The sequence below is a fragment of the Coenobita brevimanus genome, chromosome 51 (assembly GCF_032717465.1).
Source record: "Coenobita brevimanus isolate Jiangsu-jjx chromosome 51, ASM3271746v2, whole genome shotgun sequence".
NCBI classification, from domain to species: domain Eukaryota; kingdom Metazoa; phylum Arthropoda; class Malacostraca; order Decapoda; family Coenobitidae; genus Coenobita; species Coenobita brevimanus.
In genome coordinates, this window is record NC_137004.1 from 35727686 (window position 1) to 35799774 (window position 72089).

General features: G+C 39.8%; 1 protein-coding gene across 1 annotated transcript; it reads right to left on the bottom strand.

The window, feature by feature from the left end:
• Positions 1-36731: 36731 nt before the first annotated feature.
• Positions 36732-46184, bottom strand: LOC145400208 (sulfotransferase 1E1-like). Its single transcript, XM_080272723.1, has 8 exons — positions 46090-46184; positions 44750-44930; positions 43263-43408; positions 41884-42085; positions 41033-41159; positions 39893-40059; positions 38371-38479; positions 36732-36844 (listed from the first exon to the last, which is right to left on the bottom strand). Exons 1-8 carry the CDS (start codon positions 46182-46184, stop codon positions 36732-36734), a joined length of 1140 nt encoding a protein of 379 aa, XP_080128849.1.
• Between the last annotated feature and the right edge of the window lie 25905 nt (positions 46185-72089).

Below are 72089 nucleotides of genomic sequence, written 5' to 3' on the forward strand. Positions count from 1 at the left end.
AACCCTCGTAAGCTAAATGAACTTGGTAGAGCCACACATATACCGCGCGATAAAGTTATCATATAAATTTCCTGACCCCACAGCCTGTTATATAAATGGTGGGGCTTAAAGTAAAAGACCTCCACTTTCGTCCCTACTCAGCAAAGAAGAAGAAGAAGAAGAAGAGGCAGGCTTATAATGGTAAATGCAAGGTGGTCAAAAAGTCCATGTGCACTTATATACTGCTAAACAGAATATGATGTACAGTATAATACTAGTAGTTATAAGAATTCAATAAAGACATTTATCATAAAGTGAAATTAAGTTTACTGAACGGGAACGAAGGAAACACAAATCGCACCCAAGTTCTTCCATTTGTGAACTGGATAATCTAACCAATGCAGCACCCACTCCTCCCCACGAAGAAAAGATAACTGAAGAAAAGGACGAAATGGTGTCGTGGGAAAAAACAGTTGACCTTTGGAAACTGACACAGGCTGAATCTCGTCTTGCTCCTGAGACGGACAAAGTTCTTCGGTACTATTTGCATTGAACTCGGAGAAACTTGGGTCAATCTGGGCTAATGGGGTGCGAGGAATGGAAGAGGACGAGAGAGAGAGGGGGGGAGGTATAGGCGAGGAGGAACTTGGGGTCGGGTTATCTCGTGGGGGGATGTTGGGATGACTGCAAGGGGACCGGGTTTGTTGTAGTTTGTACGGGCGGCTTGGGGTCTGGGCTATGGCTTAGTGTGTAAGGGAGACTAAAGCAGGTCTGGGGCTATCGATTAAAATGTAAGGGGGACTGACGGGGGATTTAATGTGATCTGGGATTATCACTTAGAATATAAGGGAGATTTTAGGAGGTCTGGGGGTTTGGGTGACCATTTGAGGGACTTTAGAGGCGCGGGTTTGTCTTTCAGTGTTTGTTGGTGGAACTTTGGGGAGATTAGGACTGTCGTGTTGAGTCTGTGAGGAAAACTAAAGTAAGGCTAAGCTTAGTCTATGGTATGTAGGGGACCTGAGAGGCAGCTGCGATTATCGTGTGAGGTGTGGGCGTGCAGGGTGAGTTTAGGTGCCTGAGGTTTTGTGTGAGAGGGTAAGTAGGTAGGGCAACGACAGGAGGATTAAATCTGCGCTTGGAATTGTCTATAAAGATGAGAAATGTGCAGACATGAAGAGGATAGTACGGTAAAAAGATGACACGGTAGGATAAACGATAACAAGGAAAAATGTAATATGGCAATGCTACACTGTTGCAACTCTCCAACTGACCAAGCACATACCCCACCTCCCTGCACACCTAACCAAGCGCATAACAGCCCTCACCCCCTCCCTCAATCTTTTCTTTTAAAGATGGGCGTAAGGAGAAAGCCTTGAGGGCACATAACCTTGGCCCTTCAGATTCCTTGCGCAGGTCGCACTGAAATCCTTGGAAATTCTTTTTTCTTCTTTTTCATTATTCAAAAAAAAAAAAAAAAAAAAAAAAAAAAAAACTACCTAAGACTCAGCATTCTACCTATCAAAACGCACCATTTCACTATAAGACACGTAACTATGTGAAATTTCATGGCTCTATAGTGAGTACTTTCTGAGTTCTGGCCCGGAAATGAAATCTCTACTCCGGCCAGCTGCCCTGCTGCCGTGTCGTCCAACTCAACGGACGGACAGCTATTGATCTTAGTGATAACAACACCCTACTCTGACTCTGTCAGGCGGAGGTAAAAAATGTATGATGACATGGAATAATATATACCATGGCAGAGAACAGGAAAACAAAGAATATACAAGGGAATACATCATAACACTGATGAATGTACCACTTATTTTCCATGCTTCTAACTCAAGGCATTGGCTTAACACCTCGTTCCCCGAGGCCCAGCAATCCTCCTACGTACAATACACGTTCCACATGTCAGCACATCGGCCTGACACCTAATGTCTATACTGAATACATGCTAAAGTTGCCTTATAAAGACCGGTGCATTGGCACTAGAGGGAATGTCCTATACTGTAAGGAAATTTGAACTCTACGAAGCAGCTGAGAGTGCCACCATCGTATTGTTAACTCTCTCAAGTTTATGTGGCTAATCAGTAGTATTAATTCGCCTGGCTTAGGCTAAAAGACCACTAGAGTTGTTTTGATCATGAAAGACGGCAGCCTTATCATTTCTCAGTTTCTCTGAATCACTGACGTAGAATATAATTGCCTGGTATTAGCTTTAAAAAGTCGAGCTCCGCCCTGCCTTCACAAGGGAAACAGACTGACGATAGAGATTCACGCTTGTTTCCGTACAAGTACTGAATTCTGTTCCCGCGGCCACTTGAGCTAGGAGAGGCTCTCTGGGCTGGCTGTGTGTGGTTGATTTGTCTATGTGGGTCAAGGACCGGGGGTCTGGGCGGGTGGACTGGCGACTGTGGAATCAGTTTAGATGATGTGATTCTCCGAGATTGTGTGTTATTTTTTAAAGGAGCACGTAAGGCAGTATGCGTTCAGTCTAATGCTTTCTGAACGGAATGGAACTTAAATGTAAAAAAGCTCGCCTTCCTCTCTCTCTCTCTCTCTCTCTCTCTCTCTCTCTCTCTCAGAGCACTACCACCGTTTTCCAATTCCCACACCTCTCATTACCTTTTTTCACCTTTTCTCCTCTTCCATGTCTGGCCTTATCGACTGTCTTCGTAATCTGTTCACTACTATCTTTTCTTACACAGTCTCCCTTCTTCACTCTACTCTGTGCCCACTCTCTACCACAAAAAAATAAAAGAACATATTTAATTCATAGAGTCTTACCTATTCCAGACTACACTCGATTTTGACTTCTTAGATATTATTTATATTGCAACATTATAAAATTTTCTATATGGCACATTTACACAGAAAACATGTCATTCATATTCTCATAATACATATCCCAGAACAATTATTACACGCTTCTAATATATTTTCTAAGACACCTGGAAATGATCTTAAGTGTGTAATTACTATATCTCTTTAATACAGCGCTCGAGGAACATCTGCCACCTACACCTGTCGTATTAAACACAATTATGCTGTTCACCTTTGTTGCCTCACTTTAAAATAATGCTTCCATCTTGACCTGCTAAGCTTTCTTCCGCTATAATTTACCGTAGCGCTAGTTCACTCCCGTATTATCTACGTGTAATAATACTGCATTCACTTTTTTTCTTACGATTTTATGATGGATGTTTAATAAGCTTCGTTTAACTGTATGTTCAAAATTTCGGTTCTCTCGTAATACAATTTCGCGAATTAACCAGCGATCCAGCCCATTCCTTGATAAGGATGGCCATTATGCGCAGTGAGGCCTATGGTGAGTGGTGATAGGCTTATGCTGCGTGGTGAGGATGTGTGATGAGGCTGTGAGGTGTACGGTGAGGGTGTGTGATGATGTGAGATGAGGGTGTATGATACTTGGCCTATGGTGCAATGTAATAGGCGTATAATGCGTGGTGATAAGTCTATGGTGCGCGATGCTAGGCGTATGATGCGTGGTGATAGGCCTATGGTGTTTGGTGATAGGCCTATGGTGCGTAGTGATAGGCCTATGTGCGTGGTGACAGGCCTATGGTGCGCATTACTCTCATCCCATTTCCCCTCATGCCCCAAATGGCATTGTGGGGCCTACATTACCCGTAAATCCCCTGCCTTATATATCTTCCCCGCACTGGACTCGCTGCTTTAACCTCCCCAGCCAGTGCACGTTATATACTTACTTGCATTTCATTTTTCTTGCTGCCAGACGACTTCATTTAGATTAAACTCTTTCTGCAGATCATTCTTAATACATTTTTGACACTCCTATAGCTTGAGGGAGACTTGTTAAATCTGAATGGATCGATAAAGCCTTCTTCATCAACCTTCAAGCCACAAAAAATATCCCCCAAGTTGGAGAAAGTCGTCTGGGGTTAGCACAGATAGAACTAAAACGAGGTCGCCATATGGAAGGGTACTCTCTCTCTCTCTCTCTCTCTCTCTCTCTCTCTCTCTCTCTCTCACCCCTTGACGTGCCCCCGATATAAGATTAAGGTGACCCGTGTTGTGGTTCCATTAAGGTAGCCAAGGCAATGCTCCCCCCGCCCCCTCACACACACACACACACACACACACACACACACACACACACACACACTACAAAAGTCACTGCAACTCTGCCTTAACTCACACAGAGCACGAGAGAAAAGGAGACTTTTAAAGTGAGAGGTCAGGTACTAACAGCGTGGAACTTTTAGATGAAGCGAATTAAGTTTGGAGGATAGTGTGAGTAGTAAGTTCTGTGGCAGAGTGAGTTAATGCTACCGTCGTTGATGAGTAGCCTGAGTAGCCTACCATTTTTTCTGAGAAAATCAAAAGTATGACTATACTTATACAAGAATCTTGCAGTTTGTACTGTTTGCATAATAAACAAAATAAAAAAAAGTAGTACTAAAGTAATGGTATACTGGTAGCCTTCATTATATGTCTGATACAGTTTGAAGATATGGTGCCATTGAAAACTGCTGCAGCGCTCAGAATCTTTACACATCACGAACTTATCCAACCTAACTAAACCAAACCAAGGAACTGCCATTATCGGTGATATTTCGATCCCTATATATCCAATGCAGCGGTGTAACTCATTACAAACCCCGAGTAAATAAAAAAGTAGTAGTTCCCGTAAACGCTGTTTAAGTAAATATACCTGTACTATATTAACTGTTGCAAGAAAGCGGAAACCAGCCAAAGTAAGAAAATAAAAGCGGTCATCGTGGGAAGGGAAGATAATATTCACGATGGTGAAGTGCCCTATAGTTAGGATATGGCCTCACTTCTGTCAGACCTCGTACATTTCACAACGCCTCTTCCTCAGTAGATCTTACTGCACTGCACATCGCACCTTAATAATCCTCTTATATTACTGCTGCAAATTGTTTTGACAGTGAACAATTAATAATGTAAAACACAGCGAAGTATAAAGCGGAAAGTAGTTCACCAAGGAAGAGATACTCGTATTACGAAATCCTCTATGCCAAGCAAAGAACAGTAAAAATGCTACCCGGAAATGGAAGTTTTAGCACAATACACTGGTTGGGAGGACTTCACCCACCCACACGCCAGCCGCTCATTGATCTGCCTCGCTCACACCTGATCCACGCCACGCACAACTCCTTTTTCCTTTATTGTCCTAGAACTCTTCTTTTCTTAGTTTATTCTTGCATTTGTATTCATTATGGTGGAGACGTGTTGCAGTGAAGATCTTAACTGGAACTAAACATCGTACATCCAACCGAATATACTATTTTGATACAATTAACAGCCAGAGAAGAGCAAGAACGAAATATATAATGCACCATTAGAGAACTTCATTCCTTCTGTACGACTGCACATACTGTCTTACTTTTACTAATGCCAGGCGATTATCTTACCCTATGATAGGCCTTCCGAACTAGGAAAGTTGTATGTAACCTTTGTTTGACCCTTTACTAAGAGGTGTCATCTGTAAGTAAAGACAACAGTCCAGAAATAGCATGAGTAAAATACAAAATGGCATTGTACAGAAAATGTCAAATTCTCTCCAATTTGCAAGTTCAACTACAGTAAATTTAGGCCAAAAATTCACTTTGCCTTGTAAGTCCTAATTGGGTACACAGAATTTTCTTCACTTTGTAACCCTTAACTCAGTGCATTTTTCTGAAGTACGAATATAGTTAGCCAATTTTCGGTTATATATAAAATCTAACTGCATAAATGAGGATTGAAGTTACTGTAATAGACCCAGCATGGGAACACCCACCCACAGTATAATTAATGGAATATGCTTAATGCAGTCTCCTTCCACTGTGCCGGTAGCAAGTGGGACGCGCGAAATCACCCTCCTAAGCTTCGCCCACCATCCTACCCAGCCAACTTTCACTGAATTTGATGTATTTGACCACATACAGTATACTGACTGCAAAGTAGCAGCTTATCGTCAACTAGTAACTAGAGGAGGCGTTGTGAATCATTTCAAGTATTTGCCACAAGATCATTGGGAACGAGGCACAAATAGTGTGTGTCTCATTATCAGAGAATTTCTCGTCATTCCGTCCACGTATTATTGATAGGTCGAGTAAGAATTATGCAGTTTGAATCTCAACAAATAAGAAGTCAGCCTCACCACCCACAGGTTGTTGTGAACGATAGTCATATACAGATGGGAAAAAATATTTGTCGAAGCTGAACTGTAAGCTTGGGAACACGTAGCGGAGGATGTGATTTCTAGTGAAAGCTGTGAAAAAGCCGGTACCTTTATCATCAGTGCACGGTGGGGAAAAAAAAAATCTAAATCTCTGTGTTTTCGAAATCCTCTTCTGATGATAGAGTTTCTCATTTACATCAGCTGTGATGTTTACATAGTTTTTATTCTTGTTTCTCAGGTGTGTGTGTGTGTGTGTGTGTGTGTGTGTGTGTGTGTGTGTGTGTGTGTGTGTGTGTGTGTGTGTGTGTGTGTGTGTGTGTGTGTGTGTGTGTGTGTGTGTGTGTGTGTGTGTGTGTGTGTGTGTGTGTGTGTGTGTGTGTGTGTGTGTGTGTGTGTGTGTGTGTGTGTGTGTGTTTCATCTCAAAACCCATTTCCTCTCGGGCTTTCCTCCTCCTCCAACCCCACTTCCCCTATACCATGTCCTTCCCGAGCTGCGATACCGCCAGATCGTTTTCCTTGGGACTTTCTCGTTACAGGCGCGGCTTTATGGCCCTTCAGGACTTACCATGATCTGGGTTAGAGGCAGTGATCGCCTTTATGATGGTTGGTGTGCCGTGTTTAGGGCACAGCTACATCCCACGATCTAAGTGGCTGGCTGGATCGAGATGGGAATAGTGGTTGTTCACTTGCTGAGAGATTCTGGGTACCGTGCTGTTGTTACTGATTCACTGAGAGTCAAAGCAATACCATAAGCAAAAACCCGTTTATCTTCTTTAAAAATATATTTATTCAAAATCTACTATGATATATATATATATATATATATATATATATATATATATATATATATATATATATATATATCACTTTCAGGCAAAAATGACTCAGCTGAATACGAGTATTAATATTGTCTGGCGTTTGATGATGAATACAAAAACTATCCCGATGAACGGGAGATATTTGGTACAATAGTTTCGATATCATTTTCGGATTCCTGTGACTCACTCTCACCTGGAAAAAAATGAGCGGCCGTCAACTTGAACAAAAAATTGTCCTGCCCTTGAGAGAGAAAGAAGCAGCAATACAAAATTTCTCGTGCGCTAACCTTGATTACCTAGTATGAGAGATTGAAATTTCGGGAAGTGCTAATCCTGAGCTCTAAAATTACTCTTCAGCACAGGACGTAGAAATGGTAATTAAATTTCTCCTCATGTGAATTTCAATATGACTGCTCGGTCCCCTTTATAAAATATTAGACAGAAACATTATAAAATTAATAATTTCTTGTTTACAAGCGATGAACTATGGCTCTTCTTTCCTCAGTCTATCCTTTTCTTCCAGTCTCCATTTATTTCAACCAGGATGCCTTCTCTCAGGCTCTCATTCCTAGTTTCTGCGATATACAAGGCACGTGACATGAAAACCACGAGATATTTTACTATACAGAATAAAAACTATACACTGTAGTTCAGTTTCTCTACCTATACGTTTGACAGCATCCGTAAAGTTAAGTCTCATTATATTAGGCGATAATATTTATGTTCAATGCCAGTTGCAAGAATGCAAATAACTATGAATATGTTACTGTTCAGAACATATACTAACTTACTGGAAATTCTGGGCTATTAACGGTATTTATAAAGCAAATTGCAGCTGATGCACGAGTATCAACCAGTGACAAGTTTAGCGCGAGCAAATAAGTCAGTATCTTTTTGCCACAAATCCAGATGATAATATCCTAATCTATCAATTCCTGTGAGGTTCATTACAAAACAGGATCTTATCTCTGTAGGGAGAATGACAGCCACAGGTAACTCTCCTCCATATTAGCTGAGTACGAACTGGAAATGGGTGCTCGTAATGACAGCTGTGCATATTTACTTAATGTTTCACACGAACAATACTATTCATATACGACAACAAATATTTATTTTTAATTGAGAATTACAGAGAATCGTTTCCATAAACTAACGTGTGTGTGTGTGTGTGTGTGTGTGTGTGTGTGTTTGTGTGTGAGAGAGAGAGAGAGAGAGAGAGAGAGAGAGAGAGAGAGAGAGAGTGTGTGTGTGTGTGTGTGTTTGTGTGTGTGAGAGAGAGAGAGAGAGAGAGAGAGAGAGAGAGAGAGAGAGAGAGAGAGAGAGAGAGAGATTATTTTAAAAACAGGTAGCTGAAAGTCAAAAACCTTCTTTCCTGAAATACAATGTGATTATATTTACAAAGAATAATCGGATACGACGTATACCTAAAAACATCCTTGATACAAAAACGTATAAGGAAAAGACTAAAGTTACTAGATGTCAGGTGGTAAAGATAGCTAAGCTGGTGATTGCGAAGAGTGGTGTCAGTGTTAATGGTGGCTATTAACTGATAGTGGCCACGGTGGTTGAGGTAATTCGGGAAGGAAGAAGTTGTTAAGTTTGCGTCTGCGTAGATGGTGGCCTGGTGATATGAAGTAATCTTTATTTTCCTTATGGAGATACAGCAAATGTTAAAGTCGATTGCTTACTGTTATTCTTTACTTCTTTACTACAGTTGTTTAAATTTGTGTTTAAAGATATCTCTTTAATACTCTCAGTTCCCCATGAACCTTTCTGGTGAATTATATAGCTTAACGTTGTAGCTGGGCTTGAGACTTTACGCACCCATTCGTCGTCCCGGTTGTTAGAAATTTTCACAAAGTCATGCCTCCTAGCAAAAGTGTCCAGAGTGCGGAATTGGTGTTGATACCTTTTTTTCTAATATTCAAGTCAATATTAAATTACTCCATTCTGCCATGCCAAAAAGAATATAGATTAAAGGTAAATATCAAATAAATAATGTAAAAAAAATATTTGAAAGACATTACTGACCAGCACATTCTGCATTCAAACCATTTAAAATACTGAATATTTTTTCCTTACGGTGATAATAAAGGTTCAAAGAAGGAAAAAAAGTAATTACAGTATATCCTTTCTGAAAGACAAGGCCGTTATCAACGTGCGGTAATATGAAATGCACAATTGGAAAAATATTCCCTTTCTAGAAGACAAGGAAAGCAGTGTGTAAAACTAAAGGTTGAACTGGAGAAGAGTCTTACAGGTGTTATTTCTCAGAAAGCATGGATATTATTACCACCGCACAGTGCAAACAAAGCTTATTATCTCTGAGAGAGAAATATTATCACCGTGCGGTGGTAAGACGCTGGTATTTTTAGCTCTTAAAAGTTAAACTACTACAAAATTTCGACTTTAAAAAGTTATCTCTTATCATGGGTTTAATGATATATTGCACAAATATGAAATGACCTTTGAAGGTCCATTTTTTTCGTTAGATTGATGATACTGATCCCTCCCCCTGTTTCCCTCTCCCCCCCCACACACACACTGAAATGGTATCAGTCATGACAATTTTATTTATTTCGCTTGAGGATCAGTGGCGTTTACCCTGACTAGAAACGGAGAGCAGGTTCCTTGCCCACTAAACTGGCAACTCCTACTCGGTTGCAGCTTTATCTTATTTTTATTGAGAGCACTTGGCTCCTGGCTACAGATAAAGTAACAGGACTGAGTCACACAAGTAAGGCAAGAAGCACTGGTTTCCACCTGTCCCATAATGTATGAAATAAATAAGAAAATAAATGAATATATTAAAATAAATAAAAAGATAAGACCAGGTAATTTTCACGACGAATACTGATGTGGAGATCTTTATATTTGTAGTTTTCCACTAATTACAGTAAGTGTACTGCATCAACATATGGTGCACTAAATACCAGAAATTTGGACTTTTTTGTATGGGGAAATGAATTCACCGAACTAGACTTGATAAATCATAATATAGCCTCGTTAGGTGACGGTAGAGCGCTACCCCTCCCGACATGGCAGCTACCAGGACGTGGCTCGAACTCTCGACTCTTTGGTCTCGAGTCAGGCGTTCTGCCACTGAGCCACCCTGCCCCCTAAAATTCAGGATACATACCTTTTTTTTATATAAGTAACAAAATCAGCAAATACTGGTATTTGTGTGTGCCTAAGTAACAGGTTAAATAATAGGAGATGGGGTTCGCCATTTGTTTGATGACAGTGGACGTGCCTGATTCTTGTTTATCAACATGCAATACAATGAACGTTAATGGAAACTAAAGAGATTATGAGTTTTTTTGTGCGTGTCATTTCAAAGTTTGCTACTGGCTAAGGCGTGATAGGAAACGATTACGATGGTCCACAACACCATTATGTGAGTCTGGGTTTTCATATCCATGTACAGACAATATTAACTCCCTCATAGTCAGGACATTTCTAGCATTTTATTCTCGCATATGCCAAACGAGTTCAATTAGCTGACTGAGTTCTAAGTGCCTAAGAGTGTTAATGCTATGAACAATATCACAGTCGGAACATCTCCATTACAGCGGCTGCGGTAATATTATAGTTCTCTGGGAGTTACAGGATCCTGTGTTGCTTAGTGGCCAGAGGTGACAAATATCTGTCAGTGACAGGGAGTAACGTTGGAACCCAATTCCCCCACAACCACCTAAAAAAAAAGTTTCCTAGTCTGCGAGAAGCGATTGAGTCATAACAGATCCACTATGGAAAGAAGAGAAAATGTGGGAAGGAGAGGACTGCCATCGACACCAAGGATATGGCCAGTGATATGTCCAAGGTCTTTTATTTATCCTCGCGGCTTGACTGGGAGCTACAGAGTACGGATGACACTTTCCCTAGGTCCCTGCGCATCTCTCTCTCTCTCTCTCTCTCTCTCTCTCTCTCTCTCTCTCTCTCTCTCTCACACACACACACACACACACACACACACACACAAATATTCAAAATTTTCCTTTAAGTTACCAGTACTTAGTAATTATTGTTCGTATATACATTTTGCACAAGGAATGATTTGTACTATAATATTAGTATTGTACACTTAGTTGTATAGCATATAGTGTTAAAAGTGATTTTACGAATACGTAAATGACTTCATAATATCAATGCTGATTAATTCTTTTATTCACTGTTAATATTAGTCACCTATTCGTTGCGAATTCTAGAGTTACGTAACAAAACTGGCGACCTCAAACAGGATACACAGCTTTGGTTACAAAGTGACTGCTATGAGTGTGCCGTTTTTCTGCACTCCCTTGCATAATAAGGACTTTAATTAAGGGGGAGGATGTGTCCGATATCCGTAAGTCAAATTAGCTTCAGCAGAGCACCTCAATGGAGAACCTAAAACTTACAGGAGAAATCAAAGAATTAGAACTCCCCAGTGAAGCAAAGAAAAGTGCACTGTCTGACTTAGACAGATTTGGAATGTTTTATACTGAGCTACAATGTTCATGGTGGCTCTTCCACTGGTAAAACTGCACCTTTGTGAAATGGAACTTGTTTCTGTTGATATTAATATTCATTATGAGCCAACAAAATCAAATTAAAACAGGCTTATAGGTCCAGCAGATACAGGAAAGTTACAGGTCCAGTGAGAACAGGTAAGTCACAGGTTCAGTGGGAACTGGCAGGTCACAGGTTCAGTGGGAATAAGTAAGTAACAGGTTCAACAATAACAGACTAAGCTACACGTCCAGCATATACAGGCTAAATTACAGGCCCAGCAAACATAGGCTACATTACAGGTCCAACAGAAACAGTATGAGTAACAGGCCCAGAAGGAACAAGCAAATTACATAGAGAGAGAACGAAGCGGGAAAGTGATTTTTTTTAAATTAAACACCTCCACAGCTCGTCTATTAAGAAGTACACAATTGATGTCCAACAAGTTAGCTGCTGTTTTTCTTTTTTGTGTGCTGGATGTCGTTAAATATTTACGTTTTTTTTTTTTTTTTTACATATAGCACAACGTCCGTCCTTGCCTCAATGGTATTGGACTGTTTTAATATAGGATGCTCTCGAAAGTTAAGCTCAGAAGATTTACATAATTTTCTGATGCTCAATGTGCTGATATGGTGGAAAATGTATGTCACACGCCATATAAACTTGTGACGAAAGCTAACAATCTAAACTTAGGACAGCTTACAAACAATACATTCAGACTCATATACAATATACGAGAGTACAGTACTGAATTAGTTTGACCAGTGGTTGCACTTATAAACTAGAAAGCACTCAGACAGCGCATACCTCCGCCGACGCCACTGCCATTAAAATGGATCCGGATTCGGACCCAGATCCGCCCTAATATTTAATCAATCCTTTCTTGGTACATGGCTCACCTTTCCACAAAATTTCATTGAAATTCATTGAGAACTTTTGGATATTTTGTGTGGGATACTCCGGATCCGGATCCGGATCCGTTCCAAAATTTAATCATTTCTTCCTTGGCCCATGGCCCACCCTTCCAAAAAATTTCATCAAAATCCGTACATAACTTTTTGAGTAATCCCGGATCCGGATCTGTGGATATTGGACCCGGATCCGTCCCAAAATTTAATCAATTATTTCTTGCTCCATGACCCACCTATCCACAAAATTTCATTGAAATTCATTGAGAACTTTTGGAGATGTTGTGAGGGATACTCCCGATCCGGATCTGGATCCGCCCCAAATATTCATCATTTCTTCATTGTCCCATGGCCTACCCTTCCACAAAATTTCATCAAAATCAGTTCATAACTTTCTGAGTAATCCTGTTAACGGACAGACAAACCAACCAACGCGGGGTAAAACACAACCTTCTTGGAAGAGGTAATGAAACTTTCGCAAAGCAGCTAGAATAAATAATCTAATGAATTTTTAAAATATCATAGGATATTAACATTCAGCAAACAGAAAAACAAGTAGGTAATAAAATTATGTCTGGTGCTATCACCATGGCTGAGAAGAACACCTGATGTATGAAGTGCCGTAATAGGAAAAAAAAGGACCATTATGTTAAGTAATCCTTTTTTTTACAAGACTATAACTTTCCCTGATTTAGTAAAGCCTGGAAAAGTATAAGCCGTGGATGGTGTCAGTGGGAAGCTTAAACCCATCGATCCGGCGACGTCTTCTACCTTAGTTTTACCCCCTCCAGATAAGTTTACTCCGTTTAAGGGAGAGTTTCCAAATGGGATAGGCTGTTTATAGCCTTAATCAATCCATTCAATTCTAGAGTTAAACAATTGTTGATTATAATCGTTTGACTGTAATGTAATTATAAAGAAACATGCCATCGAAGTGAAGAGGCTAAAACTGATTTCCAGTAGGATTTGCACACTCACTGCTCCAGTGAACTCCCTACGGTCCTATAAAAAAATTTAAGTTATGTTATGTTACAGGCGACCACCGTTGTCACAACCAATATAATAAAAAACTTACCTGTCTATGGAGGAGCTGACGACGAGCGGCCGGTGCTTGTATACAGCAGGCGAAGCACGGAAACAAATCCAGATCACGTCACTGTTGATAGGAGTTGAAACTTGCTGATCTCAAGCCATCTAACGGCGGAAGCTTGCGGTGTTTTTTAAGTTCTCAGCCGCTACGTTGGGGCCAGTCTAGACGCTTTGCAGTACTAAGCACCAGTACTCTGTGGTTACATAAATATATCATCATTACACAATTCAAACTGTATAAGAGAAAATGATACATGTGGGCAAGCAAGGTATCAGTCAAAGAATCCTTACCACCGGTTCCCAAGATGGATACCCCAAACTTCAGCATCAATCTAGGAACTAGCGTGATAATAACTTTTTTAACCTTATATATTTATGATAATGAAAGTCCCGCCGAATTAATAGTAAGCAGCCGTAAACCCCAAAGCATAACTACCTATGAAGTTTACTAAAAATGAATAACTGAAACAAGATATTCTCAATGAACCAAAAACCTTGACGTCTTGACAACTCACCCTTTTCAAACCAAGAATACTGAGGGCCATAACAATGAAAGTAATCTTGTTGGATGACCTTGGAAACGATTCGATTAATTTCTGCAGGCCGGACTATGCTCTAGGATAATGTTGGGGAGAAGGGCGAGGGGAATTGTGCGTCCCTCTCACTTCCAGGTAATTGCTTTACCTGCGTGGCTTTTACGAAAGTGGCCCAGCTGGACGTACGGTACCTGTTTATGGCGTCATGTAAAATTAGACCAAGCAGTAGAGCAACTTTCATTACTATTTCATCCGTTCAGTAATTATGTTATCTGGTGCATTTTGAAGTCTTACAAAATTATACAACACTTCTGTACTTGATTCTGTACTTGCTTACCTTGTATATACTGCTTCTCTTAGTTACTGTGGTCACAAGTTTCCTCGTTTTTTTTTTTTTTTTTTTTTTTGTCTTTTATCTAGTCTAGTGTAATCACAAGATAAGCTATCATTGGAAAAGATTATCATGCCTTGGTGAAATATTATAGGGATAGTGCAGATGAAGATTAGAGTTTTTGCTTCATATCATCCCTCCCAGCCGTTACGAAGCACACCCCACCGTAATCGGCTTATATGACACGCACAAAAGAAATGCATGTTTCTTGCATTAAACAAGGCGTAATTTCAACTGAAGGTGTTTGCTGTGCATAATTTTTTTTTTTTTTTTTCCCGGCGTCCGCTTGTTATTAGAGCATGTATACTGATTACGCTAGAAAAAACACAATCGATAATCTTCACAGTTTACAGGGTCTTGTATTTGAAAAAGAAAGAAAACTGCACTGAAGAAAACGGAGCTAAGGCGTTGCACCAAAATACAGTCAGTTATAAGCTCAGTAACACTATATGCACTAAAAAATACTACCTTTAAAGATAGTACTGCGGTAGACAAAAACGATTTTCAAAACATTTGGAAAATTTCAGCTTCAGAAATAGGTCTTCGCTAAAAGGACAGAGGTGATAAGGTTACACAATGTAAGTGTTTATTACCAGGAAAAAGTTAAAGTTAGATCGAGTAGTCCAGTTTACAAAAAAAGAAAAATCTAAGAACTGAATTTGTGCGATGGGGAAAATGCATACCTATATCACTTCAATCTGATGATGTATAAGACACCTTAAGCCTGCTCCCATCCGGTAATTTTATTCAATGATTTTCATTCAAATCTAGTAAGAAGAGAGTTTATTAAAGGTTTTACTGCATACTGTATATCCCATTTAGTTCGGGGAAAAACACTCTTTATACTGAATAGAATTGTCCTGACGTAGTAAAAAAATAATACAAACTACATCTCTGTAGTGAAAAGTTCGAAGAGTCATTTCTGTAAGTTAAAAGTGTACGGTTGAAAAACAAGAAGAAAAAAAAGTGTTCCTTTCACGGCATCAGTGACAACTCTGCCTCTGATGACGTACACCTTGGTGAAGTCTCAAGTTTGTTTGTTTTTGTTTTTTTACTCTTGAGATTACTGAAAAGGAAAACATCCTCAATTTTTACTTTACGGAAAGAGATTTTTAAAAATGCAGAACTCAGCCCACTTCAGCACACCACGGTCTGTATTTACCAACACATTTATCACCAAATCCAGGTCGTAACTTTTTTTTTTCCTTTTCGCTGGAACGAAAGAGGAAGTGTAAGATCATCCCAGGTCTCGTTCTTTCAGCAAAACGAAAACTTATTTTAAGAGCGAAATGACTATGCGCTTGTTTTTGACGGAACGACAAGGAGAGCAGAATGCAGAAATTTCTCACGTCTTTTCCTTCCTCCAAAAACACATCATGGATGCGAAAGGAAACTGATCGTAGGTTTGATGGTGAATCTGGGCTAAGACCTACTGTACTTGTACAGTCGGCCTAAGAAGTGACGGCGGAGTATCCAGAAATTTTCGGTCAGCGACAGTGCACATACTCTTCCTTATATCTCTACGAGGTGAAACCTAATACGTAAAACTGTTACAAAAAACAATAAAGCAATGCCAAAGTACCTTTATATTTCAAAATTGTAGGAAGCAGTTCGTTAGTTACGATAATAGGAGATCCTAAACGGAACTAATTGAAATTTCACAACTATCGCTCAGGGACAGTCAGGAATAATTTGCGGAGTTCAAGTCTAGTATGGTAACACGCAATAATTTTTTAGTAGCGTAAGACTGAACAAAAGGGAGCTTCAATAAACAATAAAAATTAGTAATTATTACTTATACAATCATTTCCGTTACAATACCAGGGAATAATTTAAAGTCGTTTATTTCCATTTCCAATGTCTTCATGGACGACGACAGAAAGCGGGAAGACGGCGTAAGCCAGTAAGCTATTTTAAATGTTTCGATCAACACGCACGAAAAGAGATAACATTTACTCAAAGACATGCAGTTATTACACTGCCTTTGGCCAGTTTTCCATTAAGAAAAAACTCTGGATTATTTAATATAAGCCAGAGGGCTGTCGGTGAAAGAAGTATAAAAAAAAAGAACCTCGATGTTTGCCTAGAGTCGGAGCTCCTTGCAGAATGCTAACTTCTGTCATAGTCTGATATCCTCAGTGCATAATCGATTAGTAAGAGTAGTAAAATGCCGAGGTTCATAAACAAATAATTGAGTTCAAAACTTCCAAATCAGCAATTTCTGTTCAGCGGGACATTACAGTTTATTAAAAAGACAGATATTAAGATTAAAAGATGGAGTAAAGAGTGCGTGGTTTTGCACTGCAAGAGTTTATCATAACTCATGTTTTGGTCCTGTTTATTGTTTAGTGTAAGAGAAAAAGGCAGAATCTGTCATACCTCCTTACAGCTAATAATAATTTTGCATCAGTTGGGAATAAAGTTGCTAATTATAATTATTATTGGAGAGAGGAAGACGGAATAAAAGGCAGTATAGTCTTTCTGCTACCGCAGGTAGGGCATCATTACGAAGAATAATGGCATCCTTATTGTTGCTGTATCATCACCACAGCATTAGAAAATAGGGCAGTGTATTGCAGTCACTATAATTTTCCTTAACTGGTCTTCAAGACTAGAGCATCTGTATTTGAAATCCTGGGAAACATTTAAACCAGGAACACGGAGTTATAGGCCTACTGCCCACCGCGCGCGGAGTAATGCATTTCATTCATTCAAATCGGGAAAGGTAACTAAGTGTTAACTTCTAATATCACTCCTCCTGTTGCTCATTTTACATCATTCTTAGCGCAATGTAATATATAATTTATTTGCTATGACCTGATGAAGGCATTGAATGTTTACCATTTCACTTTTCATTGAACGTACGGCAGTGTAGAGTGACCGAAGCAATCTGAAACTCTGCCATCACTTCTTGGGGCGACTGTACCTACAACTAATCTGGAACTCAAGTTTTTACATACGTTGCGTGAAACCACTTTTATTTTTAATCTTAAAGAACCCATTTTTAAGCAAAGAGCAGAGTGTGACATGCAATGACGTGGTTAGAGGCAGCCTTAACTTTACGTATGAGAGGTCTTCCCAAGTTTAATGTAATCATACGAAAGTGGCAAGAATGCACTGAAAAAGTATGCTTCGTTGCATTTAAATCGCATGTCTTGGCGCCTTTGCTATGATTAAGAAATTTTCATGTTTCTTCAGATTAGGAGGGATCTGTAGAAGAAAAGGATTTTACTGAGGTTGTATCTAACCCCAGAAATTCTAGACGCCTCCCACAATCTGATAAATATCGCCGGATGGTTGTCAGAGGAAAATAACAAGATTTCCTCACTCACTGCGTCCAGAGATGTCTCTTTCATTTTTTCCATCTCCTGACGATATTCTTCAGCTCAGGCTACACTTTCTGAGCCTAAATAAATCCTTTCAATCCGCTTGAACCGCGTTTCAGCTTTTCATTTTTAATGCTTTTATTAGGCGATTTTTTTCATCTGCTTCCCAAGGTGAATATAATCACCTGGTGGAAACAAAAACTAAAAAAGGGGTCAACCGGATTTAAAGGGTTAGGGAAAGGGGTCCAAGCGAGAGAGAGAGCAAGTGTGGGGGGCAAGTGGGGTGAACGAGGCTGTTACAACAAATGGCGAGGGGAATGGCTTGGTTAACTTTACTAACAAGATCTCCGGTGAATGAGGAGGAGAAGGAAGGGCAAGGAAGAGAAGAGGGAGAGGATGGAAGAGTGGGAAATTACCGTTCAAATTACCTCGTTCATTTAATTATCTTAGCTTGATAAAAGCGTTTTCCTGCTTTTCCTCCCAGGATTCATATTCCATGCATGTTTGGTGTCAGTATCCAGAGTTATCATTACTGTGTTTGTTTTCCACATATTGTATTAATTCATTATTGTTGCTCATACATTAATATCTTTCTATTATATGAGAGATCTGTCTTTGTGTACATGGAAAAAATGTTTAAGGCATATTATCTACTCTCCAAACATAAAAGACCCTCTTAGACGATATGTGTAGACTGAGTAATTCATCTGTAAACATTCCCAGTTACTGTTATCCCCAGATGATATTACTGAGCTTACTATATATATATATATATATATATATATATATATATATATATATATATATATATATATATATATATATATTAACTGGAGGTGTTTCATACATTTCTTTTTACGTTCTTACTACCACATGGTTCTTTTCATGTGAATAAAATCATCTGGTGGCAACAACTATACCAAAAATTCGTAATCGAAATATTAGGGTTAACAGCCCTCGAGCATCAATGGCCTACCCTGTCCTGTGTGTGTGTGTGTGTGTGTGTGTGTGTGTGTGTGTGTGTGTGTGTGTGTGTGTTGGAGGGAGGGGGGGAAGTGAGGCTGGGCTTGAAAGGGATTACGGGCAATTAGCGACCACTTTTGTCAGTCAGATCTCGTTTGTACGTCCTTGTTTTTTAATCTCCAGCCTCAAAAATGTGCCTCATCATTATTCCCTCCATGACAGTATTGCCATGTTTCGAAAAACGGGAGGAGAAGGGGATTTCACTGTGCTATTGTGCAAGTGCTGTTGAACCTTCATCTGTCGTCCCTTTACCTGGTTCCGTTTACTGGTATTAGGCTTAAATCCTTCTCTTCAGATGCAGTACACTTACGTCAGATGACAATTTATCATGATGCTTCTGAGGTAGTATGATTTATTGGACACCTGTGCCGTCCTCTGTGCAGGTAAAAACTATGTCTCGCTTTAGCAACTATCGGTAAATGAAAATACACGGTAATGATTCCTATACAATAATAATTATTATGATGACCAGATTTCTGTATGATTGTTGGTTTGTTGGTTTGTCCGTCTGTGACCGTAACACAGCAAAAAACTGCATTGTAGTGCAATTTTTGTTAGAGCAAAGTTTCGCTAAAATGTTCCAACTTGAAGAATTATACAGTCCAATCGGGCTGATCAGAAGACCAGCCGACATGTAAAAATACCCCCGTTAATACCAGTACTCCAGTCCTGTATGAGACAGCCCTCGCATGTATTCAATATGGATGGTGGGTGTTAGCGGCGAAGTGGTGACATGTGGAGCTGTGTAGGAGGACTACTGGGCCTTGGGATAGGCATTCAAGCCTTTGTTCAGAGTCGGACACATTAATATATATATATATATATATATATATATATATATATATATATATATATATATATATATATATATATATATATATATATATATATATAAATAAATTCATAAAGATCTCAATGGTATAAAGTGATTTTTAATTAAACGGTATCTTAGAGGCTGTCATTATTATCGCATGGGGAAAAATCCTAGCACATTTATTATCAGGGACTTCTTACTCCTCTCCAGAACACTAGTAATGTTCTGAAAAGCCGGTAATGTTATAGAAATTTAGCATCAAAATTCTGTTCAAAATGCTCTTAAAGTAGAACTACTACGATAATGTATTTTACAGATGAAAATATTGATCGCAAAGAGTCTTTTATTCTATTGCGGATACTGTTAGATGATATCCAGCCCGAAAGAGACACCTCTAAACATCGCAGAGAAAAAAAATGAATAAGCATATATACTCTATACACCCACGCTGACTTAGAACTCCTACACTGACGTGTACTTAAGGATGCTTCTCTGTGATGACTCAGATAATTTTGTTTATATAGAATAAATAGTTTCGAAGGCCTTTAACTGTCTTTTAAGAAGAATTCGTATCAAATCAATGCGCACCAAAAATAAGTCTTGAGTCTTTCATGTTCTATATCAGAGGGATCACTAAAAGGACGCCGTTCGAAGTTCGATAAGCCACTGTTTACCTACTGGTGAGCATCAAAGTGCCTCGTTTTTTCGCTCCAGATCTGACGTTGTCCCAGATACCATAGCGGGAGGTTACAGGGGAGAGAGAGAGAGAGAGAGAGAGAGAGAGAGAGAGAGAGAGATTCATATGAACCGGTAGATCAGCTAAATACACCTTCTGATGGATCTCTGTAAATTTTAATATAATGCAAGCCACTGAAATCTGTTCATTATATCACTGGATGAATCCCGGAATATGACTGGTTACACTCTATCAACACAGATGTCGCTACTGTCCTATCACTTTCTGCTCAAACATAACTCTGCAACCCTAAACACGAAACCCTGCACAAACACCAAGACTCAGAAATAATGCTGCTCAATAACATCTAGCCATTGGAGAGGGAGACGGTGTAGCAAGTGATTATTAAGGACGAGTAGCACGTAATCCCGCTCCCATCACCACCGCCGAGGACGACACGGTGAAGGGCAGTTTCCTACCACTAAAATCATATGAAGTAAAGAGCGTCGTGTTTGTTGGTGAACTGTTTAACAATAAAAATCGTTGTTAAGAAAAAGTTCAGCAAAATTTTCTGCATATTTTGTTACTGTTCATGAGTTTTAATTAAAAAAAAAAATACAAACGTAATTTTTGCAGTGGAATACTTTAATTACAACAAACACAATTACGTTAACATACAGTTACTTAGGCTTACGTCCTTATGAAATGCAAAGTGTTATTTAGTGGATGAATGTGGCAATCATCCACTGAATACACTGATGTGTGAAATTGTAACACTCCATACATGGCTACCGTGCTTTTATCACTGCTTTCATTTACGAACCTGCAGCAGCATAACAGTCTGCCTCCATCATCCCTTCGGAACTACCCTAGTATTTTATTCCGGTAAACAATGAAAGATGTTTTCCAACTGAGAATGAGCCATAAGTGCTGCCAGTTATAACCATTTTACCTCTCACGGTCGGAACAACTCAAGTATTCCGTTCAAAGTAATGCCAGATTATTTAATTCCATTGAAAGTTTGATACAGGAACCAGAGAGAGATAATGGGCTGTTGCATACCTGCTGGCTGGCTAGAAGGGGCAGAATTTCCCTACTGAAAAGTTGGATGAAAATTTTGCTACATATAAAAATGAGTTTCTAAAGAGAGAGAGAGAGAGAAATTCGCAATAATCTAGCATCTTTGAAAGGATTTTTTTTTTTCCGCATCTCGATTGATGTGCTTTTACTTTTACGTCTTTTTCCATATTCCTTGTTTCCAAAACTCATTTTTCCTTGTGCCTTGTTCTTTTTTTTTCTTTCACTCTCTTCTTAACACATGAAAGTTTCTTCTTTACTCCTTTCTCTTCCTTCTTCCTTGTTTTCATGCTTCATTTTCCTCAGGTGCTCTTGAGTCCTTCGTGCCTATTCTGTTGTTCTCACATTTAATTTTTCCCAGTTCTCTTTCTTCCCCTATCCTCCTTTTTTCACCTTATCCTCACTTAATTTTCCTTTTTCTATCCTCCTGCCTTTCTTCTTCCATGTATTTATATTTCAGTTTTCCTTTGGCGTTTCCTGCCTGCTTCCTTCTCACGCTTCAGTTTTCGTTGTGCTCTCCCTTAACTTCTTTACATCTTTTTCACTCACACCTCTTTTTCGTTGTGCCTTCCTACTTCCTTCATGTTTTTCTTATTCACACTCTTTTATTTTTCATTGTATCCTCCTCCTTCTTCATTGTTCTCAGGATTCCATTTTTCTTTGTTCCTTCTTCACTTATTTTTTCTTCCTTGCCCTCAGGTTATTTTTTCCTTGCGACTTTACTTACACCCATTTTCATGCACATTTCATTTCTTCCTCCGCTTTCATTCTTTCTGCTCTCTGAACCAAGGCCAATGACACCGCCCTGAGTTTCACCGCAATCTTTTTTCATAGTATTTTTTTTTTCTTCTACTCGGCTTTACTCCACTAAAGTAAAGACCTTCGTTCCAGGAGTTTAAGAAGACTATATTCAACCTTTTCATAAAAAAAAAAATTCTCAAACTCAGTAAAATCATTTGGATTAAAAAAAAAAAAAAAAAAAAACGAAAAAGACGTAATGACCTATTCCCAAATTGTGATGGACGTCAGCTGAGTTTTGACCTACAGGACGGAGATTACAGTTCCATGTTTTTCTTCATTCATAGTGCCGAAAGGTAGTCACAATTTCGTCCTTTATTTTTGCTTCTGGGATTCGAACACACACCAAGCATTTGGAATGCCTTTGGGTATAGTGAATACCAACAAAACAGATTTGATTGAGGAGCTGATCAAGAATGTAAATAATCACCAGACGGCAAACATTTTTGTACACATTTTCCACCCCAAAACAATTACATACATGAATGTGAAAAGGTTAACTTCTTAATTTGGTGGCCTTATTTTATTTCCTGTTAATTATCGTAGCCCCTAGACCATGTTACTCACTGCAGGGAAGATATCTCGTTGTGAAGGGGTTAGATGAAGGCTACATCTAACCCCTTTGGTTTGATAATTCTCCTCTGAACTGGAAATTATCTCTGAGAATAATAATTCATCGGATTGAAAGGGTTAAGTCATAAAAAAGAATCCGGCGGGTAACTCGAGGAAAAGTAAAGAGTTCGTATAGACAGACTTGCTGGTGCCCCGGATGAGGAAGATCAAAGCGAGGAAGACCAACCCGTGTACAGCCGACTCTACTTATTTGCTCTTCTTTCATCTCTCCCCGCTCGACCTCCAGCCAAAAATATTTAATGTGACCTCAAACCCGCTAACCCGCAAGAGACTGGCCTCTCTCTCTCTCTCTCTCTCTCTCTCTCACACACACACACACACACACACACACACTGCTCGTTTTTGTTTTCTTTAATATCACTTTTTTTCTATCGGTTTCTCATCAGTTTTGTCATTACCTTCTCTTTCACTGTTATTTTTTTTATATGCCCTGTTCTTATCTCTACCCACCTTTCTTCTTGCCTTTAAACACTAAAATCTGCTATTGTTATCAGCTTCTGTTTAATATTTTGGTATCTTAGATTCTTTTAACCTAAATAATATACTCTGGCGTCACGTGGCTCCAAACACAAAAATGTTTCTTGTTTTCTTTCGCCTACTGCAACACGAGCCCCTGCCAGAAATATTTATGTGAACTCGGATCGGCATCTCGCAATAGTTCAAACTCCACCAAACCTCCCATTTTTTTTTTCTGTTTTATATCTATTATTTCCTATCTCTCACATCGGTTTTGGTGTTGCCTCTGATTTCACACTTATCTGCTGAGCCATCTCCCAACCAAATCTGACCATAATTTCCAGCTTATTTTGCACTGTCACTATTTACACAGTTGCAGTATGAAGGTATAACTTCCGTGATTTGAATAATTTACTACAATGTGGAGTCTACGACCACTCTGCTTACTGCCACATGTTCTCCTAGCCCTCTTTGGCTATATTATTACCCTCTTTTTCATTCATATTTTCGACCTGTTGTTACCTCTTTTCACCTCTCTTACTTTTTTTGGAGAAGAACAAGGGGGATTTAGGAAGGGAAAAGGGTGTGTAGATCAGATATTTGTTCTAAGATGTTTAGTGGAGAAGTATCTAGAGAAGGGAAGGAAAGTGTATGCTGCCTTCATGGACTTGGAGAAAGCTTATGACAGAACAGATAGGCAAGGTATGTGGAAGGTATTAAGAATATATGGAGTGGAGGGGAAATTGTTGAGTGCTGTGAAGAGTATGTACGAGGGAGCTAGGGCTACGGTGCGAGTGGATGGTGAGCTGAGTGAGTTCTTTGATCTCAATGTGGGACTGAAACAGGGGTGTGTGATGTCTCCATGGCTGTTTAATATATATATGGATGGGGTTGTAAAGGAGGTGCAAGGTAGGGCAGTGGATGTGGGGGTGGCCCTAATGAATGAGGGTGAGATTTGGAAGCTTCCGGTGTTGCTGTTTGCTGATGATACAGTATTGTTGAGTGAAGGTGAATGGGAGTTGCAGGGTTTGGTGAATGAATTTGGGACAGTGTGTAGGAGGAGGAAGCTGAAAGTTAATGTAAACAAAAGTAAAGTTATGGTGTTTGAGAGGAATGAAGTCACAGAGTGTGCAGTGAGGTTGGATGGTGAGGATATGGAGAATGTGAATGCATTCAAGTACTTGGGTAGTGTGATGAGTAAGGATGGAACTTTGGGGGATGAAGTACGTGAAAGGGTACAGCAGGGAAGAAAGGTTGTTGGTACACTGAAAGCAGTGATGAGAAATAGGGAGGTGAGTATGGAAGTAGTCACTGCATGATGGTATTGTGATCCCTACCCTGACGTATGGAAGCGAGGCGTGGACCTTGCAAGAGGGGAACAAGTCAAGAGTGAGAGCAGTGGAAATGAGTTACTTGAGAGGAGCATGTGGAGTGACGTGGAGGGACAGGTTGACGAATGAAGAAGTGAAGGAACGTTGTGGGGTAGATGTGGATGTGGTTGAAAAGATTAGGAGAAATACACTGAGGTGGTTTGGACATGTGGAGAGAATGGAGAATGAAAGACTGACTAAGAGGGTGTATGTAGGTGAGGTGGAGGGAGGGAGAGGGAGGGGTAGACCGAGGATGAGGTGGAGGGATGGAGTTGAGAGGTATATGAGGGAGGGGGTGAGTTGGGGGAGGGAGTCAAATGGTGGGTGACAGAGTGACTTGGAGGCGTTTTGTCTGCGGCCACCCTTTGCGGGATTAGGGCGTCGGGCTATAGATAGATAGGTAGACCTCTAGTTTTTCTGTTCATCTAATCGTTCTATCCCTGTCTCTTCTTTCACATCATTAGTTGACCTACTCGTGGCTCCACTCGGCTCCACTCTTTTGCCGGACTCTCCTATGGGACGTACTGAAATATCTTTGTTCCTGATTTACTAATTAAAGCATTACTGGGTAAGTGATTATCATTCGTCTTACGCCCAGCACATATATTCTCTTTGGCCTTTGGTTGGTGCAATGTCAAACTGTCTGGCCTTTATGTTCTGTGATGTGCAGAGTTCGAAATCTTGGCCAAAGCTTCCCACTCTAGCCAGTTTCTCAACATGCTGCTGTTTCTCTGTCCATCCTGTTACTGATTATTTGGTCTTTCTGTACATTCACTTCATCATTATCCTCCGGTTCCTACCACTTAGTCACCACCTTTCAGCCACTCTCCCTGTCCAGTTACTTAATGGCTCTTTTGTCTCTATGTCTCTTCAGTTATTCATTATCCTTCCGTCATTTTGTCCAAATAATCATTTATTATTATTCTCAGACTGTTCATTCAGCTCTTCGTATTTCTTTCCCTCTTCAGTTACTCATAATTATTTAGAATTACGATCACTTTTTCATCCATCGATTACTAGCCTTAGATCTCATTCTGTCCAGCTACTTATTAATTTTACTTATTTTACTTTCTATGAATCCAGTTCCTTATTATCATTCTCTTTCCTTCTTCAGCCAGTATGTAATCACTCTACTGCTTCCTTTTACGTTGCAGTTACTTATCCTTCCGTTCCACTATTCATTAACTTTCCTATTATCTTTTCCATCAAGTGTCCATTAAATTCTTTGATCGTCCTCTCTAATACTCCTTCATCCAATTATTAATCGTGCCTCTATGTCCTTCCAGTTCTAATTATCTTGTTACCCTCGAAAGTCAACTCAACTCATTCTCGTATCGAAGCTCCATCGCCTCACTTCTGCTTATCACCGGCCTTCCTCTTCAGGCAGCTCTGTTCCTTGTTTCCTAGGCTTTCTCTTCATCCTCACATCTTTCTTGTTTTCTCGTTTCCTTTGTATTCTCTCTCTCTCTCTCTCTCTCTCTCTCTCTCTCTCTCTCTCTCTCTCTCTCTCTCTCTCTCTCTCTCTCTCACACACACACACATCCATATTACTCACCCCTGCTTCTTCTATTCCTTTATCCACACTGGATCAGATCCACTGAATATACCATGCAATACTTCCTTCTTCGTACATCTTTGCGTCCTTCTGTGATCTTTCCTTCGTCATCCTTCATTTAAAAATTTCTGGGCCTAAATAAAAACATTACCTTATCACAGACATATTCATACATTACAGTTATTCATCACTAAACTGTTACACTTTTTATGGCTTCTTTATCTTCCTGAATTTGCGTTTCTTCCGGGCTCCGCCATAAACAACAACAGAGGCAGAAGTTGAGCGAATACACACTGCCTACTCCTGGATCGCTACAAAGCCCAAGGCCTTCTGCCGAAGCTTCATCTTTTATGTATCAGTCCCTTCGGAGCCTCTCTGTTTTACGCTCAATGTTTCAGGCTTGTCCTGATGGTGGCGGTGAGGAAGATACTGGCATGGCTAGACTGGAGAGGGAAGAGGTTTGTGTGTGTGTGTGTGTGTGTGTGTGTGTGTGTGTGTGTGTGTGTGTGTGTGTGTGTGTGTGTGTGTGTGTGTGTGTGTGTGTGTGTGTGTGTGTGTGTGTGTGTGTGTGTGTGTGTGTGTGTGTGTGTGTGTGTGTGTGTGTGTGTGTGTGTGTGTGTGTGTGTGTGTGTGTGTGTGTGTGTGTGTGTGTGTGTGTGTGTGTGTGTGTGTGTGTGTGTGTGTGTGTGTGTGTGTGTGTGTGTGTGTGTGTGTGTGTGTGTGTGTGTGTGTGTGTGTGTGTGTGTGTGTGTGTGTGTGTGTGTGTGTGTGTGTGTGTGTGTGTGTGTGTGTGTGTGTGTGTGTGTGTGTGTGTGTGTGTGTGTGTGTGTGTGTGTGTGTGTGTGTGTGTGTGTGTGTGTGTGTGTGTGTGTGTGTGTGTGTGTGTGTGTGTGTGTGTGTGTGTGTGTGTGTGTGTGTGTGTGTGTGTGTGTGTGTGTGTGTGTGTGTGTGTGTGTGTGTGTGTGTGTGTGTGTGTGTGTGTGTGTGTGTGTGTGTGTGTGTGTGTGTGTGTGTGTGTGTGTGTGTGTGTGTGTGTGTGTGTGTGTGTGTGTGTGTGTGTGTGTGTGTGTGTGTGTGTGTGTGTGTGTGTGTGTGTGTGTGTGTGTGTGTGTGTGTGTGTGTGTGTGTGTGTGTGTGTGTGTGTGTGTGTGTGTGTGTGTGTGTGTGTGTGTGTGTGTGTGTGTGTGAAACTTTTGAAAAAACTAATTCCAGTTCTGTGTTATACCTTTCTTCACAGCAGATTCGAATAAAGAACATTATTCCTGTAAGAATTTAACCCTGTATCACCATCGCCTGCATTATTTTCACCTGTGTTAAATGGTCAGGTTCTTATGAGGTTAATCCAGAGGACTGGGAAGAAGGGCAGGTACAAATGAATGTCAAATTAGTGGCATTATCCAGATGATATTTTGTTTTTCTTCGATGTCTTAGTGTTCTCTTACTGCTTAAAAAAATGTCTGGCTGACCAGTGGATGTTTCTGATTTTTGGTAACATGAGTCAACCTTCGATACTACAGAGCTCCAACTTGCTACCGAAAGGTTACTGGGTCAAACGGAAATGCCTCACTGGAGCAAACTGAGCGCTGAACACTCAGAGTTAATAAAAACGATGTACGACCTTATTTCTGGAGCCAAACAATTTCTTTAAGATTACTTGTTACGTTGTCTCTTCCCTGCTAACAACAACAACAACAACAACAACAACAAAAATATTCAGCATAAGATGGACCTCTAGAATTGAAAGGATCAGATATAGCTTTCAATATGAGTGAATTAGTCTGACCGTACCATGAATAAAGTATGTAAAAGGTCATCGTATTCAAGAGATCAAAAGGACGAGGGGCGGAGAAAAAAAATGGTAAACTGAAAAAGCAATATGAATTTGTGAAAATAAAAATATCGGCTTTTTATGGTCGTTATAAGAATTTTTTTTTTTTTTTTTTTTTTTTTTTTTTTAATACTCTCTCCCGCGTGAGGCTTGTTATAAAAATGTAATGGAATGGTAAACCCTATAATGTGTAGACGAACATGAAACCTTTGCCGTATCGCTGGCGATATATGAGTTTTATTTTTTTTCCCCCACTTCAACAACGTTTAAGTTGTCAACGTTCACAAAAGTCCTTTTCGGAACACTGAAAGGAACGTAATTTCAATCTACCTGCAACGTGATTCATGCGTTTAATTATTTCTGGTATGCAGCATTTGTTTAATTGTATGTCTCGACAGCTCCTGCACAAAGAAAATGCAAAATTAAAGGCAGATCATAAGGCTGAAATAAATGCTCAAGCCTTTGTGTGCTGCAGACAGTTCCCTCTTGTTGCGAGATCAAACGATGTTATTATCATAAGGTCACGACCTCTACGCACAATGGGGAATATAACCCTGAATCTAGAATTAGACCATGATGTGTGAACTGAGGCAGGATCTCATGCTAAATGGCCATCATCAACGTACCTCTATTCTCTAAGTTGCACCAACCTAACAACCTATTTCCATCTATTGCAGTCTCACTCTACCGATTTCCCAGCTTTTATCAGTCTTTCCTCATGTGACTGTGTATCATCAGGGTGTTGATGTATTTCTTGTGTAAGAAAAGCCACCACCAGACGATATTACTCGACTTATAGTAGACCTCTCATTGTGCAGGGGGTCAGCGAAGGTTTTTTTTTACAGATGCCATTCCAACTTGAAAAAAAAAAAAAAAGTATATGCTGACCAATATCGTCTGCGGATAGCAAAAATACAGTCTAAATGACATCCTCGGGCTAAAGAAGTTGAAATCCACCTCTCATACTAGCGACTAACCATTTCTCCTAATTTCGTCACCTCTGTTTAAGCAAACTACCATCACCTTCTCGCCCAATTTCAAGTCACTTCTTTCCAAACAAACGTTCTTTATCTGTTTCAAGCCACCTCTCTTTGAGCAAAATATCTTCACCTATTTCAAGTCATCTCTCATTAAGCAAACTATCTTCACGTATTTCGTGTCACTTCCCATTAAACAAACTATTTTCACCTATTTCAAGTCACCTGTCATTAAGCAAACTATCTTCGCCAACTTCAGGTCACCTCTCATTAAGCAAACTATCATCGTCACCTCACATTAAACAAACTATCTTCGCCTATTTCAAGTCACCTCTCATTACGAAAACTAACTTCATCTTTCTGTTCTTGGGATAACGCCACGACACACTTATTTTCAATTATTGATTACTTTCGCCTTGTTTGTCATGCCTCAGACCCTCAACGCTTCAAACTCTACACAGTCTTACAAACAAGTATCAGTCGACAAAACACAACGCAAACCTTCGTCTTCATTCATTTCCCTTGTTGTCTCCTTCCCAGTGGAAAAATCACGTTACTTCACTTGTTAAATGAGCTTCTCAAAAGTTAGGCGGGTCTAGCTGATTCTCTGTTTGCTTTTACACTGCTCATCTTCTGACTCACTACAGGTACGGTCAGAGAAACAAGCATCTTCCCATTTAGGTCTGGAGAAAAATTACACCTGACGAAACACAATGAAAATCTTGTCTCAAATAATGCCGGTCTCAGTTGGTTTGACTTTTCCGCTGTCGGTTCGTCAAACTTTAGGAAGTTATATGTGTCTTCGCCTGTACATTATGCGACCTTGTGTGGGGCACTGCCATTTCGTGTGTGTGTGTGTATGTGTGTGTGGGAGAGAGAGAGAGAGAGAGAGAGAGAGAGAGAGAGAGAGAGAGAGAGAGAGAGAGAGAGAAACACCATACAAAGCTCTTCTGAGGCTGGGTGAAGTCAAAGGTTAACTGTTTCATCAATACCCTTCCTCTCATTGATCTCTCTCTCTCTCTCTCTCTTAACCCTGTTGTATAGACTATTAGTGCTTGCCTGCAGAAGTTTGAAGGACTAACTAGTAGTCTTTCGAACACAAAAGTTTGCAAATGCCAGTATCTTTGTTTCCATAAAGTTATTGAGCTCATAATGACCAATTCAGAACAAAAAGTCGACAAAATTATTTTCGCATACTTTCGCCTTTCGTGATTTCCGACAATATTGCGCCGTCGCGTCTCGCGCGATCGCCAAAATTTTTGTTTGGTAACACTCCGTGGACTTACCCCGACCTAATACAAAAATAATTAGGTCGATATCTAATACCGTTCTCGTGAAAGAAACGAACAAACCCACAGACACACACACACATACACAGCTTGCCTGTATTATTTTCATTGTTGTAAATCTCTCGGTGACATTGGTTCCTTTTTACTTTATATATAATATATATATATATATATATATATATATATATATATATATATATATATATATCACACCGGCATATTTACTTCTGTACACGCATCCACATAGATGAGACAGTCATTATATGTAAATATGTGTGTGTGTGTGTGTGTGTGTGTGTGTGTGTGTGGATAGAAAAGAAAAGCAAAAGTTGACAGATGGACAAATAAACAGAAAAAAGCCAGAAGCACAATATACATGAGGGAGGAGAAACAAAATAAAAGCATGGAGTTCAAGGCGGGCGGAGAGAGTGACAGTGGTGGCTGCAGCAGGTCCCTTATTGCATTTACCCTTCGTACGTGATGTGACGCTTAGAAATCCCGTCCAACACCCTCATCTCCACCCACCTGCCTCCCCCTCCCTTCCTCCATCCTTACAGCCCACGCCGTTTACTCACTAAATCTCGCTTTACCTCTCCCAGCCCTCTCCTTCAGTTTTATTCTCCTCTTCATTAGGCATCACCTTGCTTTCCCTTGTCTTCCTGCTTTCTATCCTTGCCTTAAATTCCGTACACCTTAGTTAAAAGCTACTCTGTAACATAAAGCCTCAAAACAGACAATAGATGTGTTGCTATCTGCCTTCCTTTGAGTTTGACCCAGATTCACTTTTCTTCACTCGATATGGTTTAGCTTTTATCTGTAAGCATTTCACCTCTCCTTGCCCTATTTCAATGTGTCGTGCCTCACATTTTTTCATCCTAATTTTATTTTTCTTACGTGTTGTTTTTGCCTGACAATTTCGTTCACTTAGGCTACTTTGAACTAAGTTTTTTAACCAAGTCAAAGTTGAGCCCCACGAGCTATTAAACCTTTCAGTACGATGACTGATTTTTCGTGTTAGTCTTGCTTCCTCCAGGTTCGTTCATTCAAGTGAGGACAGACTTATCGAAATGGAGGGTACACCTATAACCTTTACTACTAGAGGTCCTCAGAACTTTATAAAATGGTCTGTTGAGAGCCAGAACTGAATTTTTAAAAGCGTCATCGTTCTGAAGAGGTTTATGAATAGCCCGGTCCAAAACAAAAAGCCAAACACAACGTAACAGAACCAGACACATCCACCCCCTTCCAGCTTTATACATTACTAAAATACAGTGAGGGAACATTTTGAAATATACGTTTCTAATTCGTTGTCGACTGCGTTATCTGTAATGGAGAAGTCTACTAGTTCCCCTCCTACAAAGTTATTTGAAAACAGCCCAGTAAATTACGGATTTACCTACACCTTCAGGCAAGCAGATCTAATAATACGGCTGTACGATTTTTCCAGCCAAACTTCACTGAACTAAACTAACTAAATATGTGAAAAGAAGAAAGAGTGAATGCCACTGTTATTTTGTATTTTCATTTATGACTTGCAACGTAAAATAATGACACTGGAATAGTTTAAGATCAGCTGTAACAATATCAAGTGGTTTAGGATACCTCATGAGACTTTTGCTCTTGTTCTTAGCTATGACTGTCATTGCAATTAATCATATTGCAATTAACCAGATTCCAGTATCGTTTGGACAGACTTCCATTGTATCTGAAACATCAATTTATGGTATAAATTTACCTGATTAAAATTTTTATTCGGGCAAATTTATACTGTAAATTGATACATGCCAGTGTCAGAGTAATTAAGTTCCCAAATGTAGCATGAAGCCAACTTTTTTCATTTACTGTATAATAATATTGATAATTTATAAATCACAATTTGGGGGACTATTTAAAGCATCTATTTTTCACTAGCCAATGTATAAGACTATTTTATTTTTCCTTGAAACCTCCAAAGGTGAAGAGATTCAGATACTTCCTCGATCTATAAATTATTGCGGATGAACAAGAATGTACACAAAGGCGAACACACGAGTTCTCTCTAAATCCAGTCACGATCAATAACTGGAGTGTTACACTCCAGCCTTTTCATATTCTGCAGGTAGTGCTATATTCTCAACCTCTTTAGTATGGTGACTTTATTTTATTTATTTATTTACTTATTTATTTTTTGCTACAACCAAACGATTTTCATCTGAAGAGAGATTTCTTGAACTGGAAAATAAGATGTAATTTTAATGACCCTTTTCACCATCTACGAGTAATAAGCATCCAACGTCCAGTAACATTACATCAAGGGAGCAGGAGCGTAGCAGAGTCACTGAGGTGAAGTGTATAACCCCTCCAGTACGATGACTCCTATTTTATTGTGTGTGTGGGGGGGGGTCCTTGTAATATTTCATAAAAGTAAAAACTGAACAGAATTATTTATATCACAATGGTGCTGCGGCTAGTGGGTCATATGCCAGATTATAATTAGAAGTGTTCATGAGTGCTGGACTGATTAGGAGGCGTAACAGATGCGATAATATTCCTCTTATATGACTGTGTTCTTTCCTATCCCTTTTTGTATTTATTCATTTAATCTTGTCCATATGCAGCATCTACACCGTCAACAAGTTCTTACGTTCAAGCTCATCATTTTCATTTTTTTTTCTCCTACATCCATGTTTTTCCCCGTTTTCCCTTACTCGTAGATATGGGTGAAGACCTCCATTTAACTAAAAGGTCTCTTTCTTTTTCCGGCTTTCTTAAGAGTCTTACCCTCGTCCTAAATTCACTTCCCCCTTCCGCTCCCCTTCTTCAAGTTTCCCTCAGTGACTATTTTTACACTTTAGCCTCTGTCTCCCCTCAGGCTGTCTCTTCCCTCACTTCACTCACAACTCCCTTACTTCCTTACTCTCAGAGCCGTATTCTTGTTGGCATTGGAGGCTTCGCAGTACCTTTTCCTTTGCGATTTATTTCGTACTTAACACCTTAATATTCTGGTGTTATTTACATTAGCAACTTCTGAATCAATAATACATGAGGATTACTGAGGTGAGGCGGAGTAAATTGCCGAGTGAGCAACGTTGCGACACCTACAGAGTAAACGTGAATACCCTCTCAGTGTCTGCTTGCATGTTCTCCCTGAATTGTGTGGTAGGTGGGTCGTGCGAGTGGCCTTGGCTTTGTTTGTGGACACTTAACTCTACTGGATCCTTTTGAATTTAACTCCTTTGAACCTGGGACGTACTTTCGTTTTGTTTTTGCTACATGTAGGCAATTAAAATAAGTCTACATCATAACATTCCCCGTTATAAGAGTTTTCAAAGCTGAAAAGCATTGTTTCGTGGCAAGAATAGTAGCAAAAATCGTACGTCATCGAACTGAAGAGGTAAAGATGGCTAGGTATAAATCATTAGTTCCCGTTTTCAGTTGAATCTCAATGTAATTTTTTTTTTCTTGCATCTCCTCCCTCCCCTTCCCGAAAAAAAAAAAAAAAAATCCATCAAGCTCCTGTAATCCCCTAAGCACCATCCTCCTCCGTATCATAGCAGAACTCATCTTCTCCCCGCGCCTTCACTCTCCTTTTCCATTCTGATGGGATACAGTTCGCACGCCAGGTACTGATTCTTCCCTCCCACGCCTCTTGACGGACAGGAAGTCGTCTTTCATATTTCAGCTGTCAGTTTTTTCTTTCATTCCCTTCTCGGAAACAAACTGATGTTACAACATTTTTCCCAAACTATTATCATTATTTTTACTGTTATTATTATTTTGTTTATTGATTTACTTATCTGTTCCTCCCACACTTAACAAGCAATCACAGTTATTAGGTGGGAATTCATTAAAAATCCATTGCTTATCCTGATAATTATGCTATAGTAACGTACTGTACTTTACAGTGTGTTAATTTTTCACACGAACTTGTACTTCCAAGCATGGGGGTTAAACATCATATTTTCACACAAACGTCTTGTTAACCCTCGTGGTCTGTACAACTCTTATTTTGTTCTACCTAATGTGCGAGTGAATCACAGCAACCTGAGAATTAATACTGGCATACTTTTCCTTACTGCATCATCCCACCCACTCCAATCGCCCCCTTACATTTATTACCTTTAAAAACATACAAAATTCGAGCTTTGTGAGGAATGTTTTTTCTTTTATTCCTTTTTTTTCACACAAGGTTCTACTTCAATGCGTCAGGATTATGCTTGTGACAAAAGCATTTGCATTTGTAATATTCCCTACATCATCTCTCACCCATTCCTGGAGCCCCTCTCATATCTCCCTCACTCCAGGAACCCCTCTCAATTCCCACTCACTCCTGAAGCCCCTCTCACTCACTCCCGATGCCCCTCTCATCTCTCACCTTTAAAGCAAACCCTCTCAGGTGCCCGCGTGCTCTTCCTCTAACCCCCACGAGGACACAAACCACCCTAATCTCGTCTTGGCCAACACGCCCGTCCTCATATTTCCTTACCCTCGCCTCCACCACCTCACATCTCATCACCAGGAAATCATCATCTCCATCGTCTCGCATCTCCTTACATCCAGCCAGGGTTAGCCTATCCAGTCAGTCGTAATATCTTCCCGTGTTGGTGAATTTTCTGTTTTCTTTCATTCGATATTTATGCATTTTGGTGCGCCATGAATAATATTTTGGTTATGGAAAGGCTGGATGCAAGTATGTAATTGCGTAATATCTGCATCGAATCCCGTGAATATTAGTATGAAATTCTGTGATAAAATGTGAATTCTCATGGATGTATCTGTGGATAAAATACCGGAATCACAAAGATATACGCATAGAATCACGGGAGTATAGTTATGAGATCACATGGATACGTGTATGGACTTCACGTGGATATATGCATGAAATCAAGGGGATAGATGCATGAGATCAAGTGGAATCAAGAAGATATTTATATGGAGTCAAGTGGATATTTGCATGGAATCACGGGATTTGTGCATGGAATTATGTAGATATATGTGTGGAATAAGTAAAAATTTGTACGAAATCAAACTGACATTTGCTTACAATCAGGTGGCTAAACAGTATTTATGAAATCACGTGAGTGTGTGAATATATGTTGATAACTGTCAGAAACTTCATGAAGATTTGTATAAACTTCATCATGTGAGGATGTAGATTACGAGGAATCGCTTGAATGTAAAGATTTGCATGGGTATATGCAAGGATTCGCTAGGAGTTCGTTGTTTAAAGTGAGGTTAGTGTACAGCAAAGGGGTGAGACTCGTGATAGCATGGTATAAGCCAGAGGGCGAGATGGAAGTGAAGGGTGAGAACCACCTTTGCGTAAATCCACACTGGTTCTGACTTCATTTTTCCACACGTTCTCGTTTAGTGGCCTGGATGACAGAAAACGTGGTTAGTATCTAACATGATGGATATGTTTATTGCATGAGTAGGTATAATTAATGATTTAAAACATAAGATTAATGTACACGGAAGTTAAATGGTTAATATACCAAAATAAATCTTTAATGTATGCTAAACAGTAACGAGACAAGAAACAAATTTAGTCACACCCAACAGATAAGGCACAGAAACCAACTCTAGAATTGTTACATTCATAAGTCTATCCCTGCACGATAAGAGAATATATATAAATAAGCAACCACATATTTTGTAGATTACTGTACATCAGTTTATCCACAGTCAGTAAGAAAATAGCTATTACGACATTCCTAGTATAAATCATATCTAATCCGTGAAGTCACTGCCGGCCATCATACTATGCCAAACTCGTCCGCAGTTTAACTACACATGATTTACTCCAAGAACTGGTTCTGCTGTTTCTGAACACTCTTAAGTATGACTGCAAGTGTTTGGCATTTGCCCTGTGAATAATTTGCTATATAACAATGTAACAACGATGCATCCGGCTGGGTATAGGTAGACAATGGTCCATGACGTATTCTTCCATGTCATAAATGGATGTATTATACACAAACGAGCCTAGCCTTGGGTTCTTACTCTCCTGAAGGGGCAAACAAGGATTGCATGACGGAGGATTTTTATTCCTTTCTACAAGGTTATATATCTAGGAAAGAGTTAATTTTCCTAATTTGATTCTAAAATACTGCTGAACTTCAAATAAAGGACAACATTTAAAATCCTAACATGTGTCAGAGATATAGCAAAAGAAAGACAATGAGCGCTAATTAAATTCTTGTTAAGTCAAACATCATTAAGATATGTTTTATTGCAATAGCACAATGACAGCTTGATAACATTCACACTTACATTATTATTGTATGTTACCTGAAAACATAACATCTGATTAATATTGTAAAATGTTTCTGGTTTACATTAACGACTGCAAACAGCTACGGGAAGACATCCAAAAGGAGTTATGGAAGACTACTTTTGACCCCTTCACCTCAATGGAATTATTCTAGGCCGACTAAAGTCACCTGAGAGTGGCAGGAATAAAATATGAATGATGTTATATTAAAGAAGTTACACAAATTATAATGGAAGACAGCAGCATTAGCTAGAGTGGCAACATCGACCTGTGTCCTAATCGCCCCACTTGAAAGGTATACCGGTGTCAGCAACGTTGTCCTTGATCCACTTGTCCATCTCCTGATTCAGCTCCTCGGACATGTAGTTTTTCCAGTCACCCGTGCGTCCTGAAGCACATGAGGGTATTTCTATAGCATTATAATTTTCTTCCTTTCTTAACCTGCTCGTGAACGGGACAACTCTGGCATTCTACTCCTGGTAAAGCCTATCTATCTAGAGATTGTATTCAGCTATGAAAGAGTCATGGGAAACCAACAGTCTTCTCAAGGCCTGGACAGCTCTTACTTTTGATCCAGCTAACGCCCTAAAAGTATACTTCGGTCAAGGACCAAAGAGAAAGTGATTGGTGCTTGGCTATGGAAGATAAGGCCTTGATACGGAATATACTTCTGAGTACTGAGGTTGAATGTAAAACAACTCCACGAAGATTTGCTGTGACTCACATTCATATAGAGTGAGATCTTGGAATGCCATGGATGAAAGTAGTAGATATGGAACTATTAAGGAATGCATGTGGTGTGCATATGGTGAATAGTTCAATATATAAAAAGCTTCGAGAACTTCAAAGGAATGATGAGGAGCTGAAAGTTCTATATATTTTTTTTTTCCTAAGCCTGTTTCTGCATCCCTACCACCTCATGCGCTGGTGAAAACGGATCGGATGAAGATGATGATTTTAACGTCTTCGTTGTAAGGACTATCTTCCACGCTGAGTACAACAGTATGGTGGCTGCAAGGATCATATAAAATAGTAATAAGTGTCATCGAGCAGAGAAGATTCTAAATCATTATTTACACTCTCTTCATTACGTCGTAAAGAAAATGAGACGGAGCTATACAGCCAGGCGAATCTTCTTTGATTAGGTAGATGTCCGGCAGTAAAGATTTTGATATTCGCAGTCTCCATAAGCATCTTTATTGGCATGCTTACTTATTTTTGAAAAGCCAGACAAACATCTGAAGCTTAACCAAATTAGTACACTGACATCGCTTAACCAACTTAGTACACTGACACTGTATCATTCTTGTTATTTACAAATGAATTTACATAGTTTGGGATGGATTTTTTTAATAAGAGGGGTTAGATATAGCTTTCATTCACCCTTCCATTACAGAATGCTTCCATAACCTGAAAAACTTGCTTACAGAGAAGACAACAATATATTATAAAAGATGTCATCGCAACCTAAGGATTATATTTCGTAAAAAAAAATGATAAAAGTTCTTAACAGGTTTTCTCTTATTATAATATACTGTCAAGCAAGGGTACTGATTCACATTTGTCGCATCGTAGGTTTGTCTGTGCAGGATAGACAGGAAAACAGGAGTGCACAGTATCCCGACGTCTCCTTTTCCTTTTTCAAATTATAGTATAGGGGGAAATTTCTTCTTTTTTTTTTCTTTATCTTCCATCTTTTCCCACTTCTATTTGGGACCGATGTGTCTGACCAATCTTCGCCTCACAGCTCGATCTTGCGCCTCCTTTCCCTTCTTTACCTCTCTCTCTCTCTCTCTCTCTCTCTCTCTCTCTCTCTCTCTCTCTCTCTCTCTCTCTCTCAATTTCCCAAATTTACAGTCAGTATACTCTGTAAATCCCAGCACTGGTCAGTATCTCACAAACACCAGCACGTACCTTTCCTGAAGAATCCTCCTGATGTCTCCTGAAGGTGCTTATTGAAGAGTCTATCTGCCACGGGTTCCCCACGGGAGCTCATGGACGAAAAACTGCAGTGCTCAACAATCTTTGGATGCAAAAATATTTAAATACAGTATAATAATGTGATCGTCATGATAGGTGGTGCTGTGTCAGTATCATCGTCCTGTTCATGCTTCCAACTAAAATTTTCTTTGGTTAAGAAAAGTCATTACTCGAGAATTAAAGAATATATGCTGCCAACGAAGTCAGGCTGAATATGTACTGAGGGAGAGATTTCTTTCCTGTTAATGACACCGATCCCCAATTAGGTGGGAACTCCTCCTGATGCTAAGGTCTATTTAAAAGATAAGTGAATGAAAGAATGTTCGGTACATTCAGATAGGAAATCTGTGCCAATTAATGTATTCCTATCACAACTTTCATCTGTAGAACGGCAACTCATCCCGGAATGTCCTTTTTCTCGTTCATCGAAATGTAGTGCTTGAGAATCTAAATCAATAATTTGGACTGTTAACTATGTGGTTTTCTTTTTCATGTATTACTGTATGTACTCACTAAGCCGTATTATTTAATTTTAGTATTCGAGGTGTAGGCAGTAAAAAAAAAAAAAATCTGTCAAAACTGAAAATGGTTATCCTGTATGCCACGTTGCGCAAAACAATTACCAAAGACACAGAAAGGTCAAATTTGTTTTATATTCCAACGTTCAGATCAATCATGACGACAAAAACGGGGAATCAGTCAATCCCATCATGATGACGGTGCTAATAATATGCCAAGTAATACTGTTATTTCAATCGGCATGACACTGAGATCATTAATTCTACCAATTGCAAGGCGAAAATACGTAGCTCAGAAGTGGCCCTTCTTCCTCAGATGCTAGGTAATATATATTTCCAATGACTTTACTGGGCCAAACAATGATCACGTACTATATTCTGCATGTCATCGAATTATTCTGTTCGAAATATGTGACCATCAAACCCCTGATAATGAATTTTGTAAAGGTTGCCGAAAAATACCATACTTTGTACAAGATTTCTAGTTTAGCTTTGGCACCTCTCACGTCTCGGGTCATGCAAGGCTCCCATAAGGGTACTAATATGAAAATATACTGATGAAAACTAACTTTTCCAATTAAATGTTATTCACAAATCTAGAATGGGAGAGTTCAGTCGTTGTTCATGTCTCTGATACATCCCTTCACAGTTTATCTCACACTTTCTAGACATTAAATACGTATTATAATGAAAAGAAAAATCAAACTAGCTATTTTTATCTGTCTGGTATACAATAAGGATTTTTATGTTTGTCGAGTATATATATCTTTTTTATTTAGTTTTTTTTTTAACCTAGTGCTATATGTCGACAAAAATATGCTTTTAAGCTGATGTCTAACTGGGACAGCATATAAAACACTCGACACATTTTGTCTAAAATTGCTCCGAATCCTTTACTGCAACGAGGCAAATTTCAAAACAATTTCCAAGCTACTCACGTTCTTCAGCTGCGTGTCTGTTAAGCTGGTGTCCAGGAAGTCATTGAGTTTCCGCATTTCAGCCATGATGTCAGCCTTCATGTCCTCATAAAAGACAAAGTGCAAGTTGGGGTGATTCCTCTTCTGCCACGCTTGCTTAACGTGTGGCCAGTACGGGGAGAAGACCACTAGCAGGTTGAAAAACATAAAATGAGATGAAATAATGTCTTTTAAAGTATGAAAGACAAAGCAAATTAATCGTATATTTATGGCTGGAGCAACTAATGTTTGAAATATCACTCCCTACTGATAAAAAAACAAAAAAAAAACAAAAAAACAAAAAAAAAGACATGTTGCCCTTCTTCATAGTTTTGCAATGTAGCAACCCCATTAAGCAACACTATTTTCCTTATACCGTGATATCAGTTCTTCATTTCCCAGTATACAACTTTAATGCATTTTAGTGAATAAGTTTTAGAGCAATAAGGTGCTGAGGTCACCGTCGGAAAAGTATTCATGAGGCATAGTGTCTTGAAAGTCCATGAAAAAAAAAAAAAAAAAAAAATCACGAACAGTGGAAGTAATTATAACTTGTGTTCGACTTCATTTGTGCCTACATTTTTTCCCCCTGAGAATAAAGGAATTAAAATTGTGACCCTAACAAGAAATGGTGAAAGCCAAAAAAATGAAAGGAAAAACGGTGTAGTTATCAGTTAAAGCCACCTAACTCGTTCCAGTTCTCAAGATATATCCCATTTCAATTACCCCTGAGCTTCCTAGTATTTTCTTTATATTTTTCCCCACTATGTTTTTGCCTAGAGTCACTTCTCTTAATCCTGCGGAGAATAGTAAGGTAAAAATTTTAGGTATGAGGCTAAATGCAATAGCTAGGCGAAACGTGACCTATGTCGAACCACGTCTATTTGCAAAGATTTCATGTCTCAGTGTCGGTTACTACCCCGTGTTGTTTTCTCTCTCTCTCTCCACACACACACACACACACACACACACACACGTACGTTATCATACTCACTAATGGCAGGTAAGAGACATACAGAAAAGCAGTTACCCACGGCAATATGACGAAAAGGCATTATGAAGTCAGTGCGGCTTCCAGAATCCCATTTCCCGCAATAATTAAAAGCATTTCTTAATACTCACACTCGTTGTTCATAATCAGCTTGACGAAATCCTCCAGAGATCCTTTATAATCATAGATTTTCACCACCCTCATGAAGTGATAGAAGGATACAGCCATGTCTTTGGGGTTTCTCGCAACATACACAACCTGAAATGCGGCATAAGTCGAGGAAAAAATATGGAGAATGTTGAAGGGTTTGTTCGATTACAGTGGAAAATTGAATATGAGAGAGAGAGAGAGAGAGAGAGAAAGAAAGAGAGATAGAGAGAAGGAGAGTAATATTCATGACAACATCAGACAGTAATGTCCAAATGAGGAATCACAGCAATCACAACCTTAATAGCTCGAGTAGCCCTATATCTGCCACTGATACACCTAGAAATTCTAACATCAGACGATTTTGTTCAGGAGAGAGAAATCCAAGCACTGAAAAAATCGTGTTCTAAGCGGCACTAGATATTTCAAAACACCACATCCTTAGCGGTTTAATCTCCACACCTCAGTATTTTCTTGTGTGTTATTGATGTTATTGATGCAAGGAAACGCTAAGGTGTATTATACTAACTGAGCTGCAATGAAAGGGCCACTACGAAGCTTCCTATGCCACCTGGAGTATTGGTTAATGTTTAAGGATAGTATTATTTATACTCCTTTCACACTGACCCGGCCCAGATTTTCGTCCTTCTGCATCTTATTTCGTCTTGCTCAGTGGCAGAATAAGACGATACTACGGCCCTATGTTCTTTCTAAAGCATTACTTCGTGACTAGCACCATATTCAGGAGATAATCCATTCCCATAACTCAGCATGAAGAGATGGCAATTTTAGTCTAAGTTGCAGAAATATGGGTACAGCAACAATTTCCACACACCTTGGTTCTGTCCAGGATATCCGCGGGGAAGAGGTCGAGGGGGTAGTGGCTCTTGATGACGCGACGGCCAGGGAGCGCCTCTATTAGCTGCAGACACAGGCCGTCCTCCTCGTTCTTCCCAGGGGACACCTTCCTCAGCACCTCGATCAGCGTCTCCAGATTCAGTTCCTCGACTCTTTGCGTGTCGAACATCATATCCAGGCTGGAGTGCGGCGGCAAAGACGGTGAGTGAGAGAAAAAATGGAAATCAGTTTGTCTGTCAGTCAAAGTGATGCAAAGAAAGAGCAGTGATGGGGAAAAACGTCTTTCAGCTTGTTCTTTAGCCTAAACAATGCAAAGAAGGGAAGGTTGTGAAAGAAAAAGTGTAAATCAGGTTCTGTGTTTGTCAAAATGGTGCAAAGGAAGAGAAACTGTGAGAAAAAAGTGGAAATCAGGTTGTGTGTATGTTGAAGTGGTGCAAAGGACAGGTGGGCAGAGAAAAGGTGTAAATCAAGCTGTGTTAAGTACGTGGTGTAAAGTAAGAGGTGTCGAGAGAAAAATTGTAAATCAGGCTCTGAGTTAGTTGCAGTGATGCAAAGTTATTTTATTTAGTCGTAATAATATACCTGTGACAGAGCGCTGAACGTTATTCATAAAGAGCAAAGGCAACAAATAGAAAGTAGGACTTTAAAGAAGAAAAGTTTTTTTTAAATGAGTAATTATTGTTTATACTCCAACGCGATTTCAGAAAGTCCTTCCTTTCTTATTATATATCAGATACCGATATCGTCCCACCTAATTCTTTTCCAGATATGAAAGATCTTGATCAATAATTACATGTTAAACATAAAATTATTCATCAGAAAAGCTATTTATTGTGAAAAATGATACGCGTGAGCTCCGGTGATGTTACAGTTATCACAATAATGCATTCAGTTACTCTTTTATCGCATATCTAAATAAATATTCACAGTAATATCAGCAAGACAAAACAACTTATAAAAGCTAATTACAGTATTAGCATTCAGATGTGTTGCCTGTTCTATGAAGCCTACGTATCTTTTCCTCAACGGTGTGTACACCTAGGATCACAATCTGACAGCAGCCAGACTAAGCAGATGGATGGGGACACAAGATTAACAAGTATCACGATTAATATTATCCCATGCATTGGACAAATATTTATTGATAATTTGGTTACCGTTAGACGATTTTATTCGATTAACAACTACTTCTTGCGGGTCAGGAATTAGGCACATCGCAAGCAACATTTCGACATTCACACAACTTGGATCACATTCAAATGCAATATTTTTATGACAACATCCAAACAGTTATAACTGGCTTGGGCATTATCATAGAAGGCAAACAGTTAATGAAGCTATCTAAAACCTTGTCACCTGATTTCTATTGAGCGATTCCAGAGTTTATCATCTCCCTGCGGGTTGTCGAGGTTGGGGTTATGGAACATGGTCCAGATCAGCTCTTGCATCCATGTAGTTCCAGACTTTGGGAACGTCATCACCAACACGTCCTCTTGCCGAAACTGCCAGAGAAAAAAAAATCGAAATGTGTAAAATCGATAATCATTCGCTGCTTCATTCCAATGACGTAATATTATATCTCTATATTCAACTTCAGACGCTTTTCTTCAGCTTGGGTAGATAAATCAGGCTGTGAAAAGGTTTGTGGACACTGTTACTAACTTCGTCACAGCAAATGGTTTCTCCAGCATTTACAAAAGGTATTAAATGAATAAAACGTCACCGGACTGAAGAGGTCAATAAGCAACAGGTAGGTAAAGTAGTCAGTTTTGTAGGTTCCACTGGTATATCTCAAACTCTTGACTGATATTAGGTAAGTCCATTAATCGCTACTGAATACCGATTTGATTTTTTTTTTTTTTTGTACACCTTTTTCAGTGCATAAATTACCTGTATATACACCCACGTTTCCATGATTATATTTTCATTCTGTTCTAGGTTCGTATTTCGACAGGTCCCTCGTCACTGTTCATTATATGCATTTGCACACAAAAGGGTGATGGTTTTGAATATTGCGTTGTTTTTGCCAAATTTTACATTAACAATATTCCCGTGCCCATATGAACTGTTAAAGTAAGCAGGATGACATGTAAAGTGTTGTCACCTCATTTTCCATTTTTGAAAACCTTTCGACTCTTTTGCATACGGGTTTGATCGGTCATTAGTGAGATGGGCTGACAAAGGAAGTAAACCCCTTAATGTAAGCAGTGGGTATTCCTCGACATCTATTTTCTTTATGCAAAATATCAGCTTCGTAATTCGGTTGCTCAGACAACCAAAGATACAGGCTGCTGTTCAAGTTATCTTCCTTGACAGATGTTCAAGCTGTAGTTCTGCATACTGTTCGCCGCTTAATGTATCCACAGTATAAAGTATGAAGCAGAAACAGCAGCATCTGAACTTAAGTATGATAGATAATATTTCAGTGTGTTGCTGGATAAGTGCTGGAAGCTCATAATGCTGTCCTTGAAGAACTAAGCTCAAGCGTATAAATAAAAACCAAGATTACTATTCTTTTTTTCTACAAGGTAATTCCATATATACAATGGTTCGTAAGCAGCGCTCCGCTAGAAACACATCTATGTTGTTCAATGTGCTGTTGTGGGAGCAGGAAATAAATAAATGATGCAGGTTAAATACTGCTAACAGAGTCATCCATGCAACACACGAGACATCGCCCGGCAGAGTTGAAGAAGAGAGTTATATATGGGCCACCCTGTATATTGGAGTATATTGTATCTAGTGGTATTTTCTTAATTTAAAAATCTGAAAGGGAGCTCGACTGATTAGAGAAGAGTGCTTAACCTTACTGTAGAGAAACCAAGAATGCCGTCAACACTTACGTCGAACTCTTGAATTTTGTCGAGGAATTTGGGTGCGGTGCCGGGGTAAATCCATCCGTCTGGCAGGATGCGGATCATGCCGTGGTTGTACATCACCTGGCTCTCACCTTGCTTGGCCACCCACTCGTCGCTCATCGCCTCATACTCGTGTCCACTCGCCAGACGCTTCATAATCTTCATCCTGGAACAAAAAACCTTATAATCGGCTTCCTATCCTAACTAAAATTTGTTCTGCAGGAGAGACAAGGAAGGGATATACCAGAATCTTCATAGTCTCCTTTTCTCCTGTAGAGTGGTCCTGGGCTCCAACCCATGCCTGCTCGCTAGACGCTTTATCAGCTTCCTCTTATACTCTGATTCCCTAACCCCCAGAAATCCCATAGTTCATCATTCATCAGACTTGCAAATATTGGTCTTATTCACGATCGCTAGTCCATCACGCAATTTACCAACAGAGAAAATGTTAGCGCAACTGCTCGGTAACCCACGTGTAAAAAGAAAGGAAAGGGTCTGCAGACTTGTTGAAGAGACTGAAAAAAGTAAATTTCGTCAGACGAAGTGGCAGAAACTAACAACAATAGGTCACCGTGGAAAAAGCAGGTACACTTTTTGCCATGTAATGTAGTACACCAAGCTGCTGTTGAGAACGATAAGGAGGAGGAGGACGATAATGAAGACGATTCCTCAGCGTACCAGAGAATCAAGTGTTACTGCGTAGAAAAAGTATGACATCTAATATTTACAGGCTTGTTAATCATATACATTACGTTCCTTTATGGTCGTGCATAAACATACAAATATGATAAGTCAGTGTCTTGGATATTTTGGCTACTTATCCTGACTCGTTATCATACTTTCACATCCTACACTGTCATCCATTTCTCATGCCTTTAATTTACTAAGATATTGTACCATAAGCTCACATTTTCCCTTTCATTACAACAAGCTTGGATACATGCCTACTACTGCTTATTTTGACACAACATTTGCACTCATTCGACAAAACTACAGCCCTGGTCTCGACCGGTGCAAACGCCCTTTTGGACACGGTCTTTCTCCTCCAGAATACCCGGCCTGGCTAGTTGCTTACCTTTTCTGTTTTCTGATATGTGCAGTGTGTGAAAATTATTTAACTGTGCTCGTTACTTTTGTGAAAGGTAAAAACCAATCTGCGAGAAAAACTGATTTCAAAAGACAGTGTTCAAAGTTCATGGATTCAACTTCTACCCACTGCCCGTCATTTTATTTACTGATAACATTACGCTAAGTAGAAGAAAGAGTCCGTCATTACTATTTACAAGTTTTTTCTCTGGACTATCTGCCACTCATCAAGCTCCTACCATGGTCGCAGCATCTGCTTCTTACGCTGCAGTGGTACAGTAAAATTGTTAATTTTCTCCTCAGCATGAGGTCGGCCAACATGCCGCTCTAACATTGGTAATATCTACCAAGCTTATACAACAAAACCGAATCATCAGTGTTATACTATTCGATTAGTTTCTGTAATAAAAGTGTTTTGATATTCTAGCCAGCATGTGGACGGTCAACAGGCCATTCTGAAAATGCGGCAGCCCACTCACCAGTTTCCTGTAAGGGGTCGGTCATTCCCCTCATGATACTTGGGACAAGAATGTTTACTCACAGTGACGCCCAATTTGATTAGATACAAGCAGTCCTTTTTTACTTTAGCAACAACACTGCCAGACGTACGAACATAGCTGCTTCCTACCCCACCCTCAGTCAACTCATTCACACACTTAACTCTCACATCTGTTTTGTATAACAGGGTTGGTTCATTATGATTCCTTCATCACCGTAATAATAAGGGCTGTATTGTTACTGGTTGTGGACAAAATTTTTAAAAATCTATGAAGAGAAAGCCAAGAAAGACGACAAGACTTTTATCGTTTACTGTTAATCTTCAAACAAACCAAAACAGAAATGAAGAGATGTGTGAATTCATGGACCGTATGTGGGGGACTGGTTCTCAGACTCTCAAACTGACTCTGCGAAGGTTAAATTTGTGATCATGGCATAGGCCAGGGGTACTCAACTACTATGTGTGAAGGTCCAGACACACAGTTTCCTACGCAGCAAGGGTCCGGATGAGTCTTAATTCAATTTGTGATAATAAGAAACATATAAGAACACACATTGCAATTTACTTCGAGCTACATGGATTTTTTGCCTAAAAATGTTGATGAAAATAAACTACAGAAATCATTTCTCAGAAAAAAAAATCATTGAATGTACATTTTTTCTACAGTAGTAGTAACCATCCATTCCACTAGCAGCCAGTGTGCTGGGGTCCACACAAAAGGTCACCGCGGTCCGGATTTGGACGGCGGTCCGCCAATTGAGTACCACTGGTATAGACGAAGGACGAAATTTCGCCTGTTATTTCTTCTGTTTCTCATATTCCTCAGGTGGCTAATATTCCCTGAACTGAGAGAGTGTATGATTATTTCTCTTCCCAGTCTCCCTGATATGATTCACCAGGGAGGAGAGTGACGAACATGCCCTAAATATGAAGCAGACTCAGTGCAGCAGTAGGCGAAATTTTATCCCAGACTGTACCGTTTTTAAGCATATTACCGGTGTGCTGTATGTTACCGTTAAGTTCCATACCTTCTGTCAGAGTTATAAGAGTTCTTTTCTTACAGCAGCGTGTAAAACCGCGGCCACCTCACACGAAGCTACCTCACACACCAAGGCAGTGGTGTGGAACAAGAACTGAGGAGAAAGACAAAACACGTTCTTGATAATGGTTGCTAGGTCAGAGCACAATGAGTTTCACTGATACTCTCAGTTCTATACGGCTGTTTAAGTTTAGGGTGACAGGTATCCTATTTTTTTCCCATTTCAGTAACAACTGTGACCTTACGTATGGTGTGAAATATTTTAACAGTAATAGTAATAATAATAGTAACTATAATAACAATAATAATAATAATAATAATAATAATAATAATGGAAAAAATGTTACGAGTGAATCAGTCAAAAAAATATGAGTAAAATTATGAGAAAGCAACTGCATGAGGAGTAAGGACAGTGCCCTTACCTGGTAAACAAATCAACGTGCTCGTGCTCTCGTGACCTGCTTCTTCCTCCTTCCCATCCCTTATTCCTTTCCTCCCCTCCCTACACCGTTTATTCTTTACCCCTTCAAGCCAGTGATGTATTTTGTATTTTCTGGCTCTCTAATGACCATTTTATTCAACCTGACAAAGATTTCCAAATAAAAACATTAAAATCACTGTCAACCCTTCAGTACGTCTCCCCTAACTCTAAGACATCTGGAGGTAACAAAAGGAAATAATATCACCGTAAGATAAATCGTTCGACGTAGAAAGATCGTATGTAGACTTCAGCATCCCGTCAATACAAATGTCCTACCTTATGCGGAATAAAATCATCTGAGGGAAGCGAGAGAGAGAGAGAGAGAGAAACATTCGGTCTAACAGGGTTAACGCCCAGTCAACTCGCCCCACCGTTATTATCTTATCAAGACCATGTAACGATAACGAGGCACGACGTTCAGCGATCAATGTGTGTGTGTGTGTGTGTGTGTGTGTGTGTGTGTGTGTGTGTGTGTGATGAGGATATTTAGGTCAGTTCCTCAAGAACCTCGTATTACAATCGGACTACCACAAGAAGAATTTATTGTTTAGGAAAATATTATTAATTAAAGGATATACTGTAAAACTGCCTCCTTTAAACCTTTGGAATGTTAAAATTTTCTTCATCATAAAAAAAAATATATATCCTGGATTTAGCTTAGGTAAAATACCCATGTGCTTCTATGACGGCTGAAAGGTTAAGATTTTATGACATAATACAGTATAAAAATACGTCCGAATCTGCAAAAATTGTGAGGTTACAGGGTAATGGATCTTTCCTCCTGAACCCCTATAGTGAAATCCGATGCTGTTTACCGTTTTATTTATAGGGAGTTACATCCACTGAATCATAATCGAGTATCTTATATATTCAGGTTGTATGAGTAACGAAAAAGAATACATGAACTCCAATACAAGTTAACTCGTACAATAAGTAAGGAGAGGTAAAGGAGGAATACTTGCAATCTCCACCTTTCCTTCGCCTCGCACGTTCACATTTCCCACAGTTTGTGGTGGGTGGTGGCGACCCTCATCCACTCGCTTGATGCATACTTCTTCCTCACCTTTATTTGTCTGAGTCTGCCCTCCTTTCTTCCTACTTCTCTCTTTCTTTCCTGTCTTTTTTTATTACTCTTCTTTCCACTTCAGGCGACTCTGTACCGAGTGACAAGCCTAATGGTTTCCTGTAACCCAAGAAACCATTAACAACGCTGGGTGTTAACCATATTACCAGTAATGAGGTGATGTGGAGCCTACTATGGTGTCCCTGTTGACTGGATGGTGACACAAATGGAACGTCCATCCAGGAACCAAACCTCATTTTTCCCTGTGCCTCGCTGTCGAGAGACGTTGTCAACCGCAGGGGGACATCCGTTCACTTCAGTGGATGGCCCTGCAAGGACGGTTGCTTGTCTGTGGTTGATGGGTCTGCTCAGCCAGACAGACAGGGTTTGATCAGTGCCAACAACAGCTCTTGTACAGTTTTGAATGTCATGTGACATCAGCCACAAGCAATTTGTTTGATACGTATATATGGCTTTCAACATGTTTCTCTTACCGTACCTATAAAAATAAAAGCTAAGAATTCCTGTCAATCGACTACACGTGCCAAAGTGTGATAAACAAATTTTACCAAGTCCCGATCTTCCCCTACTGTACAAACCACAGTAGTCGGTTCACATCCAAAATCCTCTCTGCACTGCCGGCTAAAAAGGATTAAGGAGAAAGAAAACTTTTTCCAAGAGTCTGACCATCCAAAGAATCGAACTCATGCACAGTATGCAAAGTTAAACTATCCAGACATAAACATGCAGCTATTCACAACTTTCCTGCGTTGATCGTGAGAATGAGGCGTCTGGTGGTTTTGTTGCCGTAACGCCCCAGTTGGAGTATCCGATCTTGCATAGGCTGAATCCCCACGGGGTGACTGAAGGTGTCCCAATCACGAATAGTAAAAAGAAAAGTAGTCTGGCCATCCGCCCTTAAATATGCTGGATTACGGATACATACATATATATTTACAACTCTGGCGGGAGGCGAACCCGCGTCCACCAGCGTGCGAGACGCACACTCTACCATTGTACCACAGAGGCTCTAGACAGATAGATAGACAGAGAGATAGATAGATATAGATAGATATATATTTCTTTTCTATTATGAAAGGCTGGTTATGGGTGAGAGGTGTTGCCACTCGCCCAGGCTGCCATTACTCGCCCGTCTTTCCAGATGGTGGCAATGGAAGATCACCGACTTTCTGTATACGTTTATTTTTTATTTTGATTGATTTTACTAGTGAGTTTTTGTGGTGAAGACGTTACCAACAGCCTTTTGAAACCGAAGAGGATGTTTCCGTTAAATCATTGTTTCCGTATGTTAAGTTCCCCATTTCTTGCCAAAAATGTTCAGTTTGGATAAACCATTTCCCCAGCCACGTTCAGAGGACTGCCATTCATTTTACTGAGCGGAAGACTTCACGCCATCCCATCACCCCCATGCCTACATCCCTGTCGCGGCATTCTTTTCTTTTTTGCCTGTTTATGCCATCTTCACTCATTGTCAGTCACGCTACAGTAGACCATCTTCTCATTTTATTTCGCACCATCGCTAAACTGACCCTCTCACAGTCGGGGCAGCTCTAATATTGTATTCCATCAAATGCTAGATTGTTTTATTCAGCAGAGGGTGAGTGTTGGGAGCCTGAAGGTTAATTCTAACACCAGTAAACATCTAACAGCAACGACAATGCGACTATTCTATCCTAGCCAACGCCAGACGATTGTATTCAGGTGAGGGCGAGTCACAGGAACCTGAGAGTATTAAACTGATTAAATTATTGCAGGTCCCGTAGCAATATTGTGTAAATAACTGGAAGAAATTACCTTTGTGGACTTTTCAGATTAAACCCGTTCAGTGCAAAAGCGTTACACAAATGCAATAAAACGAGGAAGAGAATGTTGATTAAAAGTTCTGGAACAGTTGTTGGAGCTGAATTCTAAATAAATATTATTTGCTGCTAGCCAATGTACAATTACTACAAGTATACCAGGTTGTTTTTGCCTGATGGAACTAAGTCACTCGCACAACTTGAACACTAAGTCATGTTACCGGGAAATTTATTTGAGATAGGAATGAGTCTTCTTGGTTACTAGTCAAATCAGCCCTTCAGCCTAACTACACCTGGCCGCCACCTGAACGTAAAAGTAAAAAGGGATCTTCTTTAAGTCAATGCAAACGCGATAGAACTATAAGCGTGGGTACCCAGCATAACTATTCCCGAAGAAGATTCACGGCCGAATTATAGTATCTCGTGACTGCTGTGAATTTCTGTGATGTGAATAAAAACGTTCATCGAGAGTTGGATGAACATACGACGTGCTAATCAATACCCAGAACCCCCTGCTGACAATCTGGTAGGAAGAGATCATGTTCTAAGTGCTTTTGGACAAGATGTTATCAGTCTCCCTTAGCAAAATTTTTATCAGTACATCATATCCCATCGAATGTTAACCGATGCAAACCAAGTGGATAATAGAACAATTTAAGTAGAAGATTATACCAATGAGAAAACGTGCACAATACAGGGTTTGGAAAAGTGCTATGAGGTCCTCAATTAGCAGTATTCTAGTTGACTTTGGGATCTTTCTCAACACCTCCTCCTCAATTATTTAACCTGCCTATTGAACATCATTATATTATTTTACGTTACTGATTCAAAATTTGTAGATATTAAAACGATATACATAAAATATACGAGAAAATGTTAGATCTAGTACTTCTGAAGAGGCTTCTCACCCAAAAGAATACGGTTCATGGTCGTCCTCCAAGTGACGCTGGAGATTTCATGACATGTTTCTTAGGGAATTATTCTGTACATTACGCTTCAGTATGCATTGTACCGGTATGTTACTCAAGCACACTGCGTCGATTTCATGACGATATAAATAACATACAAGTGACTGTTTTGAGTGTAATATGCAAAATCAGCCGCTAAGGAAGAGGTTATATATAGCCTTCCATGCCATCTAGAATACTGATCTCGTTAGCAATAAATAACATGCGGGAGAATATTTTAGATGTAGTATGTAACTTAAATCAGCAAGGAAGAGGTGCTACGAAGCCTCCTATGCTCAGTCACCCAGGCAGCACAGGGCAGTCTCTGCATCTCTGCGTCGTGTGCTCAGACCCTCAAGACTTTACGGGTCGCTTTTCCTTAATTGGATTCCTTGCACAATGACACTGATAACTGACGCTAGTGTGAAGCTATGTGGTTGAGAACCACTCGTGTAGGTTCAGGAGGGCGCTGAGAGCAGCTGCTGGAGCTACCGTTTCATCTGCTGCATCGTACCAAAGAGCTTATCGCAGGTATCACCCAGCAACGGGTGCGGGTGGCAGATAAAGATTCTTACTATTTTTAAAAGGAATGTAATTATGAGTCGAGATAAAAACAAATCACTCCCCAGGACAAAAACAGTAACCCCTCTACAGTACAGCAAATAATTTCTGTATATTATTAAATTTAGTCAAGCTATCCTACGGTACTTACGACTGGATTCAGTTTAGGAGGACGACTTGCAGTGAAGGGGTTCATGAAGGATATATCTAACCCAGCCATTTCGAAAATTTCTCCTATACTGAGTGATCTTGCTTGGAAGTGACGCAAACGGAATTCAAAATACATCACCGGAATCAAGGGGTTGAAACAATTAATATTAACTTCAGATTTAACGCTTCCTACAAAGATTCAGTGGAAGTGCTGAAACTCCTATGAAACGACCAAAAACTGTCACTCTTCCGTTGTATGTACAGCCTGAGAGTTCTGAATCGGTTATTTTTTATCTATTTATTTATACATTTATTCATTCCTTTTCCTGCATTTCAGTTTGCTTACTACTCTGTTGTGCAACGACTAACTATTTCCGCCGTCATTTTCTTGTTCATGCTAAGCACCTTTTTATGAAAAAGGAAACAGTATTATGAGTTGCTAACTAGAAGTAGATGAGAAAAGAAGTTATCTCATATAGGCTACATACATACAAAGTGCATAAGCATATACATACATAAATGGTTATGCATACGTGCACACACAATAATTTACATGTCCACAGTTCTAAACATTGTCAGTAAAAATGAAAAGGCTAACTATACTGTAAACAGCAAAATGAAATGTAAACAGCGAAAAAAAAAAAAAAGTAGGAATCATGTAAAATTATATAATGTCAAAATATCACGAATACTTTTAAAAAGCCTTTGAATGGAACGATTTTATTCGAACGGAAGGACAGCAATTTGTGAAAAAAAAAGTAGATTAAGAAATGTACCGTAAGAGAATCTCAAATACGATAAGCTTGTACGATAACCTTGTGTGTGTGTGTGTGTGTGTGTGTGTGTGTGTGTGTGTGTGTGTGTGTGTGTGTGTGTGTGTGTGTGTGTGTGTGTGTGTGTGTGTGTGTGTGTGTGTGTGTGTGTCACAAAGTTCGTAGCCCATCACTCCACTTATCGAGAGAGAGAGAGAGAGAGAGAGAGAGAGAGAGAGAGAGAAATATTTCATTACTAGCACCATAATTGTGTTAATCCTTTGTTTTGGCTCAACTTTCAAGATGGAAATATGTCAATTTTAGACCAAGTTAATGAAGAGAGAGTGTATTTACCAGCACTAGGGATGATGTCACAGCTAATCTCACTGCCTCACAAGGAGAACAGTTTAAGAGGAAACTACCTCCATTCCACATTTCTTCGGGCAGGGAAGACAGTTTAAGCTAATGCAGTTTGGCACCGTAATCTAATGGGCCTCTGATTAGGGCTCTTGCTTTTCTTGTATTAGGTGAGGCAGGTGATGTGGGATTTACCTGCGCCACACCTTTTACTCCCTAGAAATGCGGGAAAACTATGTTTTGAGAATATAACTAAAAAAATTAACAAAAATACATAAAACTTAAAAGTTCTCTTTGTCTGACTTCCTTCAAGCACTTCTATAATGTGAGTTCATCTTCTAATCACTTACTTCCCAGTAGACTTCTCGCCATGAAGGTAGTACAAACAACCCCCCCCCCTTAACCTGTTACACTACAAAAGATCTTCCCAACGTAAATAAATCGTCCAGTGCTAACAAAATGTACGCAGAAAACATCATGCCATATAAAAAATCGTGTAAACTTTGTTATCAGTACTGAATGGTGTACGACATGATGGATTTGCCTCATTTTATACTTCTGCGTCCAAGTTTGTGCCATCTACTTCATATTATAATGTTTGATACAAGATCCAGTTGTATCTGAGCCTACAGAAAGTTACTGCTTGACACTACACTGCATACAGATTCCTTGCCGTTATATCTTGTATCATTAATCGTTAAAATTCGGTTGTTTTTGTCTCACAATTCTTGGTTAGTTATGGAATACTATTTAAGATAAATGAATAACATCGTAGCTCCAAATCAACACGACATTTCAGAAAAAGTGCATCTTCAGTGAATAATCAAAGAGAAACATGCGACTAGAATAATAACGTCTTGAAAACCTGTTCATTTTGGCATCAACAGTCCAGTCTTCGTAAAATCTAATGCCGCTAGATCAGATACAGGGAGAAACAGGCACATACAAAAGCTTGCGATTTAATCATCTGCAAGGAAATGGTATTTTTAGCTGTATAAAATCGTCTGATGTATGCTATAATAATACTGAGAAGTGTTAAGTTGTGCCCGAAGCGGTCATAGAGATCATTTTTTTACCATGTTGACACGTTTTTCTGAAATAAATATATAAGCTGACGTTGCTCGAAATATAACATTGTTCGTAATGCTGAGAGACACGAAAAACCATAGCTCTGAAATAAAATGCGTTCTCATTTTTAATTCTCACAGCCATGAACGCTAATGCAAAAGCGATAGAATAAAGTTTACAGCCTATAACCAGCTGCACAAAATATGAGCTTTAAAAATATGCATGAAATCTGAAACCTAAAAACGAGGCTTTAATCATTTTTCATATATGACGAACATTTTCTAAAAAGCGATTGTAAAAATCAAAGGGCTGTGAACTTTTGTATTATGGATTTTAAGTGGAAAAGTTGGAAAAGCGGGAGGCAAATTTGTGTGAGAGAGGCAGCACCCCGGCAAGAGAGTTGATTGACCGGGTAATGAGGAGCTTGGCAGAGAAATAATGAGAGTTGGGAGTGTGAAATTCGTAGTTAAAGGGCAAATGGAAGGGAGGTCTGGGAGTGTGAAAAATTAAGTAAAGGAACTACGGAAAGGAAACACATATATACTAAATTCTGAGAGCGTGAAAATCATATAAAAAGGGCAGAATAAAGGAAATGAATAATTTCTGGGGGTGTGAAAAAAGTAAAAGAGGCAGGGGAGGAAAGTAAATGAACTTTGAGTGTGTAAATTGTAGTAAAGGAATAGACAAAGACAAGACAAGAATTCTGAAAATCGTGGTAAAATAGCTAAGGAAACGCAATGAAGAAGTTTGTGTGAAAGTCGTATGAAAGGTCTAGGGAAACAACGAAATTCAAGATCCGTTCATTTTAGCATGTTTTAAAATGTTCTTTGTTGCGGTTGTAACGATAAGGCAAACATCCTACTACAAATTATTTATATGAGATACTGAAAATAATCAATATCTCTCGTTAACTTATTTTTTTGTCTCTCTTCTTCTCCCTTTGTCCGCCACATACTCTATTCCCTTTTCTTCACTGTCTCTGTCTCATACGTTTTCACACACCTATCTCCATCTTATATTTCACAGTCATTATATGTGATCGTGCTTTTACACCTTGATCTTCCAGTTCCCCGTCTCTCTTCATTCTCTCCAGCATTTTAGCTTTCCTTCTCGACCTACTTCTCGACTTTCCACTTTCCTACCAGTCCAAGCTATCGTATCACCCAACTGCCCTTGTTGACCTACCTTTTGGACCTTCCTACCTTCCTACTGCATTCTCTCTCTCTCTCTCTCTCTCTCTCTCTCTCTCTCTCTCTCTCTAATTGCTCAGTAATGCTCCCTCCTTCCCTTCGCTCCTTCTCCACCACTTCCCTCACTCTCTTTCCTCGACCACTTAATCTGACTCATTCCTTCAGATACCTAGCTTCCTCTTACCCTTCACAAGCTCCGTGTATTCAATTGTTTTCAGCCACCGAGCTCCCTATTCTGTCTGTTCTTGTTCTCCTTAACACTTCTGGCTACTGTCTTCCTCCTGCACCTCTTTCTCTACTATCTGCTTCCCTTTCACAAACTTACTCCCCTCTATCTCTTTATCGTCTATCCCCCTCATCATTTTCCTCATCGCTAGCCCTCCTCGCACCCTCTCTCCCACCATACGTCACTCCCTCCTCTCCACCATACAGTTTTGTTCATAATCCTTTTCTTACATATCTTTCTCCTTTCCCACAAAATTCTTATCGATCACCATGCATACAATAAGAAACGATGTTGGAGCTCCAGCTAATGCAGCACAAGAATGCCAATAAACTATCATTAATGCGCCGAAGATAACATCATCATCATCATCGTCATCATCATCATCATCGTCATCATCATCATCATCATCCCGCCTCTTTTTTTTTTTTTTTCCCACTCGCTTAGGATGAACATATACAGAAATTTAGATATGATGCAAATCCTCACGCCATATAAACAGACATATGAAGGAATAAGAAATTACTTTTAACACATCCATGTCTATCGCCTGCACAAGGGGCCTTTGGGCAGATTACAATTATGAGAGTACGAGTAAGACATGAGGAGGGCAGATTCAGCGACCTTTATCTCCCCAACATCCCTATAAAGAATAAATTTTGCTCCCTACAACCACTATGAGCTTATGATCTGGGGAAGGGAGATTTTACGACCTATACCTCCCCTACGACTCGATAAAGAATAAATTTTGCTACATACAGGGCGATTCTGTCACCTAGATCTCCCCTACGACTCAAGAAAGACTAAATTTTTCTTCTTATAACCACTCTAAGTTTAAGATATGAGGAGGGGAGATTCTGTGACGTTTACCTCCCCTACGTCTCAGTAAAGAATAAATTTGTCTCCCTATAACCTTGGGGAGGGGAGGTTCTACAACTTTTACCTCCCCCATCCCTCCACAAAGAATAAATTTTCCTCCCTACATAAGTCAGTACAAAATGCACACCCCAAAGCTGCTTAGGAAAATAAAAATGGAAGGAAATATTAATCCCTCCCCAACTCCACAAATTAATAAACCTTTGATGTTGATTAGAGGGAATCTATTGGCTGGACTTTAGCAGAAAAAAATGAAGAGGAAAATTCTGTGAAAAGTTAGCTCTATGAAGTGCTGAAAGGAGCAAGCGAGTCAGGAAACTAAAATTCTTATGAAAGGAGATGATATTAGTGAAGGGAAAAATAGGTGGGAAAAAAAGGAGAGTAATTAGAGGCAGAATTTGGGCCGTAAGATAAGGATGTATTTATTGCAAATGTTGAAAGTCTCATATATTATTAACTCCTTGAATGTCTTTAGGTATATTACTGACTTATTCGTGTTACTTCCAAATTACTTTACCAGCTTACTTAGATAGGATAAGCCTCTCATATTTACCCCATCAATTCGGTAATGTATTATGTAATTTATTTTTGTTACTGTCGGACGACTTTCAGATTAGATGATTACTTTTTTCAATGTTGTTGGGTTAATGAAAGCTGCATCTAACCCCTCCACTTCATAAAGTATTTTCTAAGTGGTAAAGAAAAAAAAAGCCAGGAAAGAGCAAGACTGTACTTATTGAACCACCGGACTGAAGGGTTAAATGATATCTATATTTATCTCTCCCAGTTCAAAAAATTCTCCCTTAAGCTGTATTAAATAGTCGGGAGAAGTCAAGAATAAAATAAAAATGACATGATCGAAGAAAACTAAGGAACGCTTATAACTGATGTATCAAGCTTTAAGAAATGCACTGTAGCTTGTAGCATTGTTTCACACCTAGTTAGAATCGCCAGTCATGGAAAATACATATATTTCACGTTTGCCAAGCTTCTGAGTGAGTAACCCATTCCCTATGTTAAGCATTTATTCGTCTTTGTTTCTACAATAGCAATTAATTCATCTTCAGACGGATCTCCCGTAGTGAAGGAGTTGATGGATACAGATTATAACACTTCTTACTGAAAGAGGGCTACAGTTTACTGAAATATTGGCCATTCAATTGCCCCATTACCAGAAGGAAATCATCGTAAGAAAATATTTAATCGGTGAAAAATATATGTAAATCGTAATCTCCACAAATGTAATCTCATTTGACGCCCAGAGCAAGTTTGCGGTCTTTCTTGGAACACTCCGAGTCAGCAGGGTGATCAGAATCTCCTGAATTTCCGCAGTCGTTAGAAAAGGCCACTGCTTCCCATTCCCCAACCCCTTATACTGTACATCGCCAAGAGCTTCACTCTAAGCGTGGGACTAACTGGAATAATACTTTTATGGTCCAAAAGCTTTAGAAATTTCAGGGTCGGTGACTGGCTTGCATTGCTGATGGCCTTGCATTACTGAAAATCTTCTGGATGTCTCTCAGGGATTGTAATCGATGTATCCATGGCCTTCACTCAAACAGTTGCCTTAAACCACTAGAGCACCAAGTATATATTTATATAAAACTAAACACAGGCGCAGAGAAAGCCCATGTCTTGGATTTGACCAGTGTTTCGAAATCGTGACATTCATCATCAAAGCTTACAGGAAATTTGGGAGGATCTAGAACAACGCGTCTAGCAAAGACGAATGAAGATTCGCTGTCTGCAAACGGAGATCTAGAGGGTGTCATTTAACTCTTGCAGTTCTATGACGCCATATTTAGCTTGCTCTTGTTATCTCTCGACGATTTTATTCAGCTTCGGTGAGATTTTCTTAAACTGGAACGGATAAATATAGGTCTTCCATAATTTTGATATATGTCTCTGATGGAAGCCTGGTAAAGGGAAAAATATGTCATTACTAGAAGTCTCCCGTAGAGCTTAATAAAATCGTTCCGTGGTAACAAGACTAAATAAAAATCGCTACATGGTAGTGAGATTCGTTCTGAGATGATCATGAACCATTCTTCGACTCATGGTGAATAAACTTCCTCTCATCATACATCTGAAAACGGTCCTCATAGTTCTATCTAAATATCCCATATACAATCCTCAGCATTATCATTCCCACTGCTGTCACTCAAAACTTTCCGTACATACACAACACTAGCAAGAAGTGTGGGTGATTACTTACGAAAACCTAGTGGGAGAGGGTTTAATTGACAGGGAAAGCGACATCCAAGGGGAGACAGAAGGAGAAAAGAGGGAAGAGTGGCTGAGGGAAAAGAAAATCAGATTACATCAATGGATCCTTAGCGTTAGGCTTGAGGAGGCGGGGGGATGATTACCGTCCTACTAATGCACATACACTCGCTGGAGGCCATCTGAACTACAAGATATATTTACCTTCTCATGGCTTGGATAACTCTAGTATTCTATTTTAGCTAACGCCTGACGATTATATTCCCTTCAGAGTGAGTCACAGGAGCCTGAGTGCTGATGCTACCGCCATTAAACTTCTCATGGCCGGGACAACTCTAATATTCTTCTTCAATGAAAACCAGATATTTATATTCAAGAGGGAGTTAGTCATAGGAGCCTCGGTGTTAATAAGAAAATCCAGTTTATATTGTGTCTGGCCTACTTGCTCATATCAACTGATCTAGTTGCTGATGTGCCCGTATGATTATCAATATATCGATGGGATGACGTATTTGTCTTTTATTTTTGTTTTCTTCAGACGGCTTTTTTTCAGATCAAGAATGATTTTTCCAGCTGTAAGGGTTCAAGTGGCTTTCATTAACATTTTTTACTACCAAGGCATTCTTCATTAAAACAAGAATATACATGGAACTGAATGGGTTAAAATATGATCCATAACTAAGGATAACCGTGTGGGTGCTTCCTAAAAGAATAAATAAATAAATAAATAAATAAGAAAAAAATCAGTCGAACATTACGTGCAACTGGGTCAGGTTTACCCTCAACCTTGACATTTGATCTTTCTTTTTATCAACTCCCTTCATTCCCCATATCTGACCGGAGTAAATTAGTGAAATATGATGACAATAGCAAAAACTGACCTTGATCTTTGACGTACTTCATATATATGCAAATTATTCGTGACTGGAAACATGATTGTACACATTTTTTTCTTTTTTTAATGCATTCACACACGCAACGGGTTTTCACCTGAAGCTAAGCACTGATAACTGAATAAGATAATGTTATAATTCAAACAGAAAACTTCCTAAACAAATTAACAGGACGTATTTAACAGTATATCTTGCTATCACCAGTCGACTTTTTTTTTTTTTCTGGCTGGATCTTGATTTGCGTTTGCCTCGGTTCAACTGTCTTTGAAACGATCAGTTAAATATAATAAATCTTAACTCCTTAATTCCCATTTACTCTACTGTTGCTGCTACCTGACGATTTTCTTCAGGCTAGTAAACCCCCTATTAGTAAAAGGTTTGATGAAAGCTTTAATAGCTGCAGTTAGAAGAGCCTCTCCTAAGCTCAGCATGAGCTTCTGGAAGTAACAGGAATAAACATATAAGTACTGTATGTCACAAAATTCGTAGAGTCAAAGATAATATACGCAGAATCATTTACAATTTCAGAACTTCAGAGCGAATTTTCAACATGCATTAATATCTTTTTCTTTTAAAAGATTATTTCAAATGCCACGCGCAGGTACAATACAGCTTTTCTTAAATATCAGTAGAACCTCATATACCACTTGGGGCGAAATGTTTTAAGTCACGTCGATTACTCTAAAGGCATTGTCGTTTTTGTATGACAGGATTACCCTAGGTGTCACATGGAGCTTAATATTTCAAACCTAGCTAATATTATGCATCTTGCTTTTTTTATTATTGTTATAGAAAAACTTTAAATGCCACCATGAGCTAAATATTTCAATCCACCTGCAACACCAACACGGCTCGAAAAACAATGCCGGTCATCGAATCCATTGCTAAATCAAAAGCGTGAAAAAAAAATTAAAAAAAAAAAAAAAAAAAATCGTCAATCACAGCCCTGCTCATATGGAGTGTTTTTCTCCAATAAATCCATGTTTTTTCTGTGCAGGAATCATTTCGAACCATTTTTGGAATTTTGTCTTAAAAATATTTAATATTGCTCTCTCTCTTTCTCTGTGTAGTCTCTCAGTTGTACATATGCTTGTAATTTTACACTTGGAAGTCACAGGCACTTAAAAGAAAAATATACATATATTTATAAGTATGTATAAGTATAACCTATATATGCAAGTACTGTATTTTAAGTGTGTTGTAGGCGTGTATATGGTGAGAGAGAGAGAGAGAGAGAGAGAGAGAAATCCTCCTCTTTTGCCGGAAAAAAAGCAATCATCCCTTCGAGGTACACCAATATGATACGGCAGACAGACTTAGGGAAAGAAACGGATCAGCGACTGAATTGGCCACGGAGGAGATGAGGAAGACCCGGAGACACAGAAGCCAGAGAGAGGAGAGGGTTGGCCAGGGAAGGAGTTAAGGGGAAGGGGGGAGTAGGAGAGGCAGGGGGCATATTCATTAAGAAACATGGCCACTTTTTTCACTCGGGCTTCCATATCAGTTAATATTAAAATGAATAGTGTGTGTGTGTGTGTGTGTGTGTGTGTGTGTGTGTGTGTGTGTGTGTGTGTGTGTGTGTGTGTGTGTGTGTGTGTGTGTGTGTGTGCTTTCACCTTATTAACAGCTGTACTTTGGCTATGTAGGTTTGGCATCTGTACAAGCGAAGGAGAAAAAAAAGCATAAACACAACTCGGCTCAAGTTCAAGAAGTTTTATGAATAGAGTCCCAGATCCCTCGCGTCAACAGTGTACTATTCCCTTCCAAGTGTTTGCTGATCTTGTGTTATTGGTGATCTACAAGGTTTTTTGGGTCGGGATTTTGGAGATATTGCGCTGAACCACCCGTATGTTTTCCTACTTCCTGGTGATCGAGGGAGGGGGTTTTTAGTCTCTCTCTCTCTCTCTCTCTCTCTCTCTCTCTCTCTCTCTCTCACACACACACACACACACACACACACACACACACACACACACACACACATCATAAACCGCCTCATGTAAACAGGTGTAGCCCTAAATTCTATTATGCTGCAGAATATAAAGACTGGCTGCGAGGAATATTCTCTCAAAAACAGAATCATCATCTCTTCATGAAATGTCGTGTTTGTTATTAGCGACTGAGGCCCTGTATAAAATGAGGAGAGTCGGTGTGGCTGGGAAGAGTGGGCGGAAAGAGGATGTGGGTGTGGGACACTGAGAAAAAGCGGGTGTGGGTGTGAATGTGGGAAGGGCGAAATGTAGATGTGGGAGGGTGAGAGGAGAGTGGGTGTTGGTGTGGTAGGGTGGAAGGAGAGTGGGAGGGAGTGGGAGGGATGGAGTGGGTGTAGGTGCGGTAGGGTGGGAGAAGAGCGAATGTTGGTGTGTCAGAGTGGAAGAAGTGTATTGTAGGTGTGGGCCAGGTAAAGTGTAAAAAAAAAAAGTGTGTTGCAGGGCGGAAGGAAAGTAGGTGTGAGTTTAGTACACTGAGAGTAGTTTGGATGCATGTGCGTAAGGGTGGAAGAAGAGATGTGGGTATTGGAGTGTGGAAGAATGGTGGGTGTGGGTGTGCGGAGATGGAAGGAGAGTCAGTGTGGGAGGGTGGAGAAAGAGGAGAATGGGTGTAGTTGTGGGAGAGTGAGGAGGGAGGAGAGTGGGTGTGGGTGGGGATGTGGGAGGGTTGGAAGGGAGTGGAGCGGGTATGGATGTGGGTGAGGGTGTGGCAGGGTTGGGTGGGAGTGGAGTGAGTGTGGGTGTGGGTAAGGGCGTGTCAGGATTGAGAGAGAGTGGAGTGGGTGTGGGTGTGGGAGGGCGAGATGGGGGCTTCATCTAGATGCAGGAGTCGGCCGCTGGCACAAACAAGCTCACTCGGGGCTCATGTCCTCTGCCCGCCACTCATGCCCTTTTTTTTATATATATATTTTTTACCTTTTTATGTTTTTAGTTTCCGACAAAATTAAATATTGAACATTAGGGTCATCGTCCCTAGAGGACGAGAATCCACATTGAGATTAATTAAGCAGTTTGGCTGTAACCAGAATTTTAGACAACAGAATATGTTATTTCTCGCTCGAAAAGGTTAAGAACATACCGGGAAAACTTAAGATGATCTGTTTCCTGACTCCTAGTTCTGCCTGATCTTTTTTTCTAATTTACTAACATATTCGGCAAAACTGAAACCTTAACTATTACTAGTACTACTAGTAGTAGTAGTAGTAGTAGTAGCAGTAGAAGTAGTAGTAGTAGTACAAGCAGCAGTTATAACAGTAGTAGATGATGATGATGATGTAACCCCAGGTTCACCTAAGTGTGAACCCGGCAGACTGCAGGCGCAAGTTGCCCCCCTCCTGCAGTTTATCATCCTTCTTTCATGGGAGAGAGGGGGAGCCGAGGGACGTTTGCATAACCAGGCAGCGGAGCCGTCCAACTATGGTAGGCTGCCGTGTGAAGGCGCCATTCTCCAGCCCCCAATCAATTCTGTTTTAAAGATATTTATACATTATAATATCCCATCTTGTTACTGATCCTAGAATGCATCTGAGTAACTGTGACCAAAATGCCTCCAAACTTTTGTCGTCTTTACCACATTAACCAACTGCTAGGGAATGTCCTTTTTCTCAGTAAGATATAAAGAAGTTAGAACGAAATCAGAATGTGAAAACCAGATTAAATGTACAAGTGTCTGCTCTCTCTCTCTCTCTCTCTCTCTCTCTCTCTCTCTCTCTCTCCTTGAACACCGACTGCCGCATACAATCTACGTGCAGTCTGTCGCATAATACGCATCATTCCCTCACGAGTTTCATTTACTACCCCATCCATCACATTCCATCGGCCCGACAATGCCCCTTCAGTGGAATGTCGCAAATTACTCCCGAATATTTTGAATACCACTGACCGGTAGGGAAGTGTGCCAAGGTACTGTACATATTCTTCAGCTTAAAAAAAAAAGTGATAAATAATACATATATATATATATATATGTGTGTGTGTGTGTGTGTGTGTGTGTGTGTGTGTGTGTGTGTGTGTGTGTGTGTGTGTGTGTGTGTGTGTGTGTGTGTGTGTGTGCGCGTGCGTGCGTGCGTGCGTGCGTGCGTGCGTGCGTGCGTGCGTTTGTTCATCCCAACTACACACCTGTAAAATTTTGTGATATCTTAAGCGGCTACGATGCTATCTGGTAACCGACACACAGACCTCGAAGTACTTTCACCAGATTTCGAACTCGTGATCGATTTTTTTTACCCTACTACACACCTGTAAAAGTTTGTGATGGTATCTTGAGCGGTTGCGAATTTATCGTGCTAACACACGCACACACACACACACACACACACACACACACACACACACACACACACTGAAAATACCAGCTTCGCTATCGCGGCTGGTATTAAAAGGTCAACATAGTAAAGTAGTTCTTCTCACCATCCCTCCTTCATCTGTGTGAGAGGGGAAAAATGAAGGAGGCAGAGAGCTATGAAGGTAGAGGCGAAAGTGAAGGATCTCCAGAATATTCATCCAGCACTGACTCCATCGTTAACATCGAGCTGGAACGCGTCGGTAAAAATGCATAACCTAGTTCCGAGATCATTAACGAGTTCTCTTGACCACTGATTAAGGGCGCGTGATTGAGGCGGCACGAGAAGCAGATGGAGATATTAAGCTATTGGAAAAAAATGAGAGGGTGGTGAAAGCAGAAGCGTATTTCGAAATTCTTTTATTCTCTTAATGGGGGGATGAGATGAGCATATTATAGTACAAAAAATAAGTTATGGGAAGGGATTTGCAAGTGTGATTCGAAAGTCAGTTATTCTGGTATCGTTGACAGAAGCAGGAGGAGCTATAATACGGTTGTTCAAAAAGTGATTCCATGATGATGGCATATGTATTCTTTGAAATTCTATTGTATTGGTAGGGACGAGTTACAGAAGATAGCTTTACAGTCCTTCAGCATAACATCCTTCCTTTGACTTACTGGAATCTTTTGGCTGTCAGAAGAGATTCATATGAAAAAACAGTCATCGTGGTAAACGACACATCTTAACTGCAAAACTTAATAAAATAAGCATAACATTTAACGAACACCTAAAGCACATCACATAACATAACACCAACTTAGGGCCATTAAGAAAGCAAAAAAGAGAAAAGATAGAAAGAAAGAAAAATCGATAACAGATAATCAACTGGGAGGAGATGGGAGACAATAATGCCTCGCGACTATATAAACACCCTGAGGCTACACTCTGTTGTTCCTGCGCCAAAGAAAGCGACCTTCCCTCAGTCCCTCACGCAGTCGACCCAGGGCCGGGCAGAGGAAGAGAGAGAGGGCGGGTAGGAGAGGGCTGGGGCAGGGAGTGCTGGGACAAAAGAATAAGAGCACGAGGAAGGGAAGATAAATATTGATGTGAAAACAAGAGCTCAAAGAAGCCAGGCAGCTGCAAAATCAAGACTTCAACAGCGCACTTTTTTTTTTTCGAATGCAGTTAATCTTGTGCGAATAAGTAACGCTTTACACTTAAAATATTTAGTGAACATTCTGAAAAAAGCGAAAACTGAGCCAGTTACTGTACGTTATCTGTATTTCTCGAGATTATTTCTCAGTTCTATAAATGATGTCAACTACCGCTGCCTATCCTTGAGACCTGATTCATTAGTAATAAATCAGCAGAATAAGATTTCTCTCCTAGAATCACGAAGGAAAATAGCATCAACTGTATACAACAAAACCTGAATACATGATCAATTATTGTTATCTCAGCGATCCATTATGGAATTTACATCTCGATGACATACTGAAATTTTGAGGAATCCTGCTTGAATGAATTTAACTGTTTCGCGAGTGGCAGTACAACCTGGACCTAAGAATATCCTTAAGAGAAAGAAGCTAGCGTTAGTTAAAATACACATTATTGGATATTGTGATGAAATCTTCCACTTCCTAAGATAACGCCGGATTCCTTAGTACAGACATTTTCCTTTTTGTATCATACTTCATATCGCTGCACACACTATGGTTTTAAGTATTTATATGCACTTATGCGAGGCACATTTACACAAACTAAAGACCTGGAAATACATTCCAGAGGACTGAGAGTAAGAGAACAGAGGAACAATGATGTATTTTACGTTTCATTTCGTAATGAATCTAAAAATGATTGCAAAGGGAAATATACATACCATCAATATCTAGAAGAAAGTATATTCGTAACTGTACACTGATGAAGACCAGAAGAAGAGACATGCAGAAGACAGAAGTGACGAAAAAAATGAGTTTTAGGCTTCGAGTACACTCCGACAGATGGCAGTATCTTTGGATGCTAAAGATTGGTAAAATTATCACGAGTATTCTAAATGCCAGAGTTTAAATCACTGATGAAGGAAAAAAAAAAAACATGTGAATAGGATGAGAAGACATTTCTTAAGACAGCATCAGAATGAGACTGTGACTACAACAATGAACTATGATAACTATAAAGATAATTCTTTCGTGTACCAAAGTGATTACGAGTGACTGGTATCAAAGTGACTGGTCCCCTTTGCATTTACCTGCCTGGAGTAAAGAATCAAGCGCCGAGTCCCTATGGTTCTGATGGGTCAATACATGAATGGACAATGAATGATTGGATGGATACGACAAACTGTGTTCCTGTTTAATGTTTATCATAAGTAATTCCTATTATTATAATACCTATTCAACGCACTTCGGGCAACTTAAAGAACCATACATAACTAATATACTCATTACATTTGTATGTACATGAATGTGTTGGAATACTTTGTACACACTGCTGCTTGAGTCCGTTTGTGTATGCCTGTATATATTTATGAGATCCTCGAGTATGCATGAGTGTGTTCCGGGCGGAGTGTGGCCGAGAAAATACCCATTAAAAAAATCCTAGCCACTTTTTAGAGGTCTCCACAGTAGCAAAAGATTTTAAGAAACGATATAGGTTGGTCATATTGGCCACTTCAGCGTTCACTCCAGCTTGGCTATGAAGTGCCTGATGATAGTATGAGTAAAAATGAAAGCATAAACCACCACTCTTTCACGAAACACATGGTAGGGAATGTTTGTGAATGTGGGTCCAGGCAGCGGGTATCATAAAGTGAAGGTGTTCATGGTGGATGTTGTTTGCGGTGCCACGCAGGGCTGTGACGTCCCTCCTTGGCCTAGTCAAGTTTATATTCAGGTGATACACTGTAGATTTATGCCCATCGTCCGCAACAGGTAATTAAGCCAAAAAAAAGAAAAACATTTTTGATTTGAAGTTTGAGAAGGAGAGGTTCTGCAGCAATACCTCCTTTCGCTCCCCTTTCACTGCAGCCTCTCTGCTTCTCTCCAAAAATAGATAGATAGATAGACAGATTGACTGGCAATGAAAATTAGCAAATTAGTATAAATATTCTTATTAACAGGTTTTTTCTTCCCCGCCTGACACTCTTATCTTGCCCTGTGCTATGTATTTTAAGACTGAACCCTTCACCTTTATACCACCTCTTTTCCTTATCATTAACAACCTTTTGCTACACTATTTTAGACCAAGCTCTGCCGTGCTATGCTATTTCATGTTTCTCTATTCTAAGACGTGCTACGCTATGTTAAGTTAGGCTATTCATCTTGCTCCACACAAAATTCCAAGCGCCCCGAAACAGAGACCCGTATATCACTTTCCCAGTTCATGCACATCCCTACGCTTTTGTATCTATATGCCTGACTTACCTGTAGACCCGTTTTTTTCCCTGTCTATGCATCTCAGCTCCAGTTTATGCACACCTCAAAGCCTTTCGGATCTACTAAACAAACTGTATCTGTTTTACGAACAGACCTGTGTGTCACTCTGTTCATGGATATTCGTTACTCTTCCCGCGATACTTCCCAATCGTCACCTTTTTTTACTGTATGTGTCACAGTTATGCCTATCAGTTAAACGAGATCATCCATAAACTGACTGAAAATCTTCCACCGGTAACAAGACTGGAGCAGACATGTTATCGTATTAAAGGAGTTAACCGAGTTTTTTAATTCGTCATTACGATAAGTCTTTTCAATGGTAGTAAAGTCGTCTGGTGGAGTGTACACACACACACACACACACACACACACACACACACACACACACACACACACACACACATGTGGTAAGCCCATAACTTTTTTACCATGTTTCACTCTAACCCTAGAAGACAAGCCGCAACAGTCGAATTACATACAGATAACCACTTATTAGGCAAAGGATTCAGCCCTGGTGACCTGGCCTCAAGGTCATATTTTCAAGACCTCGGCCTCGGCCTCGAAAACTAGCCCTGGCCTCCACCTCGGCCTCCAGGCCAAAGGAAAAGGATAAATGCCCTGTGATAGTTCCGAGGCCAAATCCAAATGATAGATCTAGAGGTGAACCCTCCGAAACACGCAAAGACACTAAAACATTTCTACTTTAGTGTTAGTATGTGGCGTTCGTGAGATGTTCGTGTTTAGGTGTACTGAGTGTCGGTAGAAGAACCCAGTCTCACCAAACCACCTCCCTACCTACTGTACTGTGGTTGTATGGGAATAATGGATTTTTGAAAATACTGTGTTTTAATATGGTGTTAGAATGTGGTGTACTTGAAACGTTAATGTTTGGCTGTACTATGGCTAAGGGTTAATAGGAGACCTTAACCCCTCCATACCCTCTCTCTGCCTAATGAGTTTACATGGTAATTAAGGACCATAATTTAAAAATACTTTGTTCCGGTATGTTATTAGTATGTGATATACGTTTAATGTTAGTATTTGGTTGCATCAGGTGTCAGTAGAACACCCAAGCTTCATAATACCATTTCCATACCTGAAGTGGTTACTTAGGAATTAAGGACAATTTTCAAAATGTGGTGTTCTGGTATAATGTTGGTATGTTGTCTACGTGAGATGTTTGTGTTCAGATGTATGGAAGGTCAGTGGGAGACCCCAGCTTGACCATATCGTCTCCATGCCTATAGTGGGTACATGGAAATTAAGGACACTATTCTCAAAACATGGTGTTTTGGTATGGTGCTAGTATGAAGTGTGCGTGAGATGTTAGCGTTTGGTTGTACTGATCAGTATGAGACACAAGCAACACCATACCACCTCCGTCCCTAAGAAGATTAGATGGGAATTATGGACACTATACATGAGAAAGAGGTTAACTCCACAGTGTTTAAGTCTGCAAAGGAACTTTTCTCTTATTGAAAAGATTAATTTAACCAGAAGATATAACGTCAGAAAGAGATGATCGACATCAAGGTTGAAGGTCAGTCTTCATTCCAGTGCCTGCCATTTATACTGCTGCCTGAATACAAGCTTGCAAGGATTTAATTTCACGCCGTGGACTCCCAGAATTTAACGCAAGCCTCTGTGCTGTTGTAATTTCATGAGAGGGTTACATAAGCGAGGGGAGCTGGAACCAGTCTTATTTTTGCTTATGCTAAAATATTCCTGGGTACTCTTGTTTATTCAACCAACATGAATACCGAAACACTGTTGCTATTACACGACCAAGATCCTAGAATACAATGAAAGAAAACAAAAACTGGTCCATGAAGTGAAGGCGAAGCGACAATTAACCAAACATGAAAATGCAAAAAAAATAAAATAAATAAAAAGGCTGATGCGACGGCGATTGGGATTAAAGGCTGTGCACAAAGGTTGCAAGAAGACTGCATGAAAGTGTGTTGCAGACCATATAAAATTTTAGAAGGTGAGGCCTTTTAATTGCACAAGCATCAAAATAATATCGAGCATGAGAGTATAGCAAAGTGAACTCTTGAGCCTTTTGCTGCGTTAATTTGTAGGTGAATAAGTGAGCTCATCGTAAACTGTAATGAAATACGAAATCTTTATTAAAGGTCAAAGCATTGTGTGTGTGTGTGTGTGTGTGTGTGTGTGTGTGTGTGTGTGTGTGTGTGTGTGTGTGTGTGTGTGTGTGTGTGTGTGTGTGTGTGTGTGTGTGTGTGTGTGTGTGTGTGTGTGTGTGTGTGTGTGTGTGTGTGTGTGTGTGTGTGTGTGTGATGTAGGGCTGGGTTAGGGTGGTGGGGATGTTCCTGGAAGCAGTGGAGTATACAGGTGGGGTGGCAGGGGTGGGGTGGGGTAATGCAATTTTCATATTGATTAATCTCTCGATTTTTGGCCAAGCTCATCAGTATGTTATTGGGTTCAGCCTTTTCGGGTTGAGGGAGGAGCGGGGAGGGGGTTCAAGGAGGACCATGGGGGAGGGTTGAGGGAGGAGCGGGGAGGGGGTTCAAGGAGGACCATGGGGGAGGGTTGAGGGAGGAGCGGGGAGGGGGTTCAAGGAGGAGCATGGGGGAGGGTTGAGGGAGGAGCAGGGAGTGTTGAGGGAGGAGAGGGTGAATTCGGAATGAGGTAGTCAATGTGATACAAAAGGTGAAATGATGAGAAGACTAAGGGAATGTTTGTTTATTAAGCCTGTCTGCCCTCTTCTCTGTTACATAAATCCTTACAGTATCTCCACATTCCGCACAAATAGAATACAAAACAATAACAAAGATAACAGCGTACAAAAGGATACTAACCACCCATATCCAAAAAAGTAACTAACTTAGGAAGAGGTGTTAAGGAGTTTCCTAAATCCACGAGAATACTGGCCAGTGTTACAGCTGGTGCCATTAACTCTCTTACGGCTATGAAAAATCTAGTAATTTATTCCACGTAACGTCATCCTACTTTATTACGATGAGAGTCATATAACCGCGAGTGAGCTAATAGTCTTGCGTCTAACTGTAACTCACCAAGAACTTTCAGCTGTATATTTCTCCAACCGCTGATATCTTTCCAATGTAAATCTCTGAATAGTATACGACTTTTCCCATTACATCATAAACACTGCAAATTCAGCAAGGCATTCAACGTAGGCCCATGTTGGTCGTGAAACAGACATAAATTAGAATGTTAATCCCGCCTTTGTAATACTGACATGGCTCACCGCTACTTCTACATACCATCATTCCTCCTCAGTCTCTAAGTCCTTCATTAAGAGATGGCGTCCCTGAGCTGAATGAAATCGTGTGACGGTAGAAAGGTTATAAAACAAAGAGAATACCATCGTCCTGCTAGCTTAAAACACAGCAGAAAATAGGTAGCAGTCACTCTCACAGGCACTCCTGCGAGGTGTTGTACCCCAAGGTCAGAGTACCAGCCTATGAGCATACTGGTATTACATGATCGATAAAACCACAGTCTCTTCACAGGGATTAGAACCAGCGCATAGCACATGACTATAACTCCAACTGTCGCCCCACCCCAATAAACTATCCGATTTTATATAACATGTTTAATAATATGCGACTACCTGAGTTTGGCGAGTCGAAGTTACTAATCTGGCTGACGCGCAAAGTTTGGTTACTTATCTTTCACCAGGGAAAAAATTATAATAATAATCTCTTATAGCATTCTCGGTGCCATTCACCTAGCTGATGTAGACAGTACTTAGCATAAAACAGTATATAAAGACTTCCAAATCAATGATTAATACAAGCTTTGTATTTTTCAGAGTATAAATTTCCTTTTTTATTCTGTCTCATGGCTTTGCCCGCATTTTAAATATATATATATATATATATATATATATATATATATATATATATATATATATATATATATATATATATATATATATATATTCACCGCTTCACTGTGTATTCCCATATCTCATTTAGTATTCCGACGTCATGCTATATCCCCACCCTTCACTATATTTCCTACGCCCTCGTATCCATTCCTAGGTCCCTGTACGTTTTTATACCCATCATCGTATTCTTTCTTCTCCTTTCACATATTATCCGAGAAATTCCTCCAGTTCGAGATAGCTGGCGCACAACACGGCTCTTTAGCCAACTTTTATTACGGCTTGTTAGAGAAAGGCCAAAAATTCAGCAGCTCTTATTAGGACAAAACTCTGCACTAATTTGGACATAAAAAGTAATTAGCTGAGAGCATGAGTCCACCCTCCTCTTCTTCCTCCTCCTCCTCCTTTTTCACCTCCTCTTTCTCCTCCTCCTCTCTTCCTCTTTCTCTTCCACCGTTTCCTTTTTCTCCTTCTACTTCCTTTATTCTATACCCTTTTATTATTAGTTTTTCTTTCGTA

Bases quoted from the DNA above. Each gene is read 5' to 3' on its own strand.
- LOC145400208 (XM_080272723.1), bottom strand. From the start codon at position 46,184: ATGTTAGAGCGGCATGTTGGCCGACCTCATGCTGAGGAGAAAATTAAC. The intron at 44,931-46,089 runs GTAGGAGCTTGA...TTTTTGTTCCAG, and splicing joins AAGCAGATGCTGCGACCATG to GATGAAGATTATGAAGCGTC. The intron at 41,160-41,883 runs GTGTGTGGAAAT...GCCGCATTTCAG, and splicing joins ATATCCTGGACAGAACCAAG to GTTGTGTATGTTGCGAGAAA.